This window comes from Taudactylus pleione, unplaced genomic scaffold (assembly GCF_031769625.1).
Source record: "Taudactylus pleione unplaced genomic scaffold, aTauple2 ptg000032l, whole genome shotgun sequence".
In the NCBI taxonomy this organism is placed as follows: Eukaryota; Metazoa; Chordata; class Amphibia; order Anura; family Myobatrachidae; genus Taudactylus; species Taudactylus pleione.
Window position 1 is genome coordinate 46,973,673 of NW_028284434.1, and position 72,089 is coordinate 47,045,761.

The window sequence follows — 72,089 nt, forward strand, 5'->3', positions numbered from 1 at the left end:
CCGCAATGCAGCACGCGTCTGTCGCTTACCTTCTCCCGCGGCTCTAAGTGATGGTTGCCTCTTAAGGTTCACTCTCCATTTCTCCTGGGGGTGGGTGTTGCCGGTGGTCTTACGATGCCGGTGTGATGAATTGTGGAATCTTTGTCCAACGTGTTTCAGCCAGCAGCGGTGGCCTTTTTCAAGGTGACAGGGATAGGCATAGGGTGACAGGGAGAGGTAGAGGGTAACAGGGAGAGGCATTTGGTGACAGGGATTGACAATTGGTGACAGGGAGGTAGTGTGTGATGGGAGGAGGCAGTTGGTGACTGGGGAGGCAGTTGGATGACAGCTGTGAGGTGGTTGAAGGCAAAGTCACTAATAGTAAGTTTACATACTTCTGGGGCTGGGCCCATGCCAGAGCATCAGGGTGGCTGGTTTGGTTCAGATGGGAATCATTTGATGTTTCATCGGAAACATCGGTTAAATGGTTTCGATGTTCGATGTTTAACCCTGCAATGTTTTTGATTCAATGTTTCATTACCATCACAAGATTTCTCCCCCAATGTTTTTCCCTGCTTTTCCAATGTTTTTTTTTTTTTTTTTGGCAACACTGTGTTGCTGTCACTGCTTTGGGCTGCCAGCTGGCTCTCTCCTTGTTTTATAGTCTGTTACAAGTTCAGAATAGAGTACAAAACACTGACTGGGCTATGGCTGCTGTGTGCATGCTGCTGCTGGGGGAGGTGGCTGACAAAGGGAAAGACACTCTGGTCAGCCAATTAGCAGCAGCACATAGGACAGTCCCACCCCTGGCTCACTGTCACTGGTGCTGATCTCAGTGGACACTGGTTGGCTGCTTGGGGTGTCTGGCTGCTGCAGCTATTGGTAACTGAGCAGTCAGTCTCACAGTGTCACTGTCAGGCACTCACTGCATGTGCAGGACAGACCCAGCGGTGCCTCAGTGCCATCATTGGTGAGGAGCTGGGAGAGTGAAAGGGAGGGCTTGAGTAGATAGAGTGTGTTTGTCGTGATATAGACAGAGACTTAAGTTGAGGGTGGAGAAGAGAGGAAAAAAAAGAGGAGGCTCTGAAAGAGTAAAATCTGTAAAAATGGACAAGATAAATTAAATGGAGAAAGAGAAGAGAGTGAGAAGGACGTCTGTCAGTGTTACTTGTGTGTGGAGGTGGAGCACATTAAGGTACTGTACCACTATCACCAACAACAGGATCAGCCAGCTACACTGCCAGCAGTAACACACAACACTCCTGCAATTATGTCTGTCACTAGTAGTGAGTACTGACAATACAAATAAAATGGCACCACCCAAAAGTCATTTGTGGGAACACTTTGAAAGGAAAAATAATGAGCCCAAAACAGCTATTTTCAGACACTGCAGCAAGAAAATAAAAACATGTGAAAACACATCTAATTTAAAATACCACCTTGAAAACAAACATCATCTTGTGCCGCTTTGTATATACATATATATATATACACACATATATATATATATATACTAGGGGTGTGCACCGGCCACTTTTTGTGTTTTGGTTTTGGATCTGGATCTTTCTTCGTGTTTTGGATCTGGATTGGTTTTGCCAAAACCACCCTTCCGTGTTTTGGGTTCTGGGTTTTGTGTTTTGGATCTGTATTTTTTTGAAAAAAAGCATAAAAACAGCTAAAATCACAGAATTTGTAGGTTTTTCTGCTCCTATGCTATTATTAACCTCAATAACCTTAATTTCCACTCATTTCCAGTCTATTCTGAATACCTCACACCTCACAATAGTGTTTTTATGTCCAAAAGGTTGCACCGAGGTAGCTGGATGACTATGCTAAGCGACACGAGTGGGCGGCACAAACACGTGACCCATCTAGGCGTGAAACTGCAGTGGCAGACAGGATGGCATTGAAAAACTAGGCCCCAAACTGTACATAATGCAAAGAAAAAAAAGAGGTGCAAGATGGAATTGTCCTTGGGCCCTCCCACCCACCCTTATGTTGTATAAACAGGACATGCACACTTTAACAAACCAATCATTTCAGCGCCAGGGTCTGCCACACAACTGTGGCTGAAATGATTGGTTCGTTTGGGCCCCCACAAAACAAGCTGGCAATTAATCTGTCCCTGCACAAACTGGCTCTACGGAGGCAAGAAGTCGTCCTCATCCTCCTCATCCACAGATTCCTCACCCTCTTCAGTGTTATGTACATCCTCATCCTCACAGAGTATTAATTCGTCCCTGCTGGAACCACAGGTCCCTCTGTACGTTCTGGAGGCTGGTCTCCCTGGAAGAGTTGATCATTCATTTTATGAACATCATCTTCTCCACATTTTGTGGAAGCAACCTCCTACGCCTTTCGCTAACAAGGTTCCCGGCTGCACTAAACACTCTTTCGGAGTACACACTGGAGGGGGGGCAACTCAGGTAAAATAGAGCCAGTTTGTACAGGGACCTCCAAATTGCTTCTTTTTCCTGCCAGTACAGGTACGGACTGTCTGACATGCCTACTTGGATGCTGTCACCGATGTAATCCTTTAACAGACAGACGCACGCTTGTCGCTGCTGCTTTGAGGATTCAAGTGCGGCTACAGCCCACACAATTCACAAAGACAGAAAAAAAAAAAGAATATTTTTATTGTTTGTGGAGCACACTTTGAGGGTTACACCACCCTCTAACAGACAGACGCACGCTTGTCGCTGCTGCTTTGAGGATGCAAGTGCGGCTACAGCCCACACAATTCACAAAGACAGAAAAAAGAAGAAGAATATTTTTATTCTTTGTGTAGCACACTTTGAGGGTGTCACCACCCTTTAACAGACAGACGCACACTTGTCGCTGCTGCTTTAAGGATGCAGGTGCGGCTACAGCCCACACATTTCACAAAGACCGAAAAAAAAAGAACAATATTTTAATTGTTTGTGTAGCACACTTTGAGGGTGTCACCACCCTTTAACAGACAGACGCACGCTTGTCGCTGCTGCTTTAAGGATGCAGGTGCGGCTACAGCCCACACAATTCACAAAGACAGAAAAAAGAAGAATATTTTTATTGTTTGTGTAGCACACTTTGAGGGTGTCACCACCCTTTAACAGACAGACGCACGCTTGTCGCTGCTGCTTTAAGGATGCAGGTGCGGCTACAGCCCACACATTTCACAAAGACCGAAAAAAAAAGAACAATATTTTAATTGTTTGTGTAGCACACTTTGAGGGTGTCACCACCCTTTAACAGACAGACGCACGCTTGTCGCTGCTGCTTTAAGGATGCAGGTGCGGCTACAGCCCACACAATTCACAAAGACAGAAAAAAGAAGAATATTTTTATTGTTTGTGTAGCACACTTTGAGGGTGTCACCACCCTTTAACAGACAGACGCACGCTTGTCGCTGCTGCTTTGAGGATGCAAGTGCGGCTACATCGCACACAAGTCACAAACACATTAAAAAAAAAATTTTGATTTTTTTGGAGCACTTTGAGAGTTACAACACCCTTTAACAGACAGACGCACGCTTGTCGCTGCTGCTTTGAGGATGCAAGTGCGGCTACAGCCCACACAATTCACAAAGACAGAAAAAAAAAGAACAATATTTTAATTGTTTGTGTAGCACACTTTGAGGGTGTCACCACCCTTTAACAGACAGACGCACGCTTGTCGCTGCTGCTTTAAGGATGCAGGTGCGGCTACAGCCCACACATTTCACAAAGACAGAAAAAAAAAGAACAATATTTTAATTGTTTGTGTAGCACACTTTGAGGGTGTCACCACCCTTTAACAGACAGACGCACGCTTGTCGCTGCTGCTTTGAGGATGCAGGTGGAATCTAGACGGGATTTGGAACCGAGGACACACTACCTCCATCAATTGTCTAAATCCCACTGCACTAATGTCGGATACCGGACGCACGTCTAACACCAACATAGCAGTCAAGGCCTCAGTTATACGTTTTGCTTCAGGATGACTGCTGTCGTACTTCATCCTCATCGCTAGGGACTGTTGGAGGGTCAATTGTTTAGTAAAAGTAGTGATGTTCCTACTTCCTCTCTGGGATGATGAACAACTCCCAGCAGCAGCAACAGCACTAGTAGGAAGTGGTTCTTGATCTTTCCCTATTTTATTTTTATCAGAGAAAGTTTGGTCCTCCATTTATGTTATATTGATATATATACGTGCGGCTAAAGCGCACACAAACACAGAAAATATTTTTTTATTTTTGCTGGAGAGTAGTGCACTTTGTGGGTTACACCACCCTTTAAGAAATGAGCCAGCCGGCTCTTTACTTATGGGACACAGGCGCACGCTTGGCGCTGCTCCTTTGTTGATGCACGTGCAGCCACAGTGCACACAAGTCACAAACACAGAAAATATATATTTTTTGGGTTTGGAGTGTACTTTGGGGGTTACAGAACCCTTTAACGGTCAAGCCAGCCGGCCCTTTACTTATGACACAGGCGCACGCTTGGCACTACTTTGTTGATGCACGTGCGGCTACTGCGCACACAATTCACAAACACAGAAAATTATTTTTTTTTTGGTTTGGACTGGAGTGTACTTTCGGGGGTTACAGCACCCTTTAACGGTCAAGCCAGCCGGCCCTTTACTTATGACACAGGCGCACGCTTGGCACTACTTTGTTGATGCACGTGCGGCTACTGCGCACACAATTCACAAACACAGAAAATACATTTTTTTTTGGTTTGGACTGGAGTGTACTTTGGGGGTTACAGCACCCTTTAACGGTCAAGCCAGCTGGCCCTTTACTTATGACACAGGCGCACGCTTGGCACTACTTTGTTGATGCACGTGCGGCTACTGCGCACACAATTCACAAACACAGAAAATAATTTTTTTTTTGGTTTGGACTGGAGTGTACTTTCGGGGGTTACAGCACCCTTAACGGTCAAGCCAGCCGGCCCTTTACTTATGACACAGGCGCACGCTTGGCACTACTTTGTTGATGCACGTGCGGCTACTGCGCACACAATTCACAAACACAGAAAATAAAATTTTTTTTGGTTTGGACTGGTGTACTTTGGGGGTTACAGCACCCTTTAACGGTCAAGCCAGCTGGCCCTTTACTTATGACACAGGCGCACGCTTGGCACTACTTTGTTGATGCACGTGCGGCTACTGCGCACACAATTCACAAACACAGAAAATAAATTTTTTTTTGGTTTGGACTGGAGTGTACTTTCGGGGGTTACAGCACCCTTAACGGTCAAGCCAGCCGGCCCTTTACTTATGACACAGGCGCACGCTTGGCACTACTTTGTTGATGCACGTGCGGCTACTGCGCACACAATTCACAAACACAGAAAATAATTTTTTTTTTGGTTTGGACTGGAGTGTACTTTTGGGGGTTACAGCACCCTTAACGGTCAAGCCAGCCGGCCCTTTACTTATGACACAGGCGCACGCTTGGCACTACTTTGTTGATGCACGTGCGGCTACTGCGCACACAATTCACAAACACAGAAAATAATTTTTTTTTTGGTTTGGACTGGAGTGTACTTTCGGGGGTTACAGCACCCTTAACGGTCAAGCCAGCCGGCCCTTTACTTATGACACAGGCGCACGCTTGGCACTACTTTGTTGATGCACGTGCGGCTACTGCGCACACAATTCACAAACACAGAAAATAATTTTTTTTTGGTTTGGACTGGAGTGTACTTTCGGGGGTTACAGCACCCTTTAACGGTCAAGCCAGCCGGCCCTTTACTTATGACACAGGCGCACGCTTGGCACTACTTTGTTGATGCACGTGCGGCTACTGCGCACACAATTCACAAACACAGAAAATATATTATTTTTTTAGCACTTGGGGGGAGCACCCCTGATGGACAGAGCACCCCCTGGACAACACTACAGCACCTCTTTAGGACTGGGACACTGCACAGGACTTTGGAGTGGACACAGCCCCTATGGAGAACTGACTGCACAACACAGTCCAGCCAGCCCCTATGGACTTTGAAGTAGTGGACACAGCCCCTATTAACAACAGCAGCACAGCACAACACAGCCAGCCCCTATGGACTTTGAAGTAGTGGACAACAGCAGCACTACACTACACTACACTACACAGCCCTAACTCCCACCCTCCCTCTTCACTGTCCACAGCCGAGTGAGAAAATGGCGCCGACGTGGGTACCTTATATAGGATCCAAAACCCGCGAGACTCGGAAGGCGGGATGATGACGTTTTGCCTCGATTTCAGATCCGAGTCAGGCGGGAAAAGTCGAGCCTGATTCGGATCGGACTCGGATCGGGGGGGGCTCGGGGGGGTTCGGATTTCAGAAATCCGAACCCGCTCACCCCTAATATATACATATACATACACTGTTTGCCTCCATGAAGATAGCCATAGTATAAGCTAATTTTAAAAGTTTATTAGTCTAGTAAATGTTTAAATACAGTTTGCTTCAAAAAACATTGGTAAACATCGGTTCCAGAGAACCGATGTTTATATCTAAATAATGTTTTGTATTCAATGTTAAAAACATCGGTACTTCCAATGTTTTCTTTCGATGTCCCATCCCTAAATTAGCAGCAGCAGATAGGACAGTCCCACCCCTGGCTCACTGTCACTGGTGCTGATCTCAGTGGACACTGGTTGGCTGCTTGGGATGTCTGGCTGCTGCAGCTATTGGTAACTGAGCAGTCAGTCTCACAGTGTCACTGTCAGTCACTCACTCAATTGCAGGACAGACCCAGCGGTGCCAAGTGTCTGGCATGACATCATTGGTGAGGAGCTGAGAGAGCGAGAGGGAGGACTTGAGGAGACAAGAGTGTGTTTGTCATGATATAGACAGAGACTTAAGCTGAAGGTGGAGAAGAGACAGACAGAAAAAAAACAGGAGGCTCTGAAAGAGTAAAATCTTTAAAAATGGACAAGAGAAATTAAATGGAGAAAGAGAAGAGAGTGAGAAGGACGTCTGTCAGTGTTACTTGTGTGTGGAGGTGGAGCACATTAAGGTACTGTACCACTATCACCAACAACAGGATCAGCCAGCTACACTGCCAGTGCCCTGCCAGCAGTAACACACAACACTTCTGCAATACTGTCTATCACTAATGGTGAGTACTAACATTAACATGGCACCACCCAAAAGCCATTTGTGGAAACACTTTGATAGGAAAGATAATAAGCCCAAAACAGCCATAGTATAAGCTTATTTTAAAAGTTTATTAGTCTATTAAATGTTTAAATACAGTTTGCTTAAAACAAACAAAAAAAACATCAGTAAGAATCGGTTCCAGAGGACCAATGTTTATATCTAAATAGTGTTTTGTATTCAATGTTAAAATCATCGGTACTTCCAATGTTTTCTTTCGATGTCCCATATGTGAGATGGCAGACAGCAGGGTGGCTTCCCCTAACTGGTCTGCCGAGATCGTGACATCATCCCCGGAGGCACTGCCTCCCCCTCAACACCCAGCCAGTCCCAGACTTTCAGGAGGCAGCTGGGAAGAAAATGTGGGAAGGCCCCCTTGCCCCTCCTCCTCCGGACTGTGTCACTGCGTCTTCTTAGTCACAGCCCATGGAGAGGCGGCGCACTAATGAGGCAGTTTGCCTCATTATGAAGCAGCAGACTGTGGGCCCCTTAATAGCGGCAAGCCCAGTGCAATGCACCAGCTGCACCACTGCTAGTTCCACCCCTGAACTGAGGAAAGGAGGGGGGGCAGCAATGAGGAATGAGGCCGAGGGTAACGGCGATTGAATAATGCAGCTGCCTGTCATAATTTGGCAGGTGCAGCAATAATGGATAGCAGTGGAGTGGGGAGAGCGCCTCTCCAGACCGGCGCCTCCCTGCTTTGCTTACCCCACTGAGCGCATCGCACCGGCCCTGTGGGGCCTTTTAGCTTCTGTATAATACTGACTTTATATATTTATTGTGGAGTTTAGCCACAGCCTCTTTTTTCTTGTTAGACATGGAACTTTCCCTTATGGTCAATAAACTCCTGCCATTTGGCTGTTCTAAGAACTTACTATTCAAAGATAAAGTGACTATAATGCCTCAGGAATGTACATTGCAGACGACCGAAAAGACTGAGAACAGGTTTGTATGGGTGAATCTTTAATACGACTAGCCCTGATATCCAGAAAGTTATGAAATCCCTGTGTGGCCTATGGGCCTGATTTAGACCCGCTCACTAGCGCTGTGCGCTCGCAAGCGTCCCGATGGTTTGCAAATGCGCACGCTTCGTTCTGTGCGTGTGCGAACTACTCTGTGTGATCGCATACTGCTCTCTCGCCCAGCAAAGACAGCCCAGTGAAATGAGTGACAGGAGAGGCTGTTTGTGGGTGGTAACAGGGGCAGGGCACTAATAACGGGGGTGTGGAGGTGCGAACGCAGGCGTGCCTGGGTGTTTCAATGCCATTTTTAAGTCGTGCATAATTAACAGTCAGTGTCATAGTACATGTCACATGCCTGGTTTTTTACACTGAAGTCCTTGCAGTGCTTGCAGCAGGGTAAGGCAACCACAAGCGCTGCGATCGCTATTGATGGTGCTCGATGTACCAATGTTTTAATACACTTCCTGGAGATGACGTGCGCTATTGGGCGTCTCTATATACGCTAATGGGTGTCTGCATACACAGAGCGATCGCTCGCACAGCCAAAGTGGGTGTGCTTATGCCTTGGCGAGCGATTGCTTCCCATGCCGTCACTTTGACAAATTTGCATACGCTGGATGCGAGCGATCGCATCTAGCGAGCGAGTCTGAATCAGGCACTATGATCCAAATTAATCCATTACAAAGCATTGATGACCGCCTACAAACGTAACAGTAGTTTACGGCACCATCTTGTCAACACGGGTATCACTCATTTTGGGACTACTAAGACTCCATCTTTCTCAGACAGTAACCATCTTGGCTCCTGGTACCACCTGCGGCTACATGCTGGTGATTCTTTCTGTTATCAATTTACTTGAAAAAGATCTTACACACTGCAAAATATTTGCAAAATGTATATGTAATGCCTGCAGCCAGTGTTATTTCATGTTCCCCGACCCTTCTAGAAATCCTGCGATGCCTCTGCAGCCAAAATAATCAAAAAGGCTTCTTGGAAAATCATTGGCCACTGCTTTTTTAGGATGTACCCACATTGCTCATGTTAGCACCATTGTTATAACTCATAGTACATACTGTACAAGAACGAGGATTGTTAAAGTTTTTGTTATCCCCATAATCATTTCTGTAGGGTTGTTACTCCTGTCCTATTCTGGCTGCTTCCTCAGCTCTGTCACATTGAACGGGCTGAATTCGGAGCCTCTGTCTTCTCAATCTCCTCCCAGATGCCGCACTTGCAGCGAAGTGAAGACGATATTCTCACACAGCAGGGGAGGTACTGGCAGCTTAATGACAGAGATGCCGGGGATGTGGGGATAGCAACTTCAAGCATTTCCCATTAATTAATAATCAACTCCTGATTAATCTGTACAGCGATCTCCTTTATTACTGCTGAATGAAATATCCTGTATTTAAACTTTAAATGAACAAACAGTAGAATGATGCAATATTTATATTTCCAATGACTTATAGTACTTTAAAGCAAGGCAGCAGATGGTATAAAATACTGATGCGTCTGGAGATTCACACAGGGCTACTGTAGACAAGGCTAGATTTCACATACTACTGTATATTGGAAGAAATGTAATAGCCTGCGACTTGCAGGCAGCCCCGTACCAGGACAGCAGTGTGCTCTGTGCCTGTATGACCCCCCCAATGCCCCCCCCCCATAGCACATACTGACACCCTAGGGGATGGGTGGTATTGCCATCACAGAGTAACTACAGCACTGATCTGATGCTCTAACCAGCTCCACCAGTTCCTCACATGGTTCTGTGGGAGAAGTCATGATGTCTATCTCCACACAGTGCAGGAGTCTGGAGGCGAAACAGTCGGGAGGTGGCTGGTGAGCAGAAAGGATTTTGTCCCCAGGGCACCCTGCCCTGTGCAACCAACCTCCTTATGGCCCTGCTTGCAGGCATCACCAAGTCTGTCCAATGTTTTAAAGTGGCAATCATTTAAAAGTCAAAACTAACCTGGTTTTGCCTTTTACATGATTGCTTCTTAAAACATTAATCTTGCTGGGATAGCACAGATGCATATAGTTGCAAAGTATTACATTCCCCCTATGGTATGTAACATTTTTAATTATTATCACCAGCCACTGCCTCACAGGAACCTACAGTCTAAATTACACACACCAGGATCCATACTTGCTAGCAGCCTCTTAAGCTTCCAGTCATTGCTGGATCATCCATTCAGCAACCTAGGCTCCTGCCTAGCTCACAGTGGGCACTGAGGAGCCCAGATTACCCAACCACTTTTCATATTTATTTATTTTTTTAATCTCTTTATTCGTAAGGGTAGGTGACAGACAGAAATGATATACAAATATCCGAAAAGCATGTATCAGCATCAAATAGTGCATAGCGTAAAGCAAAAATCCAAGGCATCACAGGTAACAATAAAGATACAATACATAACACACGAAGCACAGTACTCAGAAAAACGTAATAATTGTTGCCACACGACCAGTTTTTTGTTTTGTAAAAAAAACTGGGGGGGGGAGAAGGAAACACACCAGGGGCAGCTGAGTACTAAGCACAAGTGAAATATAACAAGACCTTCTGGGCCATTCAGAAACTATAACTAGCACCTAATCACTGACATAAGGTTTAATCCAGGCCTGGTAGGGTTCTACCAGGGGAGTCCACAGTTCATGGAATTTGAAAATTCGATCATTGAGGAGGGCAGTAGTATACTCCATGGAAGCAGTGAGCCAAACTCTATAAATGAGACCAGTAATAGAAGGCGCGGCAGACTGCTTCCAGTTAGTGGAAATAATGAGTTTAGCAGCATTATATATATATATAGCCACACAGTTTATTATATTCCTTACATAGCAAAACATGCAATGGCTACTTATGAGGTACATTGTCAAACAATCTGCCTATTGCTGATAAAAGTTAATTCCAATATACAGAAATCACTGGGTATTCCCACCAATATGAAAGTATGAACCGTTTTGTCCACACTGACGCCATCACAGGTCTGGAGTTGATGGGTAAATAGAGTGGAGCTTCTCCAGGACTATTTACCATCTAGTATAAGGCTTGAAGGCGTTTTCCTTGAGGACAGTGTTAATAGATGTTTTAGCAACCTGCTGCCTAATATCCGATCACCTCATCATCTAGACTTCTGCCTAAATCAGTCTCCCATGCCAGCACAAATGGTTCTTTCTGCTCTAAACGACAGGGAATACAGAATTGAAATTATCCATTGGTACAGAGACGTTGAAAAGGGTGGAGTTCCCTAAATATACATGATTACTGAGGAAACTAATAAAACTAGTAATCTGTAGGTATGCAAAATGAGGTCTAGCCTGTCATCCACATTTCTCACATAGTTCCTCCAAAGTCCAAGGGGTGAAATTCCTGCAATATGTAGAACTCTAGTGATACCTGCTGCAACCCAGGGGGCGCATATATGGACCCACACAACTCAAAGGGAAATAGGGGCGTCTTCAGAAAGTGGTAAGTGGTGATTGATATGGAGCTAGTTCTAGACATTCTAGACATTTGTTCAAACTGTCCCAATGGTCCCAGGTAGCTTTAACCCAGAGAACCAAATGTGCCAAGGCTGGTCTCATGTGTGGAAGGAGCCATGACAGAAAACCCACTCCCTGCTCCTCAACCAAATTGCTTTTGATGTTAAGGCCTAGACCTCCATTAATGGAAGATTTACCTAAACAGTTTCTTCATTTATGAGGCTTCATGTTTTGTTTTTTTTATAACAAGAGGATGAAGGGGACTGAAAACAATAGGTTGCCTAGTGCCCCATCTTCTTATGGCTCTGCTACAGTGAAAAACCATGGGTGACACAAACTACACACATATAAGGTCCTAGTTGGATTTGAACGACATCATTGGTCAGATGCACTGTATAATTTATGTACTGTTTCTAAAACTGATCAATGCAAAGTAATGCAACACAGCCCATAGTGCAATACTGAGGTTTAACATGAGCGTTATACTACTATAGCAGGGTCTAAATAACTAATTTTCAGTTTTGTGCATGCCTGCCACAGAGCAGGGGGCGTGGTCTAATCATGGGAGGTGAGGCCACACCCTCTTAGGAAACAAAAATACTATTTGCTGCATGCCGGAGGCGGGCGCTGGCAGCCTCTCAGCCCAACGCAAATCCAGGGGGGGGGGTGATCACTCCCCCGCACAGGCAGAGGAGACTGCTGCTGCTCAGTGACCGCAATCGGACTAGCCTGCTCCCCCTGTATGCTGGGCTGCTGACAGATAAGATGGGGGAGGGGTGTTGTAAGACCCCCTCCAACAAGCCCTGGTCCAGGTAATTAGTACCCTTTCCCCCCCCCCTCTCGGCGCCCTTGGTTTTGTATGCCCCATTATAAGATGAATTTACTAAGCTCTTAAACCAGAATTAAAAAAAGAAAGAACCTCTGAGGTCATCACTTTTAAGTTGTGATGCCACATAGACAGGGGCGGATTGGGATACCGGGACAGCGGGAAAGTTCCCGCTGGGCCGGTCCCATCCCCTCCTCTGCCAGGCCGGCTGGCCTGACACTGTCTGACAGCCAGGCTGCTTTATAAATGTACCAGTGCCGGCAGCCCCGCTGATTTGAAGCCACGCCCACTATTACAGGAGGGCGAGGTCGAGCCAAGGTAAACGACGGCACTATATCCGGCTGCAGCTGCTACTTAAAGCAGCAGGTTCCATCTGATATGAAGTGGCTGGTCACAGATGTGTAATTGACTACATCTCCCAAATGTTCCTGCTGATTCAAAGGTTGCCGGGTGTTGTCACCGGTGGGATCAAGGACCTGAAGCTTGCGATTCATGAGTTCAAGGTAATTCCAGTATCTCCAGCAATAATAGATATTAAATATTTTAGTGCTAAAAAAGAAGGAGAAGCCATAATGTGTGTTACCTAATGATTTTCAATCAGCTCACTCGTTATGTGTGCAGACCATGATGACTGTGAATGCAAATCTGAGTGTTATCTTGTTTCTGCCATCATTTAGGTGTGCTGCATTGTATCCTCATTGTCCTTGCTGGAAGGACAAAGACTTGCATTCTATCGCTGAAAGAAACACATGGTAAGGTTGATGCCTTGCTATGATAATGAATATTAATCCAAGTTCTAATTGGAATGAGACATGAGACTGGAGAAGCATGTGCTGATTGGTTATGAGCTGAGCAGAGATTGTTCTTTTCATATACTATCTACACTCAGCTGCAGCCAGGAACCAACACATTGACAGTATCTGCAAAGTGAGGCAGCAGCTGAGATCTGATATCACAGGAGCAGCGAGTTCACCAGGTCAGTGGCCAAGCTGCTATCAGCATATCAGGCGGATTTCCCCGTAAACACTATACACTGGACTGTGAACTGGGTAGTTGTATTAATTGATTCAATGCTATAAAACTAGCTATATTTGTGGAGTTGTGCCCTATTGCAGCTGATATTCCAGCTATATAACTGTGGAAATACATGTTTTTATGTTTATATATGAATAAATGTAATTTTATTTAACACAAAAAGTCTATTGTTTCTCAACCAGACGGATTAAGTAAAATTGAAGGAATCATAATTGCATAAATGTTATATATTTTGCTCATATAAACTGATTTAATGCTGTGATCAATTTGGGCACAGTCTATTTTCTCTCTTCTAAAACTAGAACAATAAGGCTTAAAACAGACTGACAGGACTGACGCACAGAGCTCACCCACTGTCTTCGCCATCGATGGCAGTCACTCAGAGATGGTTGAGACCCCCATACCTGAATGACCCACCACCCACAGTGCCCCACACCGTCAATGGTTTTGTGCCATCAATGTTATGCACCGATGGCACCATCAATGGTGACCATCCATGTTTAACCATATGATGGCCATCCCTACACCTCCTGATGATATAGACAGTGGTCCTGTGTTCTGGATTTCTTTAAAAATGCACAGATGAGTTAATGTATTTTACTGGGTCGGTAATTATACCTCCTGTTTCCAGAGATAGAAATCCTGAAATCATGACCTGTTGCTGGTACTCGAGGACTGGAGATGAGAACCACTGATATAGAGGAGACACTCAGGACATCCCGCTGCTCTTCGCATGCATGCCGGCATTGGTAACACCGGTATGCATGACAAACACCACAAAGGACCACTCTCTCAGTAAGAGCATCCCTTTACGATGGAGGGACTTCTGGGTCTATGACCCAGAATCCTCTCAGGCATCCTTTTGTGAATGCGCAGAAGGTCGGGGGTGCTGGGAGGGTTCAGATCGGATCCCTATCTCAGCATTCTCCCAGTAGAAGCCCATAGGCTTCTATAGGGTAACGCAATGTTCCTTCGCACTCCGGGGCTTGGTGCATATGAGAAAAGCGGCGAAACGCGCATTACTACCTTTGATTCATTCCGCCCATGGTCTGTTCTGCTGCTTCCTGAACAAGTCTCCCATACCACCTACCATATCCCCACAGCCTCCTGCAGTACCTGAAGCTTCGCCAACTGTACAAATGTTTTTGAACACCAGGAATCCCCACTCTCCTTACTAGGGGGAAAATTCTTCTGAAAAAACAGCTATTGATGTTTCAGTGTGACCAGCTTAAGAACAGCTATTATAGGCTCAGCACAGGGGCGGGAAATCGCATGTGTTCCCCTAAAATCAATAACTAACCCTGCACCTTGCAGCCTGGTCTGCTATTGGGAAATAGTGGGAAAAAAGTAACTAGGAAATAGAGAGGGGGAAATTATATGCAATCCAACCATGTGAGATCTCACATTTCCGGGATTATGAAGTTTTGCCTCAATTTGAGACCCAGATTTGGCTGGGGGAACCGAGGCATGCCTCGGTTTGACTCGGTATCCCCAAGGTCGGATGTGTTCAGTTTTCAGCAAAGCCAAACTACTCATCTCTACAAAACACTTAATTTCATCTACAGTATGTTTATGGTAGGGGTGGGGAACCTTTTTTCTGCCGAGGGCCATTTTGATATATATAAAATTATTTGTGGGCCCGGTGCAGGCAACGCCTCCTCCGTGTGATGTCACATGGGGATGGGATCACAATCGCCAGTGATTATAGCAATGCCTGGAGCATCCTGAGGAGCTGTTTGGGCAGCGTTGTGACCATCTGAAGCATTCTAAGGACGCTCCAGGCGGCACTGCTGCATAGATTCTGGCCACAGGGTACCATTATAGGCACCCTGTTTTCCAGATGAGGCTAGCAGGAAAACGCTCTGAGAGCAAGACGAAATGATTCCAGGGGCCATATACGGCCCCTGGGCCTGAGGTTCCCCATCCCTGGTTTATGGTATAGACACAGCACAAGTAAAACTGATATTTATACGTCCTTTAGGCTTTAATCATTAATTGTTGTGTTACATAAAGTCAATGAAGCTTTAACTTCCTTAAAGCTTCATTCACATTATGTCACACAACAATGGATGATGCCCTGGGCAGCAGAATGTTGCTCACTGTACCAAGTTTCTTATACAGTATGTCTTCAAAGTCATGAAATGATGATAACACAGTAACACTATTTAACACACTAGGGGTTCCCGTTCCCAATGATATACATCTTATTATATTATTTGTAATGAGTGCCAGCCATTTGGACTTGCAATAGGTGGTAACATGATAACAATAGCGTGAATAACATTTAATATAGTATGGTTACTAGAGCTAGTAAAAACTTTATTAACTACAGGGGTTGAGTCTCCCATATTCAAAATGCTTGGGATCAGGAGCATTCTGGATATCGTATTTTTCCGTATATTGGAATATTTGCATACCATAATGAGATATCTTAGGGATGGAACCCAAGTCTAAACACAGAATGCATTCATGCTCCAAATACACCTTATACACTTAGCCTGAAGGTAATTATATACAATATTATTTATAATTTTGTGCGTCAAAGTTTGTGTTCATGCACAAAATTAATTTATGTTTCATATACACCTTATAAACACAGCCTAAGGATAATTTAATTCAATATTTTAATACTTTTGTGCATTAAACAAAGTTTGTGTACATTGAAAAATCAGAAAGAAAATGTGACAATGTCTCAGTCACGCTCAAAAAATGTTGTATTTCGGAATATTCCGTATTTCGGATTATTCGGATATGGGAGACTCAACCTGAATTTTAATGCAGATCTCTGTTGCTTGGGCAGCATGGTTGGTGTAATGGTTAGTATTAGTGTCTCACAACACTGAGGTCTTGTGTTTAATTCCCACCTCGACCCTAACTGTGTGGAGTTTGTATATTCTTCCAGTGTTTGCGTGAGTTTCCTCCGTTTACTCCAAATATCTACCGGTAGGTCAACTGGCTCCTAACAAAAAAAATAACCCTAGTGTGTATGTGTAAGAGGGGTGCAGTGCTGTGCCTGGTGCTGTGCAGGTGTACTCTTGTAGCTTATCTTACGTCACACCCTCTCACTTTCAGGCCGTTTAGGTAACAAACAATCCCGGTACACAAACTGGATACGGACACGACGGTCTAGTAGAAGTGGATATGAAGAGTGAGCCATCCTTCCCCAAAACAGACCGACACACCCTACCATACCGAGAACCACTCGAAACAGGGATTTGGGTTTTTTAAGTGAAGATCATCACTGCCACTTTTGGCCTCAGATCCCGAGTTTCACCTATAGGTACTCACGCAACAGATGAAGACTCGACCTTGCACTGGAAGAAAAGATAGACAGGTAGGGATAATAAGGGGTATATTTACTAAAGTGAGAGTTTTTAGAATTGGAGATGTTGCCCATAGCAATCAATCAGATTTCGACTTAACATATAACTAGCTCCTTCTAAAAGATAATATCTAGAAACTGATTGGTTGCTATGGACAACATCTCCACTTCTAAAAACTCTCAATTTAGTAAATATACCCCTAAAAGACAGTACACACACAGATGTTTCTCACTGTAGCCAGTCTTATCTCTGAGCGGAATCAGTATGATTTACTGCCGGCCGCATGGCGGGCGGTTCAAATCCCGGCAACGGCAGCCCGACACAGGTGGAAATCCGGAGAGGTAAGTATAAACGAACCTATTCTACCCCCTACCCCTAACCCTCCCTTAGGGGTGCCTAACCCTAACCTCTCCACCAAGTGCCTAACCCTAATCCCCCCTCTAAGTGCCTAAACCTAACCTCCCCTTCCCCACCGCCTAAGTCCCCCGGGGGGGTGCCTAACCCTAACCTCCCCCCGGTGGTGCCTAACCCTAACCCTCCTTCCCCTAACCTGACCCTTACCTCCCAGGGGGGTGCCTAACCCTAAGTCCCCCACGGGAGCCCTAAACCTAACCCTCCCCTCACGGCTGTCCGCACCCTGCGCCCGGCATACCTTCGATCAAGATGCCGGTCTCCGGGTGTAGGTAAAATGACAGGTGTCGAGATTTTGACGCCTGTCATTTAACCCTTTCCGGGATTCAGCAGTCGGGAAGCCAGTGGTTGACATCGTGTCCGCCGGCTTCCCGACTGTTTTCCCTCTGCGCCACTCATTCTCCCACAGGTCCTTGTAAGGAGAGGACACCACAGCCGTGTAAGGCCCAAACCTAATTTGTTGTTTGTTACATCACTAAACTTACTAACTTCAATAACAAAGGCCTCAACTCACTCGCCTAACAAAACAATAACTATAAACAAAGAAGGGACAGAAAAACTCTTTCTGTGGCACTGCTGGTGGTAAGAGCTTCTTTAGGTGGGGGACCATCCGTGAGCCGTGATATGCTCGCGGATGGCGCCAAGTGTGCACGAATGTTGGACCAGCGCCGGGAGCCAGCAAGCGGTCCCGTTGCTGGACTCTCACCTTGACTATACTTCTGACACTCGGAGGGAACAGGCGGTCCCTGAGCCAGACACACCTCTGATGCTGGGATCAGACACCCTATCCCAGTGCCGTTCCACTTAGCAAGTAGTCTGGGGCAGCTTCCCACATATGGGTGCATACATGTGGTAGGGAACATAGGGCCTGATTCAGAGACGGACACTCTGAAAGAGCGCTCGCTCTGAATCAGGGCGTTGTTTTTTTTGGGAGCAGCCTCCTGGCCTCTCGCATAGCTGTGGGTGACCACCCACAGCTATAGTGAGCGGCCAGGTTGATGGTCGCAATGGTCAAGACTCCGTTTGTGAAGCAACCCCTCGGCCACGCCTCTTAAATGGGGCGAGTGGTCAATCACCATCGACAGCTCGCCCCCTTTGGTGCGAGACCCGGAGCAATGGAGCACCCGTCGCTAGCCGGGTCTCGCGCATGCGCACGACGGAGCCGGCTCCGTCGTGCGCATGCCCAGTGGGTAAACATCGAAACGGTTGCGAGCACTGAATCAGGCCCATAGTTTGTAAGCTGTACTGGGGCAGGGACTCATGTGACTGGCCAAATATTCACTGTAACATGCAGCGGAATATGTGTATTATATATAAATAACTGGAAACAAATAAATATTAATACTTGAGACAGAAATCCATTGTGGCTTATTTGTTTAACGCTACATGTTTACCCATTTGCTAAATACTTGATATAAAATGATTAGCATAACACACATTTTGTTTAATACAATTAAGTGCAGAGAGTGTGAGTTGTCTGATTTGCATTAAAGCTACACCAGTGTTTGAATAAATCACATCCAACCTTATACTTGCATGCTTGCCAATCTTTTGGCTGGCTCTTGCTATATGTACAGGCCAGATGGGTATGTTCAATAATTTATATATTTGTGAATAGAAAAATATGTCTTTCATGCTGGAGGCTTATTTTAGACTTAGTAGCCTCTAAAACATTTGTGTTTTGGCGCAATATTTAAATTGGACAGTAGATGGCGCTGCTTTACCACAATACCAAGTACATGTGTATGAGCCAGCGATGCCTGCAGTGTCTCAATACGAGGGTGGATCCAAAAATTGGTGTCCTGACCATGAATAATAGAAATTTAAGTTCAAATGGCATTGATTTTTCCACATAGTCTCCATTTACTTCATTACACTTCTCCTATCAATGCTATAACCTCTAGTTTCTGTTCAGGAAAAAGTCTGGTGATTGTTCCTCAAATCAGTTCTGTACAACAATCATGACGTCATCACCAGACGCACAAGTCTTCCCATGAGTGTGTTCCTTGAGGTTGAGTGCGATTATCAGTAGGCGTCATCTTCCTTATTTGCAGATATTTAATGACAGCTCGGATTTCAGTTTACTAATTTTTTCTGTATTTTACATTTTTCAACTTTTAGTGATGTTGTTCCCAACTTTTAGGGGGGTAGTCAATTAACCCTGCAGTTAATCGCCGCGCTGGAGCTATTCAATTAGCGTGGATTACCCAGCACACGAGTCCCCGAAGTCGGATTGAACCTTATAGCTCGTGGAGCTGAGAGGTAAATTTAGCATAAAAAAACAAATTCGGGTTCGTGCCAGAGGCAAAAAAAACATTGATTCCGCAGTTTACGTGGAATCACTGGGTTTCTGCGCCTGAATAACGATTTTTTGGCCCTGAAAAAAGGCTATTTAATTGAATAGCCTTTCCCCATGCCGTGGAGATTTTTACCGGCAATTAGTCGCAGGGTAAACCCTGCGGCTAATTGAATACCCCCTTAGTGGCGGAGTTCCTAACATTAGTGATGTTGTTCCGTTTAGTAATCAATATCTGCAAAAATAAAAGAACTTTGCTGTAATTTTCCACAGTGTCCTACTAAGAGGGGTATTCAATTTGGAACGTAAACTTCGCCGTCTATGCGTGTCGAAGTTTTCGCCGCACATCGGAGCTTTTGCCCGTGAATAAGTATCGCATGGGCCCCCACTTATACCCATATTCAATTTGAAATCGTCGAAAACTTCGCTGATTTTTGGGGAAATTACCCTAACACCCCCAAAAAGATGCTCTGACATGGGGGGATCACTCTGGATACCCCGGATTAGCCCTGCTGAAGGTTTTGGGGGTCTTTAAACGGGCTCGATAGCTGCTATTTTGGGGATTTGGGAAGGTGATGAAGAATAGTATTTAGAAGGGATTTTTGCAGAAAATAAGTAGTCCCAGCAAATTTTGGGTACTTGAAAATGGGGGTGAGTATATTTAAAAGTTGCTAAAGTGAAGTTTAAAAAACGTGAAAAATCCACCTGCCGCAAACACCTGCAATGAAAAAAACACCTGGGGCATACTTGGGGACCCCCCCTAGATTGTATTTTGCTAGTTTGTAACTTTGTACCCCCAATTTTTTTTTTTGGCCCCAAAATGAAAGTGCTTTTATTGGGGTCTCCTGAGGTATTTTTTAAAATTTTTTGACACAGTTTACCTTTGGGGGACTGTTTGAAGGTTGCAGAGTGGTTTCCGAAATGTTGCACCCCAAAACCCCAATTCTGCACTTTTTTTTCGATACCCATTCCTTGGTGATACTTTTTCGCAGGATCTAATGCAATATACTTTTCGCATCGGCGAAAAGTTTTCAAATTGAATACGGTGTAAAAGTAAAAGCGGCGAAAATTACGTCATCTGAGCGAAAACCTCGTGGAAACGGCGTTTTCGCTCCATATTGAATACCCCTGTAAGACCTCTAGTAAATACATACAGAAAATCAACTTTCCGGGGCGATATCTACTACGACTTTTTGATAAACCCTTGGTATAGGGATGAAAATGGCATCTGAGAACAGAGTGAATTTAATCGCCCCTTTGGAACTTATACAATACTTTGCTATACTCTCGAATCTATTAAATCTATCTTCAGAAGTATCTAGGAGTAGATCAAATTTGAGTTATTCTAATTATATAGAAATAAAGCACACGGGAACTGTGTAGGGTTCATATTTGTCTCCTTACCAAAGTAAATATTAAATAAAAGGATATTTTACATTCAGAGTATATACAAAACTACAAGGAATTCTAATAGTAATTGTAATAGTTGTTAAACTTCATCTCCATAAACAGTTACTCACCTGTGTAGATTTATGTTTATCTCTAAAAAGAAGGAAGGTTGTTCTGAATGTGGGAAGGCACTGGTGAAAACACAAAATATATAGATAAAAGTTGAATGAAATACTTATATTTTCATGGTGTCTAATCCAGACCAGGTTTTTTCAGTGTTCGTAACCCTCATGTAGACATGTTTGTAGAAAAGAGATAATAGACAATAAAAACAATGTATTATACACATGTATAAGCTATAAATACAATTTCAGAGGTGTATCAGACACCGATTCCTATCAATGACTGTATAAGAATTGGCGTACCCCACTCACAATCACAGGGGGTAAAGCCTGGCACATCAAGGTATATTTTTATAACGTTTAAATCTTCAAGCACTGTTTTTCCAAAGCATGCAGATACAGGTATGTAAACAAAAGCGTACCCTACTCACTGTCAGTGAGTTATTTTCCACATTTATTAAAGGTATCTTTAGGGGGGGTGATCCCTTTCTCCCTCCTCCTAGGACCGGACAGGGGCCCGACAAAGAATCACAGTTTCCAATGCGGCACAAAAAAACAGTAATATTTGTATATTTAGGTTTTATTACCATAACATAAGTGAAATGTACAGCAAATACAAAGTAAAAGAAAGGCTACATGGGTTCCGCTGATGGACAATGTGGATAAATAGATGGTAAAAATAAAATATGTATAACCTGGAGAGATGGTTTGCAGAGTCCAGATCTCTGCAGCCACAAATTTTCGCATGTTCCAATTATCCCCGTATTCAATTACAAAGACTTTTCGCCGGTGTGAAAAGTCTTTGTCCAAAATCGGGAATAGCTTTTCACCATGTTTTACATGGCGAAAAAAAGTGCAGAATTGGGGTTTAGGGGTGCAGGCTTATTAAAAATAGCCTGCACCCCTGAGAATGACCCCTAAAATTAATGTGTGTCAAAAAAAAGTTGAAAAATAAAATCGGGACACCCCAAAAAATTTACTTGAATTTTGGGGTTAAAAAAATAATAATAGGGGAACAAAGTTTTAAAGTAGCAAAATTATTCAGGGGGGGGTCTCCATGTATGCGGCAGGTGTTTTGAAGAATGCGGGTAGTAGCGGCAGGTGCATTTTTGGAGAATTTTAAAAATGCACTTTAGGGACTTAGAAATATGCTTGTACCCATTTTCATGTACCTCAAATTTGATGCAACTAGTTTTTTTTTCCAAAGTGCTATTCTTTATCCCTTCTTCCCATGCGCATTTATGCACCCTGATTACCTTCTGCAGTTAAAAACGGGGAACCCATAGTGATCCCCCATGTCTGGCCATCTTTAGGGGTGTAATCAAACATAGACAGCTTTTCACTGCATAGACAGCTTTTTCAAGCTTGAAAAAGCTGTCTATGCAGTGAAACGCGCATCGGCGTTAGCGTGTCCATGAAGAAATATGTCCTTTCTGAAATGAATGTATAAACTGCCTGTTATAAGTTAAATATGAGATCACCGCTGGTCTGACTGCATATATTACATATGCTCTCAATGGAGACGGACAAATAAGTGCTACAATGTTGCAATAGAAACACTGTCTTTCTTTCTCTCAGCATACTGTCAGTACAAGTGTAAAAGGAAAGTACCCCACATATTAGATAGATTTTTTGTGAGACAGAAATTGTGTCTCTCAACATACTGTCAGTATCGAATGTAAAAGGGAAAATACCCCATACAATGGATAAATACAATAAGTAGAATTGCAGCTGATGTATGTAATCCTATGCATAATATATAAATACCTTTAGCATTTATGCCAATGTGTACCCATATTATATTTAATTGAAAGTGCAACATACACTCAATATATATAACAGACTTTATTGTAGTCAAGTATGTATGTTGCATAATTTGACTGAGGAGCATATTGGGCTCACTGACATGAATGACTAAGTGAACAGTCATATTCCTGCAGGAATTATTTAGTCCTTATCGTATTTGGGAATATATCATCTCACCAATCTGATTTAGCTCATTATAGAATATATCTTCTTTCTTGACGAGACGTCTGTGCGGACACTAGTCATTTGTAGGAGGATTTCTCTATTATGAGGCAGGAAGTATGTCCAATGATTAGGACATATATTAATAGTTTCAGCCAATACTAGGCATTTTTATATTCAAGTAATATCATCTTTTATTCTCCTTATATATATTTCAGTATTTACTAACAGGCAGGGTATCCTGTATTATTAGAGACGCATTAGTGGACTGCGCTTTTTAATATATATTATTTGGTTTCAATATTTATTTTTGTTTTCTTCACTTATATTTAATTTATGTTTTTTTTTATATATATATATTTCACTGTATATCTCCCATTCATGGGGATCATTTTAATGTATAATAATAAAAGTAAAATTTTATTGTATAAGATATTGTGATCTGTGCGCACAAGAGTATACAACCCCTTGTTTTATTCTTATTACATTTCATCTTTAGGGGTGTCCCAGGATGATTTTCTGAAAATTCCTGTTTTTTTGCGATACCTTTCCACCTGGTCCCGTTTTTGCTGGAATCAAATTGAACACGGGGATAAAGCGGGAATGCGCCCGATACTTCATCCCCGAAAAACCTCTGATGTGGAGCAAAAATTAAAGCACGGACTTTTCGCTCCAAATTGAATATGGCCCACAGTGTCCTATCAATATCCGCTGTCCCGATGCATGTTCCACCCGCTTTGTTGATTACTCTCCTTCGCTCTGGGTATTTCCGGTCCGGTACCATAAGCTACTGGTTTCTATACATCTAGGCGTTCAGTCACTGTGGAGGGCAATGATCTTCTCAGCGGGCGGCGCTCAATATCCTCCAAGTTCCGGCTGGCTGTAACGTCATCTCCTGTGTAGACGGCAGCCATATTTGTGGTTTTTATAAGTCCAATGGGAGTCTTAAGTCGAGAACATATATAGTAGGTTATTGTAGAAGCTGACAGACTAAAGAAAATATAGATTGGGTGTATCAAAGGCTTACATTGGGATGCAGTACATAAAAAATAAATCCTAAGTAATAACACCCTTACTTAAATATAAAAATATCACAATAAAACTTAATAGGACTGAGAAAGTCTAAAATGGGTTTACTACACACTACTTTTCCACAGTAATCTGAGCCACCTATAAGCTGTGCTGTCTGTCACTTGCATGAGACTCTTCACTATCCACTGCTCTGTCCTTGGTGCTGAAACCATTTGAACAATGACAGAAGAGCCATGTTTAGATAATACTACATCTAATAGCATGCCTGTGAAGTACCTGCGTGCTACAGCCAGGGCTAACTAGGTAACCTATGGTTTCTTTAAGGTTCAGGGTCACACAGACAAGACCGGGTCTATGATGCAGAAGTCCCTCAGGCGTCCTTCTGCGCATGTGCAGAAGGACTCACGCGACACGGTAGGTGCTGGGAGGGATCTGTTTGGATCTTTCTCGCAGTAATCTCCAGAGAGAGGCCCATAAGCTTCTATAGGGTAACGCCATCTGAAGATGGCATTACCCACTACATCCAAGCCCCGGAGTGCATCGCATTCCGAGGTTTGATCCATATGAGAAATGCGGTCAAACCCGCATTTTCGGGGTCTGACCACATTTCTCCCCTTGCTGCATCCCGACCGCTTTCAAGTGTTAAATGATTATCATTCATGCACATTTACTGAATGATAATTGTTCAGAACGGTTCATAATAATGCAGTGTATGGCTGGCTTAAGACTCCAAGGCCTGGCTTTCACCCAACTGTACAATCTGTGACATACTCTAGCTGCTAAGCTACAACACCCCTCACTTCCAGCAATCCTCAGGATCAACAATCTGTTTCTCCAAAGAACATGTCTCTTTATTCCTTTTCAAATCCCCACATGCTGTTATGGGGTGATACCATACTATCTCATACCCTGTGAGTGGCTAAGGGGCATATTTATCAATTATCGGGTTTTACACCCAATAATTGTCATTTCTTATTGCCACTATTCACAAGAATAAGAAATGAACATTCACCTATATTTATAAAAAAGCACATGGAGGGAGAGGGTCTCCATAAGGAGGCAGTCCCTGCTATGTGTTAGGAGTGAAGTGATTGCATCACTCTATCGGGACCCCACTACTGCACTTGCGTGGTCTACTGACCAATGGTAATGAAGGGGACAGTGTATGGTAATGATGAGTCCTGCCTCACATTAGACCCTTCATACTTTTTACTGGAAACTGATTGAACTTATCATTTGTGAACTACCCATCACTAGCTGCTTCACTGCTAGTCTCTGTAGGTTAGTGCAGACCCTCCAACATGACCCGTTCCATTAGGTACAAAATGCTCTGCTCCTGGACTTCCTTCTTACTTTATGATTGCAGCCACCTGTGCTGAAACACCCTTCTCAGAAATTACCTAGTTCAACACAGGTGACTGCAATCATACATTAGGTGGGAAGTCCAGGAGCAGAGTGTTTTGTACCTAAAGGAACGGACCATGTTGGAGGGTAGGTTAGTGCAGTGGTTCCCAAACATTCTTGAATCACGGTGCTATAGAGCATCAACATTTTTTGTCACGAGAACCCATAAGGCCAAAAGTTTCTTATTGAGAAATTCTGCAAAAATGATCACATTTAGTAAATTGTGCTTACCTGTTGTAATGCTTAGGTTCCACTATGTGGATGTGGATACAATGGTGATTCTGTTTGTGCACATATTTTATGATTGGCAGCCACCAGGTCTGGTTTCACCTATCATATGTACCACAAATAATTGGACCTCCAACCTGTGACACCCCTGCAAGTGCCCAGCAGCACGGCACCCAGTTTGGGAACCACAGGGTTAGTGATTGAAAAATGTCACTTCCATGTCTGGCATTGGAGAATCAGATTCTGAGGTAACACTTTGATCTAATCATTCAGGTTTTCTCCATACTGTGGTATGTTGCTAGCAAACCTACATAAACAAGTACAAATAATAGGGATTTCTCACAGGGACACCTGTAAAGGCAAAACTATTTAATCATTCCCTGGAACTGAGCTGACGGAACAGCTCTGCCCGTAGGTGGCATTGTACCTCAGCCCATTGCTGGCATCAAGCGGAGACCCAAAATTTGATTAGAGTCCTCTGATGTAACCCCTATATATATATATATATATATATATATATATATACATACATACATACATACATACATACATACACATGTGTCAATAAAGTGCCTCCACCTGAGCTAGTTATATGTCTTTGAGGTTTGCCTGGGGAAACCTACTAATGAAGTGTAGTGTGTATTCAGCATGCAAAATACCACACAATACTGTATTATTTCTATGTACATTTACCACCTGTGTAGGATTCTCACACCATCTGTTCCAGGTAAGTAGACACACAATTTTTAAGTTTTTAGATCTTCCTTTATGAGGAATATAAGTAAAGGATAGTCACATACATTTACATATACATTACTGTTAGTATACAAGCGATGCACAAAGTTTCCATAACCACATTACATACAATAGTACATTTTGTAAACCTCTAAACAGTATTACAATTAAATCCTGCTATGTGTATAACATGAGCCAAGTAACTAAGGACCTGATTCAGACCCGTTCGCTAGGCTGCGTTCGCACGTAGCCTGCCGATGTTTGCAATCTGCGCATGCGTATAAGACAGTGTGCATGTGCAAACCTGTCCATGTGATCACGAAGCGATCGCTCCCTGTATACAGATGCACCGCACCCATGAGTGACAGGACGTGCTGTTTGTGGGTGGTGACGGGATGGTCGATGGTAATGGGGGTATGGTGGTGTGAACGCAGGCATGTCTGTGCGTCTGAACGCCATTTCAGGGGCGTGCATAATTAAGACGCATCATCAGCGTACACGTCACATGGCTGAATTACACACAGCAGCACTCGCAGTGCTTGTGGTAGGGTCAGCCACAGGCGCTGGTTATGGGTCTGATGTTACTCAATGTTGCCGATTGTTTCATACACTTCCTGGAGATGATGTATGTTACTAAGGGTAAGTGGGCGTCTTGTGTCAGGTTTAAATACATACCGCGATCGCATGGCAAGACATAGTGGGCGTGCTAATATCTTGCTAGCAATAACGGGATTTGCATACTTTGGCTGCTGACGGCTGCGTGTGAACGCATCCTAGCAAATGGATCTGAATCAGGCCCTAAGTTTATACGTAGTCCAAGTCCAGAATGTATAGTTCCAGCTCAGTTCATTTAATGTATATACCGTCCCTGTATTAATCCAGGTATCCTTTACCCCTGTTATGGGACCTTCTATCAATTAATTAATATTCACTCCTTCGCTTGCTTTAATTGCAGTCTCTGTCTTACAATAAATGAATATAAGTTGACTCCCTTCAGTGGTGATGGTAGTTCATATAATATACTTGTGCTTGGTGATGGTAAGTTCATATAATATATTTGTGCTTGGTGATGGTAAGTTCATATAATATACTTGGGCTTGGTGATGGTAAGTTCATATAATATACTTGTGCTTGGTGATGGTAAGTTCATATAATATACTTGTGCTTGGTGATGGTAAGTTCATATAATATACTTGTGCTTGGTGATGGTAAATTCATGTAATATACTTGTGCTTGGTGATGGTAAGTTCATATAATATACTTGTGCTTGGTGATGGTAAGTTCATGTAATATACTTGTGCATGGTGATGGTAAGTTCATGTAATATACTTGTGCTTGGTGATGGTAAATTCATGTAATATACTTGTGCTTGGTGATGGTAAGTTCATGTAATATACTTGTGCTTGGTGATGGTAAGTTCATGTAATATACTTATGCTTGGTGATGGTAAGTTCATATAATATACTTGTGCTTGGTGATGGTAAATTCATATAATATACTTGTGCTTGGTGATGGTAAATTCATGTAATATACTTGTGCTTGGTGATGGTAAGTTCAAGTAATATACTTGTGCTTGGTGATGGTAAATTCATGTAATATACTTGTGCTTGGTGATGGTAAGTTCATGTAATATACTTGTGCTTGGTGATGGTAAGTTCATGTAATATACTTGTGCTTGGTGATGGTAAGTTCATGTAATATACTTATGCTTGGTGATGGTAAGTTCATATAATATACTTGTGCTTGGTGATGGTAAGTTCATATAATATACTTGTGCTTGGTGATGGCAAGTTCATATAATATACTTGTGCTTGGTGATGGCAAGTTCATATAATATACTTATGCTTGGTGATGGTAAGTTCATATAATATACTTATGCTTGGTGATGGCAAGTTCATATAATATACTTGTGCTTGGTGATGGTAAGTTCATGTAATATACTTGTGCTTGGTGATGGTAAGTTCATGTAATATACTTGTGCTTGGTGATGGTAAGTTCATGTAATATACTTGTGCTTGGTGATGGTAAGTTCATGTAACATACTTGTGCTTGGTGATGGTAAGTTCATGTAATATACTTGTGCTTGGTGATGGTAAGTTCATGTAATATACTTGTGCTTGGTGATGGTAAGTTCATGTAATATACTTGTGCTTGGTGATGGTAAGTTCATGTAATATACTTATGCTTGGTGATGGTAAGTTCATGTAATATACTTGTGCTTGGTGATGGTAAGTTCATGTAATATACTTATGCTTGGTGATGGTAAGTTCATGTAATATACTTATGCTTGGTGATGGTAAGTTCATATAATATACTTATGCTTGGTGATGGTAAGTTCATATAATATACTTATGCTTGGTGATGGTAAGTTCATATAATATACTTATGCTTGGTGATGGTAAGTTCATGTAATATACTTATGCTTGGTGATGGTAAGTTCATGTAATATACTTGTGCTTGGTGATGGTAAGTTCATGTAATATACTTGTGCTTGGTGATGGTAAGTTCATGTAATATACTTATGCTTGGTGATGGTAAGTTCATATAATATACTTATGCTTGGTGATGGTAAGTTCATATAATATACTTATGCTTGGTGATGGTAAGTTCATATAATATACTTGTGCTTGGTGATGGAAAGTTCATATAATATACTTGTGCTTGGTGATGGTAAGTTCATATAATATACTTGTGCTTGGTGATGGTAAATTCATATAATATACTTGTGCTTGGTGATGGTAAATTCATATAATATACTTATGCTTGGTGATGGTAAGTTCATATAATATACTTATGCTTGGTGATGGTAAGTTCATATAATATACTTATGCTTGGTGATGGTAAGTTCATATAATATACTTGTGCTTGGTGATGGTAAGTTCATATAATATACTTGTGCTTGGTGATGGTAAGTTCATATAATATACTTGTGCTTGGTGATGGTAAGTTCATATAATATACTTATGCTTGGTGATGGTAAGTTCATATAATATACTTATGCTTGGTGATGGTAAGTTCATATAATATACTTGTGCTTGGTGATGGTAAGTTCATATAATATACTTGTGCTTGGTGATGGTAAGTTCATATAATATACTTGTGCTTGGTGATGGTAAGTTCATATAATATACTTGTGCTTAGTGATGGTAAATTCATATAATATACTTATGCTTGGTGATGGTAAGTTCATATAATATACTTATGCTTGGTGATGGTAAGTTCATATAATATACTTGTGCTTAGTGATGGTAAGTTCATATAATATACTTATGCTTGGTGATGGTAAGTTCATATAATATACTTGTGCTTGGTGATGGTAAGTTCATATAATATACTTATGCTTGGTGATGGTAAGTTCATATAATATACTTGTGCTTGGTGATGGTAAGTTCATATAATATACTTATGCTTGGTGATGGTAAGTTCATATAATATACTTATGCTTGGTGATGGTAAGTTCATATAATATACTTGTGCTTGGTGATGGTAAGTTCATATAATATACTTATGCTTGGTGATGGTAAGTTCATATAATATACTTATGCTTGGTGATGGTAAGTTCATATAATATACTTGTGCTTGGTGATGGTAAGTTCATATAATATACTTGTGCTTGGTGATGGTAAGTTCATATAATATACTTGTGCTTGGTGATGGTAAATTCATATAATATACTTGTGCTTGGTGATGGTAAATTCATATAATATACTTGTGCTTGGTGATGGTAAGTTCATATAATATACTTATGCTTGGTGATGGTAAGTTCATATAATATACTTATGCTTGGTGATGGTAAGTTCATATAATATACTTGTGCTTGGTGATGGTAAGTTCATATAATATACTTGTGCTTGGTGATGGTAAGTTCATATAATATACTTGTGCTTGGTGATGGTAAGTTCATATAATATACTTATGCTTGGTGATGGTAAGTTCATATAATATACTTATGCTTGGTGATGGTAAGTTCATATAATATACTTGTGCTTGGTGATGGTAAGTTCATATAATATACTTGTGCTTGGTGATGGTAAGTTCATATAATATACTTGTGCTTGGTGATGGTAAGTTCATATAATATACTTGTGCTTAGTGATGGTAAATTCATATAATATACTTGTGCTTGGTGATGGTAAGTTCATATAATATACTTATGCTTGGTGATGGTAAGTTCATATAATATACTTGTGCTTAGTGATGGTAAGTTCATATAATATACTTATGCTTGGTGATGGTAAGTTCATATAATATACTTATGCTTGGTGATGGTAAGTTCATATAATATACTTATGCTTGGTGATGGTAAGTTCATATAATATACTTGTGCTTGGTGATGGTAAGTTCATATAATATACTTATGCTTGGTGATGGTAAGTTCATATAATATACTTATGCTTGGTGATGGTAAGTTCATATAATATACTTATGCTTGGTGATGGTAAGTTCATATAATATACTTGTGCTTGGTGATGGTAAGTTCATATAATATACTTATGCTGAACTACCTTTTGTGAACATAGAAGCATTCCAAATGTCCTGTGGGGTTATAATTGCAAAAGCCAGAGAACAAGGCTGTATGCCTACTTTGATATAGAATTTCCCTTGCTGCTGTAGATATTTTGTTCCATTCAAAATAATTTAGATAATAAATATCTTTCCGGTGTCATAAATCATTACACTGTAACTCCTTACTTAGACTGAGCCTCCAGCAGGAATGATGAGGAGTGTAGAAATACTGGTATAATTATATAGCCAAATGGAATATGATCTACCTCCGGTTACCAAAAAAAAGGCAATTCATGTAGAGCTATGATAGTTTTATCCCCTCACACTTTATATAATGAGGAGCACATCCTATAGTGATGCAATCAGCAGTATATATATATATATATATATATATATATATATATATATAGCAGCACTGTTCTCTAATCCATACCTGACTACTTTTGAAGAAGCTTTTCAGGGAGACTGTAAAAACAACACCTATGAGCACGGAGGTACAGTGGGCGTGTCCTGCTACATCTGAGAGGCGTGTCATATCATTCGCTTACATCTAAATGTAAACGAGCAGCAAAGCAGTTAGTAAGATCTATTTGTTGATGAAAACACACGGATACATTTCAGAAAATGGGTCACTGTGCCTTATAGCCAATGCAGGGAAATTATACTTATGATCACATTTCAATGTATATATCTGTTTTTTTTTAAATATATAACAGCTACAATGGGGGTAAGGTTCAATCAATGATATTTCTAGACTCTTCAGGGAGTCAGGGAGATTGCTGCTATTTCAGGGAGTCTCCCTGACAATGAGGGAAAGTTGGCAAGTATGCTCTAATCACATTATTATATTCAGCCAATACATAAATTATCAATATATTTTCAAACCCTTTTTTATGTGAATACATATACTAATAACATATAAGGAGTATTATAAATAACAGAACTTATTGGGGTGTCTGACAGCTATTGCATATCGGAAATAAATCAATATTATATCCCCTCACAATAGCCAAATATCATTATAGCTACACTAAACCCATTGCTGGTCCTTCACATATTGGACCTCATTCAGAGTCGGTCGTAAGCGGCCACTCGTTCGTACGCATCCGATGTTTCCAAACCACGCATGCGTACGGTTAGTTGTGCACATGTGCATACGAGACCTTGCGATCCAAAATGCTGTCGATCGTACGGCTTACGAGCAGGAAGTGGCTTCCGAGAGTTGATTGACATGAAAGGCCGTTTGTGGGTGGTGACGGGGGTGGTGGTCTAAAAACACAGGCGTGCCTCACCATTTTCAGGGAGTTTCAGGGGCGTATATAAATTTCCTGCTACGACCGACATAGAAGGCCGGAAGTAGTAAAACATCACTCTGCGAGCAGGTTAGAGGCCTGGCTGATCGTACAGCTAGAGGTTGGGTATGTGCTCTCTCAAGCCCCAGAGTACAATTGATACTATTGAATGTGACTGATGTTATGTTTGATGTTTCTATTTTGTGCCACACAATGCAAGCAGCTAATAATCGTTTGTTGAAGCTAATAACATTGCTAATTGGCATGTAATTGATTCAGCTGCGTTTGCATTAGCGAATAATAAGAATAAATACATTTCAGGGGGATGGCTTATTCTATGCAGTTTTTTGTTAATTTATGGCATAATTTGCACACAACACAAGCGGCTGCAACCATCAGAAGAAAATTAACATACAATGACTGACAATGACTGACTCGATCGCTAACTGCTATCACTCGCTAGCTAGAGGAGGTGCATTGTTCATGTATGGACGTCACTTTGGTTGCGACCGACCGGTCGTGTGATCGCTTCCTTTTTCAGTTTCTCGGTCGTTAGACATACGACCGAGCGGCCGCTTACGTCCGACTCTGAATGAGGGCCTTTGTGTGGTGGATGTAGTGGCATAAGTTCATCCCACATGCCAGGAGGCAAGTTATTGATGCCCGCCCCCGTCACAGCCGCTGACACTGTAATGTAGCAATTTGCATGCACACAGGCTATATATAGACAAAGGCAGCAGCTATTGGTCTGACATGGAGCTCTCCTCTAGTGTATGGTGGCTTCTCAGGTGCTGGGAAGAAGTGCCATGTTTTGGGCGGCCGTGACGGTACACTCCGGGTACATAGTTACAGCCCTAAGTGGGGTGAATATGTTGTGGGTGATGGAGGAGGTGCCCCTTCAGAGCTGGAGTCCGGCAGTAGGTGCCTCCATTGTCTCCCATAGTTCTGCCCCTGGGTAGATGAGGAGTCTGAGGAAGGTACTGGGACAGCTGTGTTTTTAAGTCATATTGGACAATTACTGTAGGAGTTTTCTGTCAGAGATGCATTCTGTCACATATATAGGGGTCTATGGGGCCGATTCAGACCCAGGCGCTAAGCCGTGATCACTCGCATCCAAAAGGGGCCGGGTATACAAATTACGCGATCGCACTGTCTGGTGTAAGGACGCCCACTATGTCTTAGAGAGGGACAGCTGTGCGAAGTTATGCAAATGAATGCGATTGCAGCACTATAGCAAGACACCCACCAGCTTATAAAACCCCCACTTCCCATTACATACATCCGCAAGTCAGCAAAAACATAGGTAACTTTGGACCCATATGCACCGTTGTGGTTGAGCTTGACATAACTCACAACTGCGAAACTTCCTGTCGTCATCTAGACCTCTGGCTGTGTATACCATCACTGGGGCTTAATTATGCATGCCCCATTCAAACGCACAGGCGTTCCACTGACCACCCCCCTCTCCACCCCCAAATAGTGCTACCTGTCAATCACTCTGCGATGGCTCTGCGTATTCGCTTCTTTCGCTTTCGCAATCGTGACAGCCAATTCGCATACTGTGGTGCGTAAGCATGCACAGACCACAAACATCGACCAGGTGCATGCAATCTAAGCTGAATGAGGCCCATAGACCCCATAGTGCATATTTTTACCTCTGACTGTAGCAGACTTGAGCAAACTAAAAAGCCTGATAAAGGTTCCCATTAAAAATAAATACATAAATCCGCACAGGAATGCCAGCTCAGACACCGACATAATGTTCCCTGATATTACCTATAGTAGGTAAAACATTCTCTGAATAAGGGATGATGGGACTGCTGTCCCATCTCACTTTCCTTTCCTTATAATTCCCACACTACTGAATGGGAATCCAAATACCAGACGGCAGGGGCAGCTCTAGCTGCCAGGACACCTCAGCCTAACCTATACTCCTTGCACTGGGCAATCTGAGGAGTGTATCATTTCTAAACAGGTCCACACTTATAAAAGAGTATTATATGGTGCCCTGGAGATTCATAGATCCAGTGCTTAAAGAGGTCCTAAAGACGTGGTGGAATTTATGCACTGCCCCCAGTAGTGGTGCCCCTTATACAGAGCCCACTGTAAAGGATCCCCTTATGCAGTGCCCCCAGTAGTGGTGCTCCTTATGTAGTACCCCCCAGTAGTGGTGCCCCTTATGCAGTGCCCCCAGTAGTGGTGCCCCTTATGCAGTGCCCCCAGTAGTGGTGCTCCTTATGCAGTGCCCCCAGGAGTGTTGCCCCTTATGCAGTGCCCCCTATGCAATGCCCCCATTAGTAGTGTTCCCAGTGATAATTCTTACATTAGTTGTGCCCCCAGTGGTAATGCCCCCAGTGGTAATGCCCCCTGTAGCAATGCTCCCAGTAGTAGTGCCCCTTACACAAACAGAAACAGTAACACACAATACTTACTTTAAGCCCCTCTCCTGCATCTGCTGCCATCCGACTGGCTGCTCCTTGGAACTATGGGAGAGAAGTCATGACGTCTCACCCATAGTGCAAACTGCGGGACCTGGAAGCCAGAGCTCAGGAGTGAACTCCAGGCTCCGACTGCCACTGTAGTGAAGGAGCTGGGCGCCCGGCGCAGGGCTGACTGGCCGGGTAAGATGGGCTGGATGAGGTGGAACTGATTCTGCCTCCAAATAGAAGTGACGGAAAGCAGTTCTGCCCCTTTCTCGGCCCACTTTAACCCCTGGATAGAACTGCCCGATGTGCCATCTATTTTCTCTTAATGCATTACTGGGTGATGATAAACTGCTGATTTCACAAATAAGACGGAGAAAAATTAAATTCAAATTACAGAGAGGAGGGGGCCCAGGTGCATTCCTGTCCTCTCTCTCCGGTGCCAGTAGCAGACACAGACTAGTGTCCAGAGTATACTGCGCATGCGCAGGTCACCGGGAATATGGTGGCGCCATTTTCACAGTGATTTCCCCACTGCGCATGTGCAAAACACTGGGAAAATGGCCACTATGGCCAGGCGTTTTGTGCAGGGCTGTTACAGGCCATGTGGGACTTCGGAGTATTAGAAAATATGGGTGCAGTGTGTGCAATGTGGGCCCTCCTGGATCCAGGGATCCGTGTGCACCGCACACCCTGCACCCATTACAGATACGCCCATGTGCAGCAGGTCCTCTGCCGTATGTCCTTGGCTAGGCAGAAAAGGAAGGATAATTCTTATTCTCCCGTGATATAATTTCTCTCTACCTTGTAAAAGCCATTGAATCAGCAGGGCTACTTTATTGTGGGTCCAGCATACAGGGCTGCCGTCAAAAGTTGTGGGGCCCGGGACTGACAAAATAGGCAGGGTCACGACCCCCTCCCCGGCAGCCTCTGCAGCAAGTGTACAGGAGGGGGGGCTGATCCATATCTGCAGATAGATCTGTCATTGACTGTGCAGCAGAGCTCAAGCAATATGTCTGCGAATGACATAATTCACAGACTTATCGCAGATACACACTGCACACAATATATCGGCCGATATGTCGGCCAGTGTGTACCCTACATAACACAATTCTGTCGCGGTCTAGTGCTGTGAGTTTACAGTTCATTAGACAGTTGCATTGTAATTATTAAATACACACGTGCAGAAATAATTTTGTTCATTCATGTTGATAAACATTTAAAAAGTAAACAATGTTCTCCATTTAGTAACATAATACTACAGTATATCCATGTATTCAAAATATCTTATAAAATAAAGCACTTGCACACTTTACTATTAGTGAAGGATGGTTCTGTACAATAATATACATGTTTGTGAATATGAAAATATTTCTTTCATGCTGGAGGCTTAAGGTGCCCACACACTTACCGATGTGCTCACGATACGATTTTATGGCCAATTTCCTCATGAACTTTCACGGGAGCTCCCTTGCCGTCGTGATCACGATTTTGGAAAAAAGACACCGAATCTGTCTTACGATCTCACGATCTATCGGATCGTACGTATCGTGAGATTGGCCATAACAAATCGTGAGTTGAAAAAAAAAATAAAACAGGCTCTTGACTATTGGTGGGAAATTTAAATAGCCATAACAATGGGAGGGGCTAGCTAGGGAGTATAAACAGCAGGCGTCCTTTAAACTCTGTGTACATTCAGCTCTGCTACTAGATGAGGCTAGGTGTATTCCTGCTGAATCCTGTACATTGCTACTGTGCTGTTTGTATTTGGCTTGCCTTATACAAAGTTTATTCTACCTGCAAGTGTGTGCTACCTACCTGCATTCTATCCTGTTCCTGAATTCTGTACTGATGCATCCCTATCAGTATAGAGTGTTGGTTGCTGAAGCTGGGGTCCGGGAGATTAGGAAGAGGGCCCAGCGAAGAAGGACGAGAGCATGCTGGACCAAGGAGTGGCTGCTACAAAGGGATACCCGCTCTCACATGTCCCTGCTGATGGAGATCAAGGAGAACAACCCGGACGACTATCGGAACTACCTGCGCATGGATGACGCCAGCTTCCAAGAATTGCTGCATTTGGTGACCCCCCACATCCAGAGACAGGACACAAGGTGGCGGAGGGCAATCCCTGCTGAAGAGAGACTGGTGGCTACCCTGAGGTGCCTGGCTACAGGAAGGTCACTGGAAGACCTGAAGTTTGGGACACTCATCTCACCTCAGTCCTTGGGCGTCATCATTCCGGAGACCTGCAAAGCCATCGTAAAAGTGCTACAGTACCACTATTGCAAGGTAAGTCAAAAAAAACACCACACTTTGGTTTCTTGTGCAAAGAAAATTTTTTATTTTTTATTCAACATAAAGCAAAAAATTGCCTTGTTTTAGTACAATGTGCACTGACCTGCAGGCAACTGAAATTGTGCACTAAACTGTGTGCAATATCCTTTTTTATAACAATTTTACAAAAGAACATTATCACCAAATTTTATGAATCCCAATAGGTAGCCGGCTGTATGTGATAGGGTGGGTCAGACGCCAGTTTGAACAGGTCAATACCCACATGGCACAAGTACACATTGTGGCCCCGGCTTCCAGCAATGTGTACTTGTGCCATGTGCGTAGTGACCTAGTAGTTTTCCACCTTTGGGCCTGTCGTTGTGGTAGAACTACAGATCCCAGGATGCCCTAAAAACAGTTTCAAAGGTGGGTGGCAGGTCATCCTGGGATCTGTAGTTCCAGAACAGCTGGAGACCGAAAGGTAGAAGACCCCCAGCTTTAAATAATGTGTGTTTTTAAATGTAATGTATGGTGATTTTTTTTGTAAAATACGTGTTTATTTATTTATTTTTTTGATGTATTACACACATTGGTGGGCAGTGGGAGCTTAATGCATGACCCAGCCACCGCCCGCCTCAATACGGCGGGTGGTGGCTGGGTCATGCATTTATTACCTGGGAGCACACATTGGTGGTCAGTGTGGGAGCTTAATGCATGACCCAGCCACCGCCCGCCTCAATACGGCGGGCGGTGGCTGGGTCATGCATTTATTACCTGGGAGCACACATTGGTGGGCAGTGGGGGAGCTTAATGCATGACCCAGGCACCGCCCGCCTCAATACGGCGGGCGGTGGCTGGGTCATGCATTTATTACCTGGGGGCACACATTGGTGGGCAATGGGGGAGCTTAATGCATGACCCAGCCACCGCCCGCCTCAATACGGCGGGCGGTGGCTGGGTCATGCATTTATTACCTGGGAGCACACATTGGTGGGCAGTGGGAGCTTAAATGCATGACCCAGCCACCGCCCGCCTCAATACGGCGGGCGATGGCTGGGTCATGCATTTATTACCTGGGGGCACATATTGGTGGTCAGTGTGGTTGCAAACTGTACAAATACTCATCAAATATCCAACAAAACAAGACTTCAATGTGCAGGCTCCCAAAGTGCGACTGTTTTGCTCCATACACGATGCTGCACAATATGGCGATGGGGCGTATCCAGGCTTCCGTCAGTCAAATTCCGCATTGTGTGATGAATCGTACGATTCATCGTGAGGAAAAAAAACCTCACGATCGGCTTCCATCGTGTTCATGGTTGGCTAATCTGCCCTACAGCACGGCAGATCAGAAGATGCGATATACGACGAGCGGGGACGCGCATCGGCATCGTGCTCGTGAGTATAAACTCACGATTTGTACTTTTGTTAACCAATTCGTCGTCACGATTCGTTGAAATCGGCCAAATCGTGTAAAATGTCGCTATATGTGTGGGCACCTTTATTTTCGGTTTAGTGGCCTCTCAAACCTGTTTGTGTCTTTACACAATATTTAAACTGCACAGTAGATGGCGCTGCTCTACCACAATACTATACATGAGCATTACATCTTAATAGTATTTGATTTGGGGAATATAGGAATTACTTTAAATGCAGGCTAACACTAATTTGGTATCAATTTGAGAAATTATGAGACATAAGCATTAACAGACAATTTTACCCACAACTTCAAATTCAGGGCCTGATGCTACAGATCGCAACTACAATTGCAATAGCGATTACGCACGCAGTCCCACTGCGATAGTATGCTAATCCACTGCGATCGCTATGCCGTCACAGCACAATATAAGGTCGCCCACATTACCTTACACACATCCGTAATCCTTAGCAAGACTGCGAAACCATCGGTAACATCGAGTACCATCGCAGCCTCATGCACACTAGCACAAGCTCTGACCTTACTCAGGAATTGACAACCTCATTGCACGCCAGTGCCAGATTAAGGTCCACATGGGCCTGGAGCTGAAATTTAGGAAGGGCCTATTGTGTGCCGCTGCAGTGGGTGACAAGTGCTGTGGCAAAACCCATACAAAGGAAAATGGGGGACATATAAACTACACACAGATCGGTCATAACTCATAATTCATGGCCTCTGTTACAATGAATATCACAGTGACAGCCATATAATACAGAGCATCACAGTGACCACCATATAATAGAGAGCATTACAGTAGACCACCATATAATACAGAGAGCATTGCGGTGAGTGCCATATAATACAGTGCATCATTGCCCATCATACACTGGGGCATATCCAATTAGCCGTGGGGTATCACCCGCGGCTAATTATCGCGTTGGTCGGGATTCAATTAGCGGGGATTCCACATGCAGGTGTCCCCTAGATCTCGTGCGCGAGTCCCCGCTGTCAGACTTTACCTCGCACCTCATGTAGGTGCGAGGTAAAATCCATGTGAAGCTGGCCTATTCGGCCTCGTGCGAGAGGGTATAACACACTGATTCTGCAGTTCTCACGGAATCAGTGTGTTCTCACGCTTGAGTCCCGTTTTAATGACGCGGGGAAAAAGCTATTTCATTGAATAGCTAATCCCAGCGTTGCGGGACTTTTGCCCGGCAATTAAACCCGGGTGAAACCCCGCGGCTAATTGGATATGCCCCTAAGCGTCCAAGCGACCACCATACACTACAAAGAACATTGCCATGAGTGCCATATAATATAGAGTACACCAACGACCACCACAAAATACAGATGACATCATAGCAATACACTATGGTCCCTGAAATGGGATAAATCAGATAGCTAGCTGCTGGCAGATCTGTATAATGCAGCAAAGCCCTGTCTCCGCCTAACTATCCTTCACTCCCGCCTCCCTCCATACTGTTTGTACCGCAGCCAGTGTGTCACAACAGACACATTGGGCCTACGGCTGCGCTACAGTGAAGCAGAACTGATTTAGTAGGTAGCAGCACCCCGACAGCCAGAATTCAATACCCATAAAAGCTAACAGTGAGTAGTTTTCTATCCCTTAACCTAACTCACCCTCCCCGGGGCCTAAACCTAACCTCCCCCTACCCGCACCCTAAACCTAACACCCCCTCCCCAGTGCCTAAACCTAACCTCCTTTCCTAGTGCCTAAACCTAACCTCCCCCCCGCACCCTAAACCTAACACCCCCTCCCCAGTGACTAAACCTAACCTCCTCCTCTAGTGCCTAAACCTAACCTCCCCGCGACCCTAATCCTAACCCTCCCTCCCCGGGCCTAACCCTAACCCTCCCCCTAGTGCCTAACCCTCCCACTGCACACCAATACTTACTTCTGGGATACCGACGGTCGGGATACTGGTGCCGGGATCCCCACCTTTTGGGATTTCGGCGCCAGTATTAAGACCGTCGGCATCCCGGCGTGCGGGGATGCCGACTATATCCCCATATATATATATATATATATATAGACACACATACATGGATAGATAAAAATCAGGAGGCATTCAAGTCGTTTTCAAATAAATTTAAAATGGTCCTTTATTAGGTTTCCAACGTTTTGAGAGTCACCCTGTCATTACGGACAAGCAATGAACACACATACATGCATATACACACATACATACACATATACAGTGTGTGTGTATGTATGTATGTATATATATATATATATATATATATATATATGCAAATACACACACATATATACTGTGTATGTATATATATATATATATATATATACACACACACACACACTCTAATACATACAGTACACATACACACACATATACAGTATATTATATATATATGTATATATATATATATGTATATATACACACACACATACATACATACATACATACATACACAACTACACACATACATAGGTGCCAGACATTACACACCAACCTGTGGGAAGGTACTTTGGTTGTGCATGAATGCTGGGTTTTTCTTATGGCTGGTGGTGGCAGCAGCTCAGCCTCTGCGCTACACCTGCAGGGCTGACTTTTCTCATCATGTCTGTGCCCAGAACTCAGTTGCTGAGGGAGGCAGATAGGGGCACTGGGGGATGACCCGGGGACCAGAACTTCTAGGGAACACACAGGGACGCTTTAGAACTACATGGGGGCGGGGCTTCGTCGGCATGGGGGCGGGGCTTCGTATTGCATGCAGAGACTGCATGCATGGCCATGGGACGGAGCTTCAGAGTTCAGAAGGTCTGGGGTGGAGCTTCGGAAGGCCGATGTGGGGAGGGGGGATGGTGAAAGATCGGTGCTCCGGATCCTTCAAGTGCAGTGCAGACAGTCTTGACAGGTTTTTTTTTTTTTTCCCTGTCAGCACTGTCTGCACTGCAGGGGATGCTGTGGGCCTATTTTCAAGGTGGGCCTGGAGCTGTAGCTCCACCCGCCACATTATAAATCCGGCCCTGTCGCACGCTGTGAGTACTCAGGCTGCGTGTGGCATCGCAGTGGATAATATATGTACGCCCCTGCAACGGCGTTCAAATGCACTGGCGTGCCTGCGTTTCGCCGACCAACCCACAGTTACCTCCCACAAACAGTACTTCCTGTCAATCACTCTGCGATGTGTCTGCGTAGTCACTGTGTAGTGTCTGGTTCATGCAGAATGCAACAATCGGCCGATTGCGAGCATAATCACAGTTGCGATCAGTAATGAAACAGGCCCTCAGTTTTGGGTGTGTAGTGAGAACAGGGTGTTAAAAATATAAATATATACTTCAGGCGCTAATCAGAGTAGGGTGCTAGGCATATTGATAAATTAAGTTTTGACCCGCACGGCATCCATTCTTGGTAGTATTAATGTGTTTTGGCAGACAGTTATATATGTGTTTCACATGTAATTTAAAATTCTTAAATGTGGCTTGGTGTCCCAACATTTTTCCTACGGAAGTTATCATCACTTCTGAGCATAGAGAGAACCCAATCAACCAGCAGTGCTGAACTGTTCGCCTAACTCGGCAGGATGTGCTCCGATATTGATCAGCCATGTAGTGCCAGTTAACCCATAGAGCGTTCAACCTGGAAAAGACTTGCGTCAGGGTCTGGGATGCGAAGCGCCTAATGTAAATAAGCCCCTTTCGTTATGACAAGTGGGACAGACTTTGATCTATACCAAGCTCCATCCACACAGAGGACCTGCTGCAGCATGCCATACAGGGGAAGGCAAGACATCAGCACTCTTATAAGCAGGCTTCCGTTCCAGCTGGGATTTCTTATCTGAAACATGCCCAGACTTCTGCTGTAACCACATGTGGGGTTAAAAAGGAACCTCACCATGCTAGAGGGAGGGAGCATGCCCATCACTGTCACAGGTGGGTGGGCATGCGCGCAGGGCCGGATTAAAGCTTGTGGGGGCCCCAGGGCAACTAAATTGTGGGGGCCCCATCAATAATCTCACCACAGCCTCACGCTTCAACTACTATGCTGCTTACCTTGTCTCTGGTCTCTCCACTGACCGGCAAGGTTGCAGCATACTACTTCATGTCCGCAACACTACTGGGAACCGACTGCCGGCAGCGTAGCGGACATGATCTAGTACACTGCCAGGGGCAAACGCAGGATTTTGAGTGGGGTGTGAAAGAGAGAAGGAGGGAGGGAGAGATGAAGAGGGAGACAGAAAGATAGAGAGAGGGAGAAAGTGAAGGAGGTAGTGAGATATAGGCCCCCATTTATTAATGATTGCAATGTGATCCGGGCATGACATTACCGCCCATGACCGCATTGGACTATGCAATCATAGCGCCCGGATGTATTATATGGCACATGCAGGGACACGGGTTCCAAAAGAAGCCCATCCCTGCGATGTGCCGGGAGAGCAACGGGGGCTGCTGCGCATGTGCAGTCATGCTGACTATAAACGCACAGACGCCATTACCGGTGAGGATTCCTGAGGAACCCTCCGCATGCTAATTATGCGTAGTCTAGCTCATAGGCAGGGGCCAGTAATGTTGGTAAATTTGTCAGCACCACATCCCCCATAGAGACCTATGGGGGATGCGGCTGCCTGCGGGAATGGAGAGATCGCAGCAGGTATGGAAGACACCTACTGTGTTCCCTCATTCATACATCCAGGGGAAACTTAATATTTGTGGTTAACCCCCGAAAACTGGTGTTTTCGGGTATTGAACCTCAAATATATAATGATACATGGGCCAGGGGGAGGGAGAGAAAGAGAGGGAGGGGAGGGAGAGGGAGAGAAAGAGAGGGAGGGGAGAGAGAGAGAGAGAGAGAGAGAGAGAGAGAGAGACAGAGGACACACACAAACTAACCTGTTTCAGACTTGCAGCATCATGCAGTAGAGATGGCCATCCTTATCATGCACTCATGCAGGCTTCTGATGGGGGCGGGCAATTCACAGCATTAGGCTCCGCCCCTATCCATACACCCGCGAATCGCGGCAGTATGTCAGTGAGGGGGCGGGGCTTGCATCATCAGCCAGCAGCCATGGTCCATCAGTGACTGCGCTCATGTGCTGTCTGCACTGTCACTGCTTCTGTTTGCTGCTGGGAGCTGGCCAGAGTATGTATGTGGCAATGTGGGGCCCCCCACTTTATGGGGGCCCCTGAAGGACTGACCCGTGCGACCCGTCTATAACCTGGCCCTGAATGCGCAGACTGTTGTATGTGGCAGTTCAGGTGTTAGACAGGTGAGAGCCAAGAAACAAGACAGAGGTTGCAAAGAGTTGTTGCCAAATGAGTGCAGGGGGGGATTACCCATAGAAGCACCCAGCAGCCAGAGAGTTGCATGGACTGTGAGTATTAGGACACAACAAGAGAGCCTGGGGTATATTACTAAAGTGAGAGTTTTTAGAAATGGAGATATTGCCCATAGCAACCAATAACTTTAGTAAATATACCCTCCTGAATGGGGAGTGAGAGAGACCACCTACCGCTACAACTTGTCAACCTGAGGTGCACACCTAGGGAGGCCAAGCTGCTGACATGGAGGACAACTTGTGGAGCTGCAGACTGCTGAACCTCTGTTCCTGTGATATGCTTGGTATGTGGTGCTCCAAGTCCACACATGGTAGAAGCAGCGGCAGGGCATCTAGAGGCACAGCACCTGACAGGGCACCTAAAGCTGTAACTGCTTACATACAGGTGGCTTTAGCTCCAGACACTTCCTGCTGGTTCATGTACTGTATATCCAATTGTGGTGGATGAATGTAATGGGGGCTCTAACCTAAGTCAGATTTTTCCATGTGACCCATTAACGTAAAAAACATAGTCCAAAATACTACAGCAATTTGCATGCAATGCAGTCTGCCACTCTACGCATCTATGCCGGCGTTAATTACGCTGGTATGCATGTAGAAAAACGCAAAGGACATCTCTCCCAATAAGAGAGCTTATGCATCTGAGAAATGCTGTATATTGAGGGCTTTGATGCATTAATGACATTGCTGCATCCCGGCCTTTTTGGTGAATATAGTAAACAATTTTAACGCGCTGACTTGAAGCTGCAGGTGTGTAAGGTTGTCAAACCCACTAGAATACAAAGGTAATAGACAATGGGCAAAATTTACTAAGCGGCGGTTTGACTGCGGTTTCTATTCTATTCTAAACCTCGGCGGTTTTGCAGTGGTTTCTAAATGACAGCCCTGTTCTATTCTATTCTAAAATGTGTTTTGACTGTGGTTTGGTGGCAGTTTTGCTTTCTGCAAATTTACTAAGGCCAAAACCGCTGCAAAACTGCCATCAAAACACATTTTTGAATAGAATAGAACAGGACTGTCATTTAGAAACTGCTGCAAAACTGCCACCAAACCCCCGGGGTTTAGAATAGAATAGAAACCGCCGTCAAACCGCCACTTAGTAAATTTTGCCCAATGAGTGGAACACCTGCACTGTAGTTAAATTAAGAAATACATATAAAATATACATATAAAACTCTGATGGACAGTGAGTGAAAATTAATGTGTATTTATTACATCAATATAAAATATACGCTTAATGAATTGATAAAGTGCTCTTGGTAATGCAGGGCTAAATACAATGGCAAGAAATGATTAAATCCACTTGGATCTGCTCCTAATGAAAAGTTATTATTATGACCATTTGGTAATTAGGACTGACTCTCACATCCATTATTGGGAAAGTTCTGCTGCTACAATAACAACATACCTTGAAAACGAGAGTCAGTCCTAATTCCCAAATGGTTACAATAATAACTTTTCACTAGGAGCAGATCCAAGTGGATTTCATAATTTCTTGTCATTGTATTTAGCCCTGCATTACCCACAGCACTTTATCAACTCATTAAGAGTATATTTAATATTGATGTAATAAACGCACATTAATTTTCACTCACTGTCCATCAGAGTTTTATATGTATATGTTATATGTGTTTCTTAATTGAACCACAGCGCAGGTGTTTCACTCATTATCTATTTTTTGGTGGTTATATTTTAGTGTAAACACTTAAGTTATTGGACCTATATCCTAGTATATCCTAGATCTTACTAATATACAGCTTTTAATATATATTGATGTCCAATCGTGGCTGTATGTCTCTAAGAGCAGATATAACATAATTGCTGTCTCTTGGGGTTAAGAGATTAAACAAAGCAAATAGCACACAATAAATGAATTTGCACTTAGCAACTTTGGAGTCAGCCTGCAGCTGCTTTTAGGGGCAGGGTACACACGGTCTCATTCAGCTTGGATCGCAGGTCTGCGGACGCAGGCACCCAGTCGATGTTTGCATTCTGCACATGCGTATGCACTGCAGTGCGCGAACTGGCCACTGCGATCACGAACGCAGCGGATATGCAGAACCATCGCAGAGAGATTGACAGGAAGCACCGTTTGGGGGAGGAGAGGGGGGTAGTCGAAGGAACGCAGCTATGCCTGTGCGTTTGAACACTGTTACAGGGGCCTGCATAATTAAGCCTATACTTGCTGACATTCAGCTCCCTCCTTCTGGGAGGGGGCTGAATGTCAGCTTACAGCGGGGGGCGTGGCTGCACGATAATGCTGTTGCGAGGTCATGGCCAGTGCAGGCCGGGGGTGTGTCCATGAGATCGCGTCATCGCGGCTCCGTCCCCTCTTCACAATGCCGGAGTAAACGGAGTTGTAAAGTGGGGGACGGGGCCACGATGACGCGATTCGGAGCGAATCGCGTCACCGGGGCCCCCTGCTGCGGGGGTTTTGCTATTAAGTCTGTGGGGGGGTAGGGAGGGATGGAGGCTTCATGGAGACTTGCCTGCCTTCCCGGGGGCCGGGAGCGGCACCCGATAATCGGGAGGCTCCCGAACCACATCGGGAGGGTAGGCAAGCCTGATTAAGCTCCTGCGATGGCATATGCTGCATTGTGGGAACCTGTGGATACTCTCGGATACACCGCATAGTGTAAGTCTGCTGGCAGACCTCCTTGTCCTAAGCACTTACCTCCTGCATTGGTTGCGCCTGAGACGTGTGAGCGAACAGCCTATCCTTTCTCCTTCCGGACAACAGCAAAGGCAGAGACGGACCTCCGTGATCCTTACAGGAGGAAACCATAAGACCTGCCTGCCTAATAGCTGAGCCGGACCACATCTATGCAGACTATTTCACAGCAAGAAAGACACGGAAACAGCCTCCCGCTCTCCACTAAATCGGGTGAGTAAAACGCCGATCAGGCGTATCACCCATTGTTATAGGTCAGACTGCTTGTATTTTGTAATAGGATATTGATCCTATTACAGCGCAGCCTCTTTTTCTACAAATACGCAGCCAGAGGTCTAGATGGCGACAGGAAGATTCACAGTTTGTGAGTTAGGGTCAGCTCAACCACAACTGTGCATATGGGTCCGATGCTACTCGATGTCACCAAAGTTTTCGCTGACTTGTAATGGGAAGTGGGCGGCTTTATACAGTGGTGGGCGTCTTGGTATAATGATCGCACTGTGGTCGCATTCATTTGCATAATTTCGCAAGCGGGTGCGTGCGATTGCAGACTCACGATCCGCGCTGAATGATGCACACAGGTAGGTAGGTGTCATAATATAAGAAAACAAATTCTATACTCAGTTGGTAGCTTATGACAACTAGTGGGCAAGTCTTTTACAATCTAGCTCACTAAAAACACAATTTACTCTGTGCCAAGTTACTTAAAAAAATCAGAATGTCTCATCCGAAAACAGAACGAAGCCTCTTTTCAGACAGACAGGATCTCAGAGGACCATATGCCCTGATTTTTCAGGTTTGAGCGTTTGCCGACAGCCAAACTCTTTTATCAGTGTCTGCGGGAAGATTTTTGACTAAAAAAAAAAATACTAACTGCTCCCTACATGACACATATAGTAAAATAACACACTCTCACTGCTGAAGTACAAGATAGGGTCTTTGTGATTTCATGTGCGCTGTATCCCAGGCTCTATACTGCAGAGGGAAGTTTGCAGACAGTCATCTACATTATCACAAACTTACAAATTTACAATCACAGTAAATATCGTACATACCCTAGCTTGTGCAGGGGCTACTGACAGGCATGTAAGCAGGACTGAGGGACAGACACAATGACAGGGCAGACAGACACACTGACAGTACTAACCAGTGACATAACAGGTACTCCAAGCCCCCTATGCTGACCTCACCCCAGGGTTGGACTGGCCCACAGGGGTACAGGGGAAATCCCCAGTGGGCCCCACTGCCTAAGGGCCCACCCGCTCTTCAAGGTGTCAGGTTCCAGACCACAAATTATACATTGTTACTCTATTAGATTGTCAGTTATCTGGTGGAGCAGTACCACTGATCAATATGGGTGATTGGTTCCCTTCTATAGAATCTACACCTATTGATTAGCCAAGCATTTAGGGTGACTGCTCACACCCCCTTTTATGGATAACCACACCTCTTAAGCATGGGCCCCTACCACTGCATTCCCCAGTGGGCCCTTCATGCCCCAGTACGACGCTGCCTCACCCCCTGAGTGCATGAAATCATGGAGCTGCACAGATAGGATGGGGCCGCCAGCACCGGGAAGTGCAGCAGTGCCCAGGGTGCCATCAGGGTGCTCCGAGCGGCTGTACTTACAGGCGGCAGGGTACAAGGTATGCGTAGAGCATCCAAAGGACACTGTGGACGGCAATGCCAGAGTGATATCAACTGCAGGGTGCAATTCCAGGCACCCTGCTATCCAGAAAAAAGGGCTAGGGGGCAGCGACTGGACCAGTCGCACATCCCTAGTTACAAAAGTAAAAAAAATATTATACTATGGTACACTAAAGCCGGGTACACATATCGTTCTCATCCGGCAGTGTGTACCCACTATGTTGCTGACGATGTGTGCTCCCGTGTGTCGTCAGTGACATGCAGGTCCGACGGGCGATTCGGTGGGGGCAATGCTGCCGCATCCAGCAAGGTCCCCGCTTCCAGAACCGGCAAGTGTGTACGTACTTGCCGATGCCAACACATCAGCAATATATCACAGAACAAAAGAACAGTTTAATAATGCAATGTTTCTCCAAGGTATTTGTGCATGTTACAGTCACGGCACAGTGTGGTTATAGTGGTTATAGTGTACTACACAGCACATACTAGAGAACTGTGTCGGACCATTTTCGCTGGATTTGGATTCGGATCTGGCTCCGATTTGTCGTTCAGTTTTGGATTTGCCAAACCGCTGTGACTGGTTTTGGATTAGGATTTTCATTATTTTCAAAAATTTACAAAAAAAAAGCTAAAATCAAATAATTTAGGCCTTTTTTTGTTCCCAGAGTATTATTAATCTCAATAACATTAATTTTCAGTCACTTTTGACCACCTCACAGCTGCATAGAGTCAGACCCCCTTACGCACAAGCTCTGGGGCAATACAGCGTACTGGGGTGCAGTACAGTACAAATAACAATTTTTTAAATTATTTTAACGTTTTTTTGCTTGACAAATATCGAGTCACACTGTGAACTCAGTGGGTGGGGCCTGCGGAGTCAGTGGAGCACCACTGTGATGGAAATTAATTAAGACTTAAGGGGACTGGGCACAGCTTGCCACTTTGATGGACATAGTCACAGCACAGCTCCAGCAGCACAGCCCCTTAGAGATGGACACAGCCCCTTACAGATGGACACAGCCCCTTACAGATGGCCACAGCCCCTTAGAGATGGACACAGCCCCTTAGAAATGGACACAGCCCCTTAGAAATGGACACAGCCCCTTAGAGATGGACACAACCCTTTAGAGATGCCACAGCCCCTTATAGATGGACACATCCCCTTAGAGATGGCCACAGCCCCTTAGAAATGGACACAGCCCCTTAGAGATGGACACAGCCTAACTTGGATACCGCAGAGCAGAGCGCAGCATGCAGAAGCATGACTGGACTGGAGTAAATGGCGCCAAGTCCTTATATGGAATCTAAACCCCGTGAGAACTGATGCTGGGAGGATGATGTTCGGCCACGATCTCATATCCAAGCCCAGCGGTAAACCCAGAGTCAGGGCTAGGATGCAGCTCGGATTAAGAAGTTCAGAGCGGTCCAGATTCAAGGTAATCCAGACCACTCATCTCTAGCACATACATCTGTGTCAGCTCTCTGACCAGAATAGTTTATTCTAAATCAGAGAAAGAGATGGTTGTGGGACACCTCACCAAAACACTGTGTTTAAGCCTATGGTGGGTATTACTAATGTATTTAAAACCCCTATAAAAACAAAAATATATGTAGTGGTGCAGGTAATATGTGATGAGTCAGCAGGAGGTCACATGACGCAGAACCTGCTGGACACTTACGGCAGGTACAGGGAGCCCTGAGGATGATGCGTAGAGAGGAGGACTCGCATGAGGGACTGTGGCAATTTGTGGACATAGCAGCAGCGGTCGGCTGCTGGCACCGGAGCACCAGAGACCTCCACCGAGCACCTGTGACAGCCTACAGCAAAGGGGTGAAAAGCTGAGGGTGGATCCATCGGTATCAGAGGCCAGATCAGAGACGGCGCCTACCTCAATATAAACTTCAAGCAGAGACTAGCCTGTTTCCCATGTAAAGAGACCACTGGGTAGTGCCACTTATCTCCCTGAAGCAGTCCGGAGAGGTCGGTAACACAATCCCCAGCGAAATCCTGCATTATAGACTGCATTACAGCTACAGCACTGAGGCAATAGAGTAAGGTGAGGTGTGCAGGTGTCAGTTATAGTGACCATCACCTAATTATCATTTGCAGAACCATACTCATCCAGCAGTATAGCTAGTACCCAAGATACTGGACAGCAGCCATAGCTTACTGGACAAGAGTCAGCAGAGACATTAACTATATGACATACTGCTGCACCACGGTCAGATTAGCCATAACAGTTTATAATCAATACATAACAGCCTTAGCTGACCCGGTCAGGAGTCATCAACTAAACAACATTAGTGAAAGTCTGCAGGGATAACAGCGTAAAGTAAGACAACTCCTTTTAAGCACTTCAAATGGCTGTATAAGTTACATTATAGGCTGCAAAACACATTCAACCCAGGCAACGTACTACAACAGAGCTCTGCAACAGTATTTAAGTGATAACTTTAGCAAAACTTAGAGGAACATCCCAAAATCAACTTAAACGTGCACCACCTATAGAGAATAAAAACTGAACGTATTGTTGGTATTAGGTTACATGCATGCAATTATAAAAGTGAACCAAAGGACTTTAAACATAATGTGTATTATTTAGAAAGTGTTTTTGCTGATATACAGTAAGTGTGACTGTGCCAAGTTGTTAAGTGTGTAGTACATGACAATGTAACTGTAGGTCACTGTGACCAGTTAGTTTTTCAGAAATAGTGATATCATTTGTTCTATAAAGAGAGTTTTAAGAAGAATTGCATGTTGGTAGCGGATATTCATCTTTTCACAGGTGTTCGACGCAGATGGGATAAACAGAGAGTCTCCCACCAATTTCCACTGTAATAAAACCTGCAGTTTTAATTTAGTGTGATTTTCTAGAAGATGTAAAGAAATTATATTGTAATTTGTCATATGTAATTTGTCAAGACCATCGCGACCATCGGGCTTGCGACGAGACCCTGCGGTAAGGTCTCACTGCCGCAAGCCCAGGAGTACTTTTGGTTCTATCAGAGCCAAAAGCACTCCCATTGACATCACTAGTGATGTCAGTGGGGCCCGCTCCAGATGGAAGGAGTTCCCATGGGATAGCCTCCGTCTGGGCAGCAACGCCCCCGGGACGTCCACCAAAGGGGGCGTGCTGTCAGTCACCATTGACAGCACGCCCCCTTTGGTGCGAGACCCATAGCGACAGCTTGGCTGTCGCTATGCGGGTCTCGCGCATGCGCACGACGGACCTCCCTCTGGCGTGCGCATGCGCATTAGGGTACCATCGACCCGCTTGCGAGAGCTCAGTGCTCGCGGGCGAGTCTGATTTGGGCCCAGAATCCTTAGTACTGTTTTTGGACTATCGCTAAATGCAATGGCAATAGTAATAAAATAAGCAGCTAACAAAACTAACATTATACCTTTACAATACAATATCACAGGTAAAACATAATGACATTTACATAAGTAATGTGCCCAATATACAATGCTCCCTGTACTAGAGCCCATTATGCAATGCCCCCTTTATTAGAGCCCCATATGCTGTACTCCCAGTAGCGCCCCTTATATTTTACCACAAGTAGCGCTCCTTATGCAGTGCCCCAGTAGTGCCCCTTATTCAGTTCGCCCAGTAATGCCCCTTATGCAGTGGCCCAGCAATGCCCCTTAAGCTGTGTCCCCAGTAGTGCCCTTATGCAGTGCCCCCCAGCAATGCCCCTTATGCTGTGCCCCCTGTAGCACCCCTTATGCAGTGGCCCAGCAATACCCCTTAAGCTATGCCCCCAGTAGTGCCCTTATACAGTGCCCCTGGTATTGCCTCTCTTATGCAGTGCCCCCAGCATTGTCCCTTAAACTGTGTCCCGAGTAGCACATGCAGTGCCCTTTAAGCTGTGCCCCCATTAGTGCCCTTATGCAGTGCCCCCAGCAATGCCCCTTAAGATGTGATTCCAGTAGTGCTACTTATGCAGTGGCTCTGGCCCCCAGTAATCCCCCTTATGCTGTGCCCCCTCCCCTGTGCTGCGCGGTCAGTACTTACCTCATCTCATCTCATTTCATGGCCTGCAGGCCAGCACTGGGTGTGTCCGGGTGCGGTGCGCAGTCCTTCTTGGCACGCAGCGAGCTCAGGCCCGTAGTCCCTCCTCCTCCATCAGGCTGAGCGGCTCCCAGAACTCCAAGCGGAGCAGGCATGCACGATGACGTCATCGCAGCCGCGTCCAGAACCACACACAGGCACAGAGATTCTCTGTGCCTGTGTGTGGCTCTGGACGCCAGCCGCGGTGAGAGAATGTGCAGCGCCGGGCAGAGGAGAGGTGGACAAGCACGCGGCACTGCAGGACGGACCAGCCAGCTATACAGTTAAGGTGTCAGACTCCGGCTCTAGCAGCAGCTCATGGTCGGCGGTGCGCGATGGTGCCGTTGGTGTGCGGCCCGCTGGTATGATGTGCGGTGCGGTAAGGTGTCACTCCCTTGAAGGGTGACACTCGGTGCTGGCCGCACCCCCCTAGTGACGCTACCGTGTTATCTAAATCAGAAACAAGTATATGTATATATCAACAATTGGTTAAGATCCCCAACTTGATTCTATTATTTATTTATTATTATGCTAATTATTGTCTACCTTTCTGTATAGAGCATCTAACCATACATTTATTTACAAAGCTACATTTAGTTCTACAGAATCATTCAAACCGTTAGGATGAAGGGAGTTTAACTTGAACATCCAGGGAATTTATTGTTTTGCATAGATTTTTGAAACGATCTCCCCCTCTATTTGTCACTGGTATAAGTTCCAGACCTATCATCTCCATTGTGATGATCATCAAAATGTTTAGAAACACTGTGTGTTTGTATTCTTTTGAGAATATTTCTCCTATGTTCCATGAAACAAGTTTTGATCATCCGAGTTGTCCTGCCCACATATAGTAAATTACACCCACATATTAGAACATAAATGCAAAATGTTGTGTTACAGTTAATTTTTTTTTTCCGTATGTTGGTCCCTCATATGATGTTGGAATAGTGGTTGACTTTGAAAAATAATCACAGGTGGTGCATCTGGTGCCACCACATTTATAAATGCCTTTGGTTGGCTTAAGCCAGGATAAATCCTGTTTATAATTGATTATAGGAATAGCAGTTTTTAAATTGCTAGGAGCTAGGACATTTTTCAGTGATTTATTCTTTTTGAAAATAAAACCTTGTTTTGTAGGAATCTGGTTCCTTAAAATATTATCCTGTTGGAGAAACATTGCTACATGGATGGTAATTATAACCAGCAAATGTTGGACATCCTCTCTTAAGGCCACAATTGCTATCGGAAGTCATTATAGGAACAGGATTTACCTACCAGTCACTTAACATTACAACAGTGGATTAATTAAGGGTGCATTAAGTTGTTTTTTTGTATGTGTATCTTGATAGAGTCCTAGATACTTTAAATATACATTTTAATAAATATATACCAATTGTGTTACATCAGTTTCATTTTTTCCTCAACAAGCTCTGTTATTATTCTATTTGTATCTATTTTCTGGGTTGTTAGTGTCAGACTCACACAAATATGCATAAGCGCCTATGCCAGAAATGTTTTCTAGACATATGCAGAGCTGGTTTGTGTATATTACATTCCTCAAACTGGCACAAGCCCAACTCAGCATCCGACCCACAGTAAACACTCGTTCTAATAGGTTTTCTTTATATTTGAGAGAATATAACACCAGCGCTTCAAAAGACTTGGGGGTCAATCCAAGTCTTTCCAAGGGTGTGAATTGCGAGGTGCGATTTGTGGTTTACTAGCGAATTTATTTTTCAATCCAATTAGCAACTCGCACTGAACCAGTCAGAGTGAATTCGCATTTTTCTATTCGCACCTCTCTGAGGGTGATAGATGGAAAGGAAAATCTTTATTTTAAGGTTAAAATTATGCTGAACCATTTGGACCCCCCCCCCCAATGATCAATTAGGCAATTGGAAGTTTCCATTTAGCTTAATTAGTCCAATAATTACATATCAGTTTTGGGAGTTAAAACAAAAGCCATCAAATTACCCCAAAATCAACTTTTTCAGTAGTTTAGGTACCCAAAAATTAATTACAGTATATTTTCTTTGAAACATTATTATTTTCTTTATCATTTCTGTTTACAATTTTTTAAAGTGCCCACAAAGTACCCCCCAATCTCCTTTTTTTCCTACTTTTTTTGTAGTTTTCTTTTAATTCATTTGAGATTAAACAAAAAAAGTTTGCTTTTTAGAATCTTTTTACATTTTAAAAAAGCACAAATCAGCCATTCAACACTGTTAAAAAAAACTTTCAGTACTTTCCTAATGCCCACAAACAGCCTTCAATATGGTCCTGCTAACAAAATTATAAATTTTTGGGGGGACAGGATGGTCTCACCACTTTTTTATGTATTTCTCTCACGTCGCATTTGGCAGTCATTTGTCAAACCTCCACTGCCGCAGTACCGTAAATAGGTATTTTTAATTGGATTTCAGAATTCTCAGGTATGCGCATTCGTGTGACGTTGTCGAGTTTCATGACACAAACTCGCTACTCGCAACTCGCACCTAACTGGATTGACACCGTAAAGTTTTTTTTTTTTACAACTGAATCATTAACCACTAGTCAATGAAAGATGTAGAATGTTTATATTAGCCAATGTTACTCACTTATCTCTAGATAATAAAGCCTGTTAGTTGTTTCACTTGTTCATTAAACAGTCTATGAGTTCAGGATTTCATACAGAACATTGTTATTGGTAGTGGTTTGGATTAGAGGACTATAAATACTTACGGTGAAAGACGTGATCACCACGTTTTGCATCCTGTGATATTCACGTCTGCGAATTCCAGCAGCAATTTCTATCTTAACTAAAATAAGTCAAACCTTCGCTTTCTAGAGTACAACTAGCAGAAGAATATAAATGTGGAAACGCCATGAAGAGGCCGCCTCACAGAAGCTTTGAAAGTCAAATAACTCTCTGCATTTATTTATCACAAGAAGGATTTCTGGTAGTGTATGTGAAAAATGATATCATTTTGTGGCTTTCTGGAAAGCAGTTTGGACTTTCAATATGTATGTAAATCTCCCAGGAAGTCATGTGTTTTACATAATGTTTGTAAAAATATTCAGATCCGTATTTTGAATGTTGCCTCTAACAAAAGTCTTATAATGCACTGTCCTTGAGAGATAGAAGAGGGTTTTATGCAAAAGGAAGGACGGATTGTTCTCTCTGCTGCTCAGGGAGAATGCTGCAAGGTTTGTAGTAGAACTACTGTTCCGAATGGGGCTTCAGAGAGAAAAGAATGGTCAGATAACCCTAATAAGCAGGCCTGGACTGGGACTGGCCCTGATATAGGAAGCAGATGGGTCCACATTTGTTTACATACCCTATGATGGGACCATGGCTGGCTGGTAACTTTCCTCCTGGGGGACAGACACAAACAAATAGCCCGGCTTTTCTACCAGCGTGCGAAACAGAGAAATGGGCGTAATAAAAAATGTTGTGTGTTTTTTGTCTAATGTGGGTGTGGTTTAAATAGCTATTGCAATTTGTGACAAGCTGTTATGTAAAAGAGGTACAGATACATCACCTACCAGCCCCATCTGACCAATGCTGAGACTATTCTAGTGACTGATAAACAATACATGAACCATTCTAGTGACCGATATGCAATGCAGGGGCCATTCCACTACATATGCCAAAAAATAATATTACTGACTTGACATGAACTTTTATTTTCCCCTATATATGTATTATGCAAATGTTGCAGCCGCAGGAGTTTGTACTGAGTCTGAGACGCCCACTAGTGGCGCCTGAAAACCATTGCTTGTATATAGACATACACCATCAGTCGTGCCATCCATCTTCTGAGTAACCCTACGGTCGTTCAGGATGTCCTTCACAAGTAAGCACACACTGGAGCCTTCACTGTGTACAAATTCACAATCACAGGCTGAGATATACCCCCCAAAACGGCCTATACACACCTGCTTTGTTTTACTTGCCAATCTGATATGGTGATAGAGATACTTCTTAAACATGCTTTGCCAAATCCCCCCCCCCCCAGCACTTTGTACCACCAGAATTATCTTTTAAAAAATAACACTGTCACAGTATAAAAAACATCAATTTTTTGGAGTTTAGTGTTATTGCCCCTTGATAAAATAAACCTCAACACCTAGTAGACCTCAATAGGGAATATATAAATAATATCAACCTTTGCAAAAAGCATATATAAACTGCCTTTATTGAAAACGTACATACTATTTTTTATCGGTACAAAAGTTACCTGACCTATACACTGTACATTCACACCAGCTAATATTTATGATTGAGGAATCAGGACAGAGGGCATCGAAGCAATGCATAGGGTGGGCGAGGGAGATTCCAGGCCAGGGGCATTACCTCTCCTCAGCGACTCCCCTTCTCAGTTTGTCTGGTGTAAGTAAAGGGCCAACCTGGTTGCACCACTCCCCCTCCAATGGCACCCACCTCAGTGTCACGGGCGGTACTGCCGCCTCACCCCGCAGCAGGAATATGTCAGCCAAGCCGATCCTTTCTCAAATGCGGACCACGGCTCCCACTCTCCTCTACTCCCACCTCGTCGTCCATTCCCAGCCCTGCTTGTGCCTGCGCCTGGCAACTCAGAACAACATATCGGCCGCATCACTCAGTATACGGCCAATATCCGTGCTCCTGTGATTGCATGCGGTATAGTCCGGTCGGCTATGCTGCACATCCAACCGGATGATATTAGTGTTCATTCTAGCATCCTGCACCTTTTAAAAATTATGCAGTTCCTGCCTGAGGTGCCGCTCTCTGCTCTGGTGCTTCTAGCACACAAACTGCTGTATCTCAGCAGTTTGCTGCATCAGATGATTGTGCTAGATGCACCAGTGCAGAGAGTGACACCCCAGGCAGGAAAGAGGAACTGCACGGGTTCTCACAGGCGCAGGGTGCTAGAGTGACGACTACGATATCACATGTGGCCCCATTGCAGGTAACGAAGGACAGAACAAGGGATAATTCCATCCTTCACTACCTCATTCTAATATGTACCCAAGGTACGATATGTCGGCCCATCGGGCCAACATATTGTACTGGTACACATCGCTCAGTGTGTACCCAGCATTATTGTTCTACTAAGTTACCAATATATATGGGGTTCCACTGTCAGTCAGCAGCCTATTACCACTAGCAACTGCAACTCGCACCAGGTGGTGACCTCCCACTCATTTGTGTGGTTGACTGACAAGAGAGGTAGGTTGCAAGCTTATCAAGGATATTTTATTGCTAATAGACATTGTTAAACCAATAGAAACAAATGAAGAGACTAAGCCAGCGAATAACAAACAAGCCAGTGTCCGAATGGGCAAGGAGCAAATGGTAAGTTAGAAAACTGGGGTCAGTACATGGAGTCACATAGGGCCTCATTCCAAGTCAGAAGCACCTGCAGCCACTTTACTGTTGGACCACGGCATTCTACTTACTCTCTTATGCTGATGTGAGTATCCACCCAAGTGTGCAGAACATGTATGCATCTGAAAGTGGAAGCCTATCCCGTCCATTGGGGTTCTATCTGCAGACCCAACCTGCATCATTTGTATCTGGACGTGCAACAGTCCTGTGCTAGGTGTAAATGAGCCGTCTCCATCCGAATGCTACAATCAAACACAGAAGTTGTTTTACCGGCCCGGGACATTCCCATTACATGAAATGGGGCTGTTCTTAGTGAATGCATGGTCACCCCCCAGTTACAGCCCAGAACCCCTCTCCCTTCAGGTAAAGGGGATGATTCTGAGATGAGAGCAAAGCAAAAAAAAGTAAGTCTGTATTCGGATAAAAACATGCTGCAATACAAGGAGTGCAAATACACATATTGCTTTTGCATGTGGGGTAAATACTGGTTTCTTTTGGGATGTAGTTATGAATCCCAACATCCAAATCCCGACAAGAGACTTAAAATAGGCGTCGAATTACCAACACCTATCTTAATCCCGATGCCGGAACGCTGAGGGACGCCAAGCCGGATGAGGCAAGTCTGGGGCACCCTTAGCATTAGCCACAGGGGTGGGGGGGGTTAGATTTAGGGAGCTTAGGGTTCAGTTTGGTGGGTGGGGGGGTTAGGGCTAGGCACCCCTAGGAGGGAGAGTTAGGGCTAGACACTAAGGAGGGAGGATTAGGTTTTTGCATGGAGGGGGGATTAGGTTTAGGCCCTAACGGGGAGGGTTAGGGTGCTGGGTAGGGAGGGTTAGGCTACAAGAAGGGAGGGTTAGGGGAGAAGGTAAGTATACAACCATCAGGATGCTACTGTCGGTATTCTGACAGGAGACATCCCAACAGCTGGCATTACATACCCACAAGGCCGCCATCAGGAATCATGGTGCCCCATACAAGTGGATCATGTAGGGCCCCCCTCCCTTCCAAATCCTGGAGGGTGCAAAGGTGCAGTGCAGAGTGCTGAGTGAGAATTGTACTTATATAGGGGTAGAAGGGGCAGAGGCACACATGGGGAGTGTAGAGTCAGGCAGAGACACATAGGGGTAGAAGGGGCAGAGGCACATATGGGTAGTGTAGTGTCAGGCAGAGACACATAGGGGTAGAAGGGGCAGAGGCACATATGGGTAGTGTAGTGCCAGGCAGAGACACATAGGGGTAGAAGGGGCAAAGGCACACATGGGGAGTGTAGTGTCAGGCAGAGACACATAGGGGTAGAAGGGGCAGAAGCACACATGGAGAGTGTAGTGCCAGGCAGAGACACATAGGGGTAGAAGGGGCAGAGGCACATATGGGTAATGTAGTGTCAGGCAGAGACACATAGGGGTAGAAGGGGCAGAGGCACATATGGGTAGTGTAGTGCCAGGCAGAGACACATAGGGGTAGAAGGGGCAAAGGCACACATGGGGAGTGTAGTGTCAGACAGAGACACATAGGGGTAGAAGGGGCAGTAGCACACATGGGGAGTGTAGTGCCAGGCAGAGACACATAGGGGTAGAAGGGGCAAAGGCACACATGGGGAGTGTAGAGTCAGGCAGAGACACATAGGGGTAGAAGGGGCAGAGGCACATATGGGTAGTGTAGTGCCAGGCAGAGACACATAGGGGTAGAAGGGGCAAAGGCACACATGGGGAGTGTAGTGTCAGACAGAGACACATAGGGGTAGAAGGGGCAGTAGCACACATGGGGAGTGTAGTGCCAGGCAGAGACACATAGGGGTAGAAGGGGCAAAGGCACACATGGGGAGTGTAGAGTCAGGCAGAGACACATAGGGGTAGAAGGGGCAAAGGCACACATGGGGAGTGTAGAGTCAGGCAGAGACACATAAGGGTAGAAGGGGCAGAGGCACACATGGGGAGTGTAGAGTCAGGCAGAGACACATAAGGGTAGAAGGGGCAGAGGCACATATGGGGAGTGTAGTGTCAGGCAGAGACACATAGGGGTAGAAGGGGGCAGAGGCACATATGGGTAGTTAGTGCCAGGCAGAGACACATAGGGGTAGAAGGGGCAGAGGCACACATGGGGAGTGTAGTGTCAGGCAGAGACACATAGGGGTAGAAGGGGGCAGAGGCACATATGGGGAGTGTAGTGTCAGGCAGAGACACATAGGGGTAGAAGGGGCAAAGGCACATATGGGGAGTGTAGTGTCAGGCAGAGACACATAGGGGTACAAGGGGCAGAGGCACATATGGGTAGTGTAGTGCCAGGCAGGGACACATAGGGGTAGAAGGGGCAAAGGCACACATGGGGAGTGTAGTGTCAGGCAGAGACACATAGGGGTAGAAGGGGCAGAAGCACACATGGGGAGTGTACTGCCAGGCAGAGACACATAGGGGTAGAAGGGGCAGAGGCACACATGGGGAGTGTAGTGTCAGGCAGAGACACACAGGGGTAGAAGGGGCAGAAGCACACATGGGGAGTGTAGTGCCAGGCAGAGACACATAGGGGTAGAAGGGGCAAAGGCACACATGGGGAGTGTAGTGTCAGGCAGAGACACACAGGGGTAGAAGGGGCAGAAGCACACATGGGGAGTGTAGTGCCAGGCAGAGACACATAGGGGTAGAAGGGGCAGAGGCACACATGGGGAGTGTAGTGTCAGGCAGAGACACACAGGGGTAGAAGGGGCAGAAGCACACATGGGGAGTGTAGTGCCAGGCAGAGACACATAGGGGTAGAAGGGGCAAAGGCACACATGGGGAGTGTAGAGTCAGGCAGAGACACATAGGGGTAGAAGGGGCAAAGGCACATATGGGGAGTGTAGTGTCAGGCAGAGACACATAGGGGTAGAAGGGGCAGAGGCACATATGGGTAGTGTAGTGCCAGGCAGGGACACATAGGGGTAGAAGGGGCAAAGGCACACATGGGGAGTGTAGTGTCAGGCAGAGACACATAGGTTTAGAAGGGGCAGAAGCACACATGGGGAGTGTACTGCCAGGCAGAGACACATAGGGGTAGAAGGGGCAGAGGCACACATGGGGAGTGTAGTGTCAGGCAGAGACACACAGGGGTAGAAGGGGCAGAAGCACACATGGGGAGTGTAGTGCCAGGCAGAGACACATAGGGGTAGAAGGGGCAAAGGCACACATGGGGAGTGTAGTGTCAGGCAGAGACACACAGGGGTAGAAGGGGCAGAAGCACACATGGGGAGTGTAGTGCCAGGCAGAGACACATAGGGGTAGAAGGGGCAGAGGCACACATGGGGAGTGTAGTGTCAGGCAGAGACACACAGGGGTAGAAGGGGCAGAAGCACACATGGGGAGTGTAGTGCCAGGCAGAGACACATAGGGGTAGAAGGGGCAAAGGCACACATGGGGAGTGTAGAGTCAGGCAGAGACACATAAGGGTAGAAGGGGCAGAGGCACACATCAGGAGTGTAGTGTCAGGCAGAGACACATAGGGGTAGAAGGGGGCAGAGGCACATATGGGGAGTGTAGTGTCAGGCAGAGACACATAGGGGTAGAAGGGGGCAGAGGCACATATGGGTAGTTAGTGCCAGGCAGAGACACATAGGGGTAGAAGGGACAGAGGCACACATGGGGAGTGTAGTGTCAGGCAGAGACACATAGGGGTAGAAGGGGGCAGAGGCACATATGGGTAGTTAGTGCCAGGCAGAGACACATAGGGGTAGAAGGGACAGAGGCACACATGGGGAGTGTAGTGTCAGGCAGAGACACATAGGGGTAGAAGGGGGCAGATGCACATATGGGTAGTTAGTGCCAGGCAGAGACACATAGGGGTAGAAGGGGCAGAGGCACACATGGGGAGTGTAGTGTCAGGCAGAGACACATAGGGGTAGCTTGCATCAAATTCCAAAGCATTGTGCTACAGTGAGTTCTGAATATCTCTCCAGTGCTTGCAATTACCAGCCTCAGTTCTGCAGTCACTACAGCATCCAGTTACAGTACCGCTGTCACCACAGCATTCAGCCTCAGTTCTGCAGTCACTACTGCATCCGATCTCAAATACCACTGTCCCCACAGTATCCTGCCTCAGTTCTGCAGTTACAACTGCATCCAGCCTCAGTCACTACAGCATCCAATCCTCTGTGCCATTGTGCCTCCTAGACCCTGCGGTATATATTAGAAGCTATACTAGGGTATAGCATATTTCTTGTAGAAATATTCCCTAGGGCCACTGTAACAAGATTCTCCATTTCCCAACGTATTAGTCACCAGTGCAAAGGACTGTGACCTGCCAGCTGGATGCAGCTAAGCCCATATCTAATTTGGAGGGGTCACTGGCGAACACCTCCCGACTGGTTAGACTCCGCACCTTTGTACTGGTTTCATCAACGACTGGTATTCGTGGATGAGGAGATCTTGTATACAGGCTCCACGTCTCAGATTCCCCCTTCAGTCCCAAACCTCAGCTTGCACACCATAGTAGGGGATTCCATACAGCCGGTCATGACAGTTTGCTCAGGCCATAAAAATATGCAAGCCACCGGGTTGAAGGATAAGGTGGGGCTTTTCGAGCTGCTCTCTCGAGTGGACACTAATGAGACATTTCTGCGGGTTGTGGGGCAACACCTGCAAGAATTTTCGTGGTTATTCAAAGAAAAATGTTTTGCTCCTTCTGTATCGTCTCCAGCTATTTCTCAAGTACTATCAACAAAACTTCCTGTGTCTGGTTTTTCTGAGTCTCATATTTCACCCCCTCCTACATCTGGGGAAAGCTTTGAGTCTTCAAGTCTATCTTCTGGAGATCCCCTGTCTACGTTGGCAACTGTTTCTAGTGAACCTAACCTCCTTATAAGTTTTTCTCAGCTTTTGGAACAATTCCAATGTCCAATGTCCTCCCCAAGATATTCAAGGAGGCTGGAGTAATGCATCGAAGCTTCCTGCGTCCCAAGCTTTTCGGAGAGCGAACATCAACGCCACTGGGAACTACAACTATGCCTGTATTGTGGTTATGATCACCATTTTATCTGAGACTGTGCTCTTTTTCCTTGTAGAGGTGGGGACAAGGGTGTGCTCCTCGAAGACGGCACTTCAAGTTCTTCCCCGTCATCACTGGTGATCGCTACTCCTTCCGTTTCAAACAAAAAGGAGATGCTTTCCAAACAAAAAAAAGTTTATAACTGGGGTCCAGCCACAAGATGCTTCTTTCTTCGTCTAAGAAAAGTAGGAGGTCTTCAGATAGTTGTTCCTGAGGAGTTATGTAGTAAACCAGTCTTAAACTCTTTAACTTCAAGTCCTGTACCCCAGGGGGGGATATGAGTGGCTCTCCCCAGAAGGGGTTTTCAAGAGTTTTACACCAGGGAGAGGTTTCAAGTGACATGCCCCAGGAGGGGGCTTCAAATTCAAGTTTCACTCCCCAAGAGGGGGTAACAAGTCTCATACCCCAGGAGGGGCCTTCAATTTCAACTCTCTCACCCCAAGCAGGGGTTACAAGTGTCATTTCCCAGGAGGGGTCCTCTGGTGTTGTTCCCCAAGGAGGGGTTACAAGTTTGACGCCCAGGAGGGGGTTTTTGTTTCAAGTTTCATGCCAGTGGAGGGGGCCTTTGTTTCAAGTTTCACTCCCCAGGGGGGGCCTTCATTTTGAGTTTCACGCCCCAGGAGATGGCCTTCATTTCAAGTGTTGGGCCCTAAGAAAGGTTTTCAAGTTTCGTACCTCAAGAGGGAGTTTCGAGTCACTCACCCCAGGAGGAAGTCTCTGTTCTTGCATCCCAAAAGGGGGTTTCATATTTCGTATTCCGAAAGGAAAAGCCAAGTCAGCTTCCCCAGAAGGGGGTTTTAGGTCCCATACTCCAATAGGGAGTGTCAAGTCCTGTACTCCGGGAAAGGGCCTTGAGTCTCTCACCCCAAAAGGATGTTTTAAGTCTTGTACCCCAGGAGGGGGTCTCAGGTCTCTTACCCCAGGAGTGGGTCTTCGTTTTGAGTTCTTCACCCCAGAAGGAGATTATAAGTTCTCGCCTCAGGATGAAGTTTCCAATTCGAGTTATATACCCCAGGAGGTGGTCTCTAATCTTTATTCCCAAAACAGAGGTTCAAGGGATGTACCCCAACAGGGGTTTTCTGATGCAATACCCCAGGAGGGGGTTTCTAGTATCATGCCCCAAGAGGGAGTTTCAAGTGCTACACCCAGAAAAGGATTTCAAGTATCTTACCCCAGGATGGGGTTCCCAGTGTTATACCCCAGGAGGGGGCCTCAAGTTATATACCCCAGGAGGGAATTTCAAGTTTCATACCTCAAGATGGGGTTTCAAATTCCATACCCCAAGAAGAGGTCTTGGATTTCACACCCAAGCAGGGTGTTTTTAATCCTCACACCCAAAGAGGGGGTTTCAAGTCCCTCATCCCAGGAGGGGGTTTCCAGCATCATACCTCCAGAGGAGGTTTCTAGTTGTATACCCCAGCAGGGGTTTTTAAGTATTACATCCCAGGAGGGGGTTTCAAGTCTTTCTCCCCGAAAGGAGGTTTCTAGTGATGTGCCTTTTTCAATTGCTCTTTCTCCTAAAAACAGGACCAGTTTTACAGCTTCTAATGACATGCAGAATTCCTTAGGCACAAGTAAATGTTTCGGAGGTCTGACGTTTGTGTTTTCCGGAATGTTGGAGCCCATAACTAAAAATGAGGCAAAGGCAATGATAGAAGAGTTTGGAGGCAAAGTCTTCAAAAATATCAGTACTAACATTAATTACTTAATCACGGGATGTGATGGTGGAGAGTCCAAGAGGAAAAAAGCAAAGAACTTAGGGATTAAAATTATTGATGAATATGGCCTTCGGGTGCTAATAAATACCAGCTGCAATTTTTTTGAGTCTCCTTAGAATTCTTCTATCAGTTTGAAGGACGAACTTCAATCAAGTTTAGTTGTATCATCCAAGCCTCAGTCTAAAGAATCTCTAAGTGATGTTGCCTCCAAGGGAGATTCTGCAGCTCAAGAATCATCGAATACATCGATGTCCATAGTTTTTGATGGAGAGGTGCCTCAATACACTGCATTGCTGAAACACGTTGACACCCTAATTAGAACTGATCCATCTTGTGGTATCACTCCCACCAATCTTGTTAAGTTTCTCATTTTGAACTTTAGGGGGAGAGCTTTGGAGTGGGTCAATCCAGTTATTGATTCCAAGGATCCTATTCTGCTGGATGTGGGAGCTTTCAGTACAGCTCTGATTAAGGAATTTACTCCTTTTGTGATAAAGGTTTTGAGTTGATTTGACCACCGTCGGATATTAAACTTAGATGTACCACCTTGCTTCCGTGTCAAGACAATATGGTACAGGAGCCATCTGTACGAAAGAAGAACACATCATTCCGTACCAAATATCAGCTCAAGCTTGGTAAAGCTACAAAGTCCTCATAGTGATTCTGGAAGTTGCTTTTTTCAAGTCTTGTGGAATTCAACTCTTCTTATAGTTTCAAACAAGATTTTTTGATGTTTTCAAGTAAAATATTTTTTTGTGCACTCCTAGTGAAGATCTCTTCAAAGTTTTTCGAAAGTTTGAGCCCAAGAAGGATTATCTGGAGATATTCACTTTTCGTGTTCTCTCCTTCAGAGAAGTTCCATTCAAGCCTTCGAGGGTGTCCGGTGTCCACCCTGAAAGGGGGGGTACTGTCACAGTTCAGTCTAGGATCGGCTATCTCTCACCTCTGCGCCAGCTTCCCCTGACTTCTCATTCGGTCAGTCGTCTGGTGCAGTGATGGGCGAGGTGCCGAGCATTCTGCCTTAGGTACTTGCGAACTTCCATGGTCAGCTGTGTGTGTTGGGGATCGGAGTTCCTAGCAAGGGCGCCGCCATGACAGTTCATATAATGTGACAGTATCCCAACCAATGGTAGCATGATCTCAGTCAGCTGATGCTGTGCTCCAATCATCCGCTACCCCTGGGTATGTATCCGGCTCTAGAACTCCAGGAAGTTGCCTGAGCAATGTTGTCGTTTCCAGTGTCTGCTGATGCTACTTCTTTCCGTGTCTGTCCTTGTGTTACTCCTGTGATTACCAGTTCCGACTCTTGTGCTTCAGTGTGTTCTGAATGTCTCTCCTGTGCTTGCAGCAAATACCTATTCATTGTGCTCCAGTGTGTCCAGTATATCTCTCCTGTGCTTTCAGCAATTACCTAATCATTGTGCTCAGTGAGTTCAGTATATCGCTCCTGTGCTCGCAGCAATTACCTAATCATTGTGCTCCAGTGTGTCCAGTATATCTCTCCTGTGCTTACAGCAATTACCAGCCACAGTTCTGCAGTCACTACAGCATCCAGCTTCAATACCGCTGTCACCACAGCATCCAGCCTCAGTTCTGCAGTTACTACTGCATCCAGCCTTAGTCACTACAGCATCCAATCCTATGTGCCATTGTGCCTCCTAGACCCTTCGGTATATATTAGAAGCTATACTAGGGTATGGCATATTACTTGTAGAACTATTCCCTAGGGCCACTGTAATAAGATTCTCCATTTCCCATGGTATCAGTCACCAGTGCAAAGGACTGCGGCCTGCCAGTTGGGTGCAGCTAAGCCCATATCCTGCTTGGAGGGGTCACTGGCAAACACCTGCCAGTTGGTTAGACTGTGCACCTTTGTACTGGTCTCATCAACGACTGGTATTCGTGGATGAGGAGATCTTGTGTACAAGCCCCACGTCTCAGATTCCCCCTTCAGTCCTGAACCTCAGCTTGCACCCCACAGTAGGGGATTCCATACAGCCGGTCGTGACAAAACCTTCGATGTGGTTGAAGCTGCAAGGTCGGAAAAACCCTTTTTACAATTTTTTCATTTCAACTAAAAATAAGATTTGTAAATTGTTTTGATGAGAAAATTACCTACTGGCCCAATATCAAACACATTTCTGAACCACTGATCTCTAATTGGATGTTGTGGAATACTGCATTACTGCATATTTGGATATTTGGAATATCTGTACCCAGTTTTGCATTTACTTATAGCAAGATATTTTTGATTATTTAAATGGACTATGGCCCTCATTCAGAGGCGGTCGCAAGAAGCGATCGCTCGTTCTGAATGAGGGCGGCTGTTTCTATTTTTTAGTATGGCCTCCTGGTCACTAGCTAAGCTGTGGGTTACCACCCACAGCTTAGTGACCGACCAGGTTGATGGTCAAGATGTTCAAGACCAGACCCTAAGGTTGGGTCTCGGCAACCGCAAGCCCCAGTGAGCTTCCTGCTCTGATCGAGCAGGAAACTCCCCACTGACATCACTGCTGATGTCAGTGCGGCCGCCCACAAAATGGCAGGCGTTCCGTCCACCCCCCGCCCCGCCTACAAAACGGGGCGAGCTGTCGATCAACATCGACAGCCGCCCCTTTTGTAGTGAGCTCTGGAGAGAGAGTTTCTCTCTCGCTCCGGGGCTTGTGCACGCACAGTGCGGCCGCTGCGCGTGTGCAGGACCAAAACATCAAGCCTGTTGCGAGCGCTCAGCGTTTGCGACCAACTCTGAATGAGGTCCAATGTCCTCTCTCATGAAGTTGTGTACATTGCACTGCCTGCACAAATTTTCTACATACAATTGTTTTATATATATATATATATATTGGTTTTAAGTTGAAGTTTTGTGAAGTATATCCTATATTTAATTATATCTATATATATATATATAATATATATATATATATATATATATATGATATACTTCACAAAACTTCAACTTAAAACCAATATACTATAAAACTATTTAGAAATACATATCACATCACATAGACTAGGAGTACATAAATCATTGCCTTTGAATCATAGTACAGTGCTCCCTGTTTATCTGGCACCTTTATAACCTCATTCTCAATTGCCTCAAGCTATACTCCCTGCACAAAGGTGCATTAAAATGTTTTTATTTTATTACCTGTCTCCTTCATTATACTCTACCTCCTCCACTATGATGTCTGATGTGGTCTGTGTTCTAAGCTGGCAGTATAGATAGAGGGAGCTCATGCCATGCAATCTCACAATAGAAAGCCAAGCAATGTTTATGGACTAGAAGCCAGTAATATTTGGGTGTATCGTGGTAATATAAAAACATATCAATCAATGCAATCTAATACAACATAACAAATAACAGACATTGCAAAATAAGTCCCGTGGGGAATAGTTGTGGTATTGGCACTGCAATTGTGATTTGTGGAGGGTAGTGTTTTTAAGCTTGCATAGGTCTTAAAAAAGGGGTATGTCTCTATGTATTAAAGAGAGCATTGCACAAAATGTGTGATTGTGGTTTTGTGTTGTGAAACTGCAAACATCAAGCAAAATACATCATGTTATTGAAACTTCAAATAAATCTTCTATTATATAAAGCCAATTATATAAGTCACCCATAGTTTTATTATTTTAAACACCACTCTTAAGATTAACTAAATAAATAAGACACAGACAACTGTATAGAATTGGAAAAAAGAGGTCACAGCCAAATTTATTTAGATCGGAATAGAATTGAATTAATTAGTCCTGGTGGCGCAAAAGCAGTGCTACCTCGGTCTACAGCTCATAATAATTATTCGCTTTACCAAAAATGGGGTGGAGTTCTCCACCCCTTGCGCAAGCTATCCTGGGTAGTAGCACCTTCCCTTAACTGGCACAGTGCTGGTCCCTCCCTAGGATGAAGTAGTAACCCCTAAAGTAGTAACCGACTCACTTCTCGCAAAGGGGGAATGCTAGCTAAGCTCTGCTGTGCTAAATTGAGCCACCGAGGAGCACTGTTTTCCACCAACGACGTGGACAAAATGGCCACGTAATGCCACCAAAGAACACCTAGCCCCTCCAAACTATTCCAAAAAAGCAAGGATATCTGAGACAAAACACTCCAAACCTTCTTCGGTGAGGTGCACTCCATCTGGCCTATATAAATGCACCCCCTCATAGAGAAGACGAGGGTGCTTGATAACACGCCCATCTAAAACCATCTCAAACTTAGACACCGCAGCGTTCAGCTTCCTCCTAACTCTGTCTAGGACTGCTCCACCCTGCGTGCCATGCCAGAACCTCCTCGGAATTATTTCAAACAAACAAATCTTAACCTGTGGCCAGCGCTCCGCCATCATCTTCCAATCCCGCTTAATGGCGAGTATCAGTTCCACTCCTTTACACGTGCCAAGGTCATTACCACCTAAGTGCACTACTAAACAGTCAGGGGTCCCCCACTTGCTTTTAGACTGCCAGAGAGTCCAAAAGGCCGTTCCACTTAAGACCTCTCAATTTAATCCAACGGACCTTAAAAGGGGCTAAAGTAGCACAGCTATGCCTGCTAGCCCAGTACACAAAAGAATGCCCAACAATCCACACCCGGCAATCTTTCCTCAAAAAACCTGTGATGGGAAAAAAATCGAATAACATAAGCATTAACAGAATATAATAATACAAACTCAAACAGGAAAAAAGGAGGGAAAATTGAGTTGTTTGGGCGACCCAGATGGAGGTGAACGACACAAAACCTCTTATGCTGATTTGAGGGCAAAAGTGAAAAGAACTCCAATCCCCCCTAGTGGCGGGTAGCATAAGGTACTGGGTTTCCCAAAAAAAAAACTCGCAAGGAGCACCATTACTTCTGCCATTTATCACCCCTTATATATAACTCTTGTAAGCTGAAGACTTCCCTCTATCTAAGTGCTTGATTGCCTCTGTGGAAGAACCTAACGCTGCTGTGCAAGTTGTTGCCCCAATCCTAGATGAATGGGTGCCGTACTCATCAATCAACGTCCAAAGCTATCAGGCATCTATTGAACACCCTTGTAAACTGAAACTTAGATAGGGGTGAAAGCTCTCCATGAATAAGCCATTGAGCCCCCCCGTTTAGACGCTGCTGGTTATACCTGTTAGCTATCGTAACTGGGCAGATGCTTGTCTCCAGATGCGAGGGGACAGAAATCTAACGTCCCCTACCCATCTGAACCGTTTTTGATTTCCGTATTTTAACTAAATTAAATCAGCCTTAACTACTACATTACCCATTAGCAACCCTGTGTTGGCTGGTTTTTTATTTGCTGCTACTAACTCCCCAACCCGTAAAGCGGCCAAAAAACGGCAACGCAAAGGACAAATTGAACAAGACCGCTTCAAAATCTCCTTACCTATGCCTGAGATTTCCAAAACTAAATCCCTCAACATACCCCCATCTATTGGACTACGTGAATCACCCAAAGTCACCTGCTCCCCTGCCCTGCCTCTCAGCGCTTTAGCAATAATAAATGATCTTATAGGATCAGTCAAGCCATTATGATATGAGAAATAGGAAATGCCAGCTAAAGCGCAAGACATAGAAGCCTTTGAACACCCACTCTCATGCCCGTGCCATGCAAACTCAGACATACTGACATGCAGATCCCTACCGGCTTCCATCTTCACCAGAAAAACCTGCCATTCATTCCAAGCTGTGGAATAGGACCTCAACATACCTGGAGCAAGTGCTCAAAAAGCGAGACCTGCAATGCCGGATTTATGATCTGCTAGACAGCATCAGGACAAAGCAATCCATGAATCCTGTCTGACGAGGCCAATAACCTAAACCTATCTCATTGGAAACGAGCAACGCGTCCGTAATCTCGTTCTACGGGACATGCTTGCCGTAAAATCAATATTCCCAAGCAGACAGACAAAACTAAATGTCTAAGTAGCCGTAGCACTTGTGGGCAGACCGACCTCTGATTGTTAATAGCTTGAATCACCCCTTAAGTTATCGTACCAAAATATGATTTTCCGATTGCTAAGCCTCGAAGCCCATAGCTCAACTGCTACCACAGTTGGAAACAGTTCCAACAGAAGTTATGAGTCAAATCCTACGAATGCCACCACTCGGGCCAAGCCTCCGCACACCATTCACCCTCAAATCGCTCTAAAAAGTAATGCCCCCGATGCGTCTGTGAACAACTGAAACTCGCTAATGGCCAGACAAAGCGAGCCAAATGCGATCCCTGTTAAATTCCTTTTAGGAATCTCAACCAAACCTTAAAATCCTTCTTCATGTCCGCCGAGGCTCGCTCCAGCCTGCAACAAAAAACCTCATCCATGAGGATAATGCTGTAATCAAAATTGAGCAAACCTAGCAGTGACTGCAGTTGCTTCAAAGATATCCCCTTAGCTGAAACAAAACTCACTAACAGCTCGCTAATCTTCCCCACCTTTTCACAGGGAAGTCCACACAAACCCAAATTGGTGTCAACTTCAACACCTAGGTAAACAAAATGGTAACCAGCCTTTTTGTCTATCTGTGCCCAATGGGAACTCCCATTGACCCCAGAAAGTGCTTGAACTGAAAAACCGCAGCTCACTCCAAATAACACTATCGGCCGGCCCTATCAAGAGAAGTCGTCAAGATAATGAGTGACGCCTGACTGGCCAGTACCCACTTGAAACACCATTGTAAAAAAGAGCTAAAACACTCAAAAAAGGAACAAGAAATATAACAGCCCATAGCTAGACACCGCCTACCTTAATACCCATGCACCTACATGACCCAGGATGTAACAGGATCAACCTGAAAGCCATTTCTATATAATTTTTTTTTTATATATATATATAACAAAGCCCCTTTCCATAAATCCTACATGATACAAAGTGCATCCTCAAATGACTGGCAGGTGACACTACAATCAACTAGATCTAAAGCGTAATTTACTGACCCTCCTTCCAGGTAAAACAGGTGTTGTATTTTTCCTCTATTTATTCATATAGGTGTTTATATATGTGTCCCTTGAAAAGTCCCATTGGATGAAACGCGTTGGGGAAGCTGCACTCTTGCCTTTGAGCTATTAAGATAAGCACCTTTTAACTCACTGCTGTTTTTAGAACCATATTCTCAATTTATTTGCTTTTAGTATATATTATTGGGCCTGTGCAATATATACTATTGTCCATCTGCACTTTATTCTAACACTATGGTGTTGAGATTTATTGACATGCATTTTTAATTCAGTAAATATTATATATTATCATCTTTGCTCCTTTACCTTGTAGCCAATAGCTTGACACTTTTTAAAAAAGGTCACATGTACCATTCTGTGCGTTCTATTTTGTATATTTATGTTAGTATGTCCTTATGAATTTTGATTAAATTGTTTTTATTTTACATATTTATTGCACTGTGCACTTTTATTAATAGTGACGCCGGTGGCTGTATCTTTTACTATTTTCATATGTATGTATGTACAGTCAGGTGCATAAATATTGGGACATTGTCAGAATTTTCATATTTTGGCCTCTATTCACCACCACAATCGCTTTGAAATGAAACAAACAAGATGTGCTTTAACTGCAGACTTTCAGATTTAATTTGAAGGTAATTACATCCAAATCAGGTGAACGGTATAGGAATTACAACGGTTTCTATATGTGCCTCCCACTTTTTAAGGGGCCAAAAGTAATGGGACTATCAACTCAAAAGCTATTTCATGGACAGGTGTGGGCTATTCCCTTGTTATTTCATTATCAATTAAGCAGGTAAAAGGTCTGGAGTTGATTCTAGGTGTGAAAATTTGCATTTGGAATCAGTTGCTGTCGACTCTCAATATGAGATCCAAAGAGCTGTCACTATCAGTGAAGCAAGCCATCATTAGGCTGAACAATCAAAACAAACCCATCAGAGAGATAGCAAAAACATTAGGTGTGGCCAAATCAACTGTTTGGAACATTCTTAAAAAGAAAGGATGCACCGGAGAGCTCAGCAACACCAAAAGACCCGGAAAACCATGGAAAACAACTGTGGTGGATGACAGAAGTATTATTTCCCTGGTAAAGAAAAACCCCTTCACAACAGTTGGCCAAATCAAGAACACTCTCCAGGAGGTAGGTGTATATCAAAGTCAACA